This window comes from Melitaea cinxia, chromosome 25, assembly GCF_905220565.1.
Source record: "Melitaea cinxia chromosome 25, ilMelCinx1.1, whole genome shotgun sequence".
Lineage (NCBI taxonomy): Eukaryota > Metazoa > Arthropoda > Insecta > Lepidoptera > Nymphalidae > Melitaea > Melitaea cinxia.
The window spans coordinates 686,089-758,177 of record NC_059418.1 but is presented as its reverse complement, the minus strand read 5'-3'; the positions used below and the strand labels follow the sequence as shown (position 1 = coordinate 758,177).

Below are 72,089 nucleotides of genomic sequence, written 5' to 3'. Positions count from 1 at the left end.
GGAAATTACATCAAATAAAACTTGGTTTGTTGGACAGTGATTAAATTGGTTTCAGTACTTAACAGCATCTGATAAAGGTTAAAATAATATTTGTGTTTTGCTCTCGAACAAAAAAGAAACTGCCATCAATTAACATCGACAGGTAATACAACGTATAGTACTTACATTGAGCATAATTCGACAACTACGCGTCAAATCTTGATCGAATTGAAATAGGACCACTATAGAAATATGAACTTTTCGAAAAAAAAAAACGGTACGTCCAGTGACAGGTGACGAGATAACTCCTCCTTTTTTGAAGATGGTTAGAAAATTTAAACTTGAAGTTGGACTTTTGAAAATTAATTCCTAATATATTGTATGATCTTGACTGTACAACTCAAAATATTCTATGCTATTTTCAAATAGCTTTAGAAAATGTCGCTAAAAATAGCGAAAATGATATTAAAAAACAAAATTTTATATCACATATCAATCTTAAGTATTAGCGAGCAAGTATCGTTTCAAAAGTTGCCAAATAGCCAAATCGATAGATATATGGCCATATTACGTGTAAATAAAGAAAAGTTCGTCTTGATATATGTGACTGTATTGTTTCGGTATAGGCCGAGTTATAGCTAATAAAAACTTTATCTTTGATAAGTTTAAAGAGTGTGTGTACTTATGTACGCACGTAAGAAGTTATACTTCATTGTCTAGCTAACTTCTTCTTCGCTGACTGGCTAACTTCAGGGTGTCGGTTTCTTGTGACGGTGTGCGTGCGCATCGTAGAAATTTACTATCATCATTTTTTCCTAAAAAAAAATCTTACAAAATCATAAAGTATATAATATAGAGTATGCGGTGCTCGTGTTATAATTCTAACGTTTTTTGTCCGAAGAAATAACAATTAACAAAATTATCTACAGATCATAGAATCGATTAAAATAATGTAATGCTTTTTTTGTTTAAATTTTAGTTGTTTCAAAGTATCAAACAATCATATCTTCAAATATGTATTACAATAGTTATAACTGCCATTTCTTTTTAATAGTAAAAACTAGAAATCAAAAAAAAAAAAATAGCTTTTAAATATTATAGAACATCGAATTTTAAATAAAAGAAAAATAGTGTCATTATTCAAATAGAAAGGTAATATTTTTAATAATTGATTTCAGGAGTTAGGTAGTGTAAGAATAATTAATAAAATAGTGCAAAAATTTACTTCAAAACGTGTCATATTTACGTTCAGTAAATCATCATCGTCATCATCATTTCAGCCACAGTCCACTGCTGGACATAGGCCTCCACAAGTTCGCGCCAAAAATGGCGTGAACTCGTGTGTTGCCCATAGTCACCACGCTGGGCAGGTAGTTCAGTAAATATCCAAAATGTATTTAATTTATCTTCTATACATAAAGAAAAACACAAAATTAATAATAATTGATAAGTACTACACTAAACTCTGACTAACTTGATAAACTATTTTTCTAGCCAAAGGTGTTGCTATAAGGCGCTAATCAAGATAACGACTGGACCAAACCTGCTTATTTTATTCAAAACTTTCTAATACTTTGTCGAAATCAATTCATTAATATTAAATGTTTACATTAGACAGACCCCAAGAATCATAAGTTCAGTCGTAGTCGGACCCCGTAACCCTATATGATATGAAATGTTAATTCTTCAATAAAAAAAAACAATATTGATCTTAATCATCAATAAAATATGCAATTTACATCTCTAAGCTATTAAAATATAATGGAATTCTGATCTTTAATCTCGAATAATTTTTCTGAATCGCTTGAATCTTGATCATCACCTAAGCGTCTAGACTAAAAACAGCAAACATTCTGTTCCTAGCTATAATAAATACAGTTTAAAACATTTTTTACAAACAAAATTGCGATTATTCCTCTCAAGAAGGCTTTTTTGAATCGTCATTTTACAAATAAAAATATTTGTGTAAAATAAATTATTTATGGTTAAAGTAAAGCTACCACCGATTCGGAATGTAGATTCTGCAGAGAAGAATCGGCAAGAAACTCCGCAGTTACTATTAAACAAACAACTTAAAAACTAATAATTTAAAAGTCGTAGCGTACTTGTCGCCTTTCCATAAATACAAATAGTTTTAATCATTCAACATCAAAATATTTCAACATTTATTACTTAAGTTACTGCTGTATTAAATTCTAAATTGTATTACAAGCAGCGGGTTGTAATAACAAATTAATAATACTTAGTACAAGAATATAATTCATTCACTTATTAAGTTTGAAATATTCAATTATTCCGCGGAATAAGTAATTTGTAAAATTCCGCAATTGAACATGATGTTCGTTTTCGGAATTTCGCAAATAACTTACAATACTGATATATCTGTATTATAATTTTTTTAATTAATTAAAATTTTTATGTTTGTTTTAGATTCTAATGTAAGTGAATTAATTGCAAATAGCGTAACAATAGGGTATGATTGTATAGATGTATGACTGCAGGTTATATGGTGCTAGAGTAGTCCTAACAGTACAGCTATTAAATAAAATAGTATAACTATTCCTGTGTTTTATTTCTTATTATTATCATATAAACCTACAATCCAGCGAGCGAACTATTGCTTTTTTAACCGACTTTTAAAAAAGGAGGAGGTTACTAAATTCGACCGTATATATTATGTTTTTTTTATGTATGTTCGGAGATAACTCCGTCGTTTATGGACCGATTTCGATAATTCTTTTTTTGTTGGAAAGGAGATATCCCTAGTTTGGTACCGTGATAAGGAAACCAGGATCTGATGATGGGATCCCAGAGAAATCGAGGGAAACTCTCGAAAATCCGCATAACTTTTTACTGGGTGTACCGATTTTGATGATTTTTATTTTAATCGAAAGCCGATGTTTATCATGTGGTCCATATTTAAATTTCATCGAGATCTGATTACAACTTTTGGAGTAATCTTTGATAATGCGTATTTACTTGACATTTTTTTTGTCTACCTACGTTTTATTACATTACTTGTCGATATAATTGAAGTCGGTTTTTCTTCGTTTGCTTGCAAACACAATTATTAGTACCTCGATTAATAAATGATCTACCGTCTGAATTGATTGAAAATATTACGTCAGTTAATTTAAAAAATCAACTTAAAAGTCAATATCTTGATACTATTGTGACTTGATAGCTCTAATATATTTGATTGTGTGCATCTTTTTTAACCGACTTCAAAAAAAGGAGGAGGTTACTCAATTCGACCGTATATATATATTTTTTTAATGTATGTTCGGAGATAACTTCTTCGTTTATGAACCGATTTTGATAATTCTTTTTTTGTTGGAAAGGAGATATCCATAGTTTGGTACCATGATAAGGAAACCAGGATCTGATGATGGGATCCCAGAGAAATCGAGGGAAACTTTCAAAAATCGTAAGGGTGACTAGTAAATTTAATCATGTTTTCATTAAGTACTATAAAGCACTACTGTTTAATAAAGGTCTGGAGTCGATCTGATGATGGTGAAGAAAGATAGTCGAGGGAACTCTTCAACAATTTATAGCAATTACCTGGTTTTTGAACTTAATTCGTTTCTGTTGATGAGAACTTTGCACCTGTATGAGTTATAAGTGCCATTACAGTCTGATGATGCGACAAAAGATAGTCGAGAGAACTCTTTAACGATTTATAGCAATTACGTGCTGTTTGAACTTAATTCGTTTCTATTGATGAGAACTTTGCATATGTTTGAGTTATAAGTGCCATTTCAGTCTGATGATGGAGACGAAAGATAGTCGAGGGAACTCTTCAACGATCCAAGTATATACTACAACAACCTGGCTACAATAACAAATACAAACAACACACACACAACAAACAAGTACAAAAAATATTATTAGATATGTCAAAACAATAACAGAATAATAACAGTATTCAACCTAATAGTCAATGAAACAAATTATGAAAGAAAACTGAATACAACTTACGAGTAGATACTAGAGTAGTTATTGTTTTACTTGGCACCGACTTCAAAATTATAAAATATTTATTTAATCATTTCTGATTAACTAAATCAAAATACGAATTACTTTGTACTAAGTAAATTTATTTTTCACTTTTTAGTTTCCTTTTTGAAGTCGGTTTTTTTTGTTAAAAATTAATTTTTTATATTTGATTTGTTAAGTATCAGCTTGCTACGACTAGCCCGTTGGCGCAGTTTGTGCCTCTGCACCTGCACCGCACCCTTCTTCCTGCTCCTGGGGTTGTGAGTTCGATTCCCACCCCGAGTCTGGGTGTAATATATACAGGGTGACTGGTGAATTACTATCAATATTTACAGAGGATACTCGGTACATGATTCTCATTCGAATTATGTAAAAAAAATAGGTACTTAATTTTTGACAAAATTCCCACACATTTCAATTTAAATAAATGAAATGTAGACACATTAATTTTCAGCCATAATGGCGGCGCGTGCGGCTTTGGCCTTGTACTGTGCCGCTTGCCGCCGCCCGCCGCAACCCCCGCCAATGCTAATTCCCCCCTAAATTCGATTAGTAGGTCACTAGGTCAGTTGGGCGAGCGCCGCCATAAGGTTTATACGTCGGAGTACGTCCATCTTCCCGCGCGCGCGCCTAGTGATCGATCTTTCGCGTATACCTAATATGTCTCGTGTGAATGTGACCTGTCATAAGTAATTAGGTATGGCTTATCAATACACAAATGCAGAGTACTTAAAAGTGACCCGTTCGTGTTATATCGTGTAAAAGACAATAAGTATGGTTCATTTATTACGTAAGACGATTTAGGGGGAGAGGGGGTCGATCATGTCTTTTGTCTCGAATCACGATAGTTCTTAGGTAAAATTACAAAAATGCGCAAACTGAAAATACCTTGAAAAATCGCGGGCAACCGCGCGAGTGCCGATTAGTTGTCACTTGCTTTCGTAAACAACATTCGTTATTTCGTTGATAAATTTTAATATTGTAGTTGAATATGTAGTTTTTTTTTTTTTTTTTGTTAAGCCTCTGGACTGAAAATCTTATGTCGGTAAAGATCATAATTAAAACCAAAGTTTATTACTACCAAAAAATAAAAATTATTAGTACCTACTTAAAGTAAAAATAAAAATAAACATTGAAACAAACCAAACGTGTATTAATTTTTTCGTTTAGATTCTTACGTAATAAATTAATATTTATCAAATTATCAAGGGGAAGGGGTCGGCCTAATCTTATTTTGGTATTTTTGCCTGTCCTAAGCTAAAATTAAAGTATGAAGGGGGATTGGATCATACTGGTTTATCAAAAGTAGCCTGCTACCCTGTTAACACTTGGCGGTGTTTGGACGTAGGTAAACGACCGCGCGATAACTAAATGTACCTATACCTACACACCTGCTTTGTGACGACTGCGCAGCTAGGGCGTCCAGACGACGCGTAATTAGCGAGATAACTGTTGGTTAACTTTATTTAGAAGTTTATGAATATTTATTTTATATGTAATTTTTTTTCGTCATATATGATCCTCAAATAACACGTCCTCAAATATTGATAGTAATTCACCAGTCACCCTGTATATTTATTTATATATATATATATATATAAAAAATGTAGCTATACCAGTCAGCTGTTACCTTTAACACAAGCATTAAGTTGCTTATCATAGGAACAGATGACCGTGTGAATTAGGATGGGCGCAACCGGAGGATCCAAAAAAAATGCAAATTAAATTTAAAATTAATTTATTAAATGTATTACAAAAAGGAAGAAACTATAACTAAATTACAGTAATGATAATTAGTCGATATTTGTACCACAAGTGACGCTTCCACATTTCAGGCTTCGAATGACTTCGAAAAACTTCCATTGACGTCAATGCTTGCTTGCAATTGCTGAGCTAGTTTAACGTGGAGCCTTTGTAGGTCGTAGGTGCCGTGTGCAATGTAATGATGAAAATGCAAGCATGCTACAAGTGATCTAGTGTGGTAGGCTATGTGTAACATGTGTGTATGTTGTAGATATTGATTATTATTGACTTTTATTTAACATATATCCTTATTGTTACATTTTTAAACATAATTAAATAAAATATAAAAATAGTTGTCCTCCGGTGGCAGGTTGAGGCCCAGGCCGCCATTAGTTAAGGTTCCAGCCTGAGGAATCTCCTCACAATGCCTTTTGAATCCGACCCTTGATCCAACCATCAGGCGAGAGTTACACTCTTCGCTGATAGACCATTGACCGACACAACAATAGGAACAACTATTGTTGAGTTTACATTCCACATGCTTGTAATCTCGTGGGCAAGATCTAAATATTTACTTAATTTTTCTTTTTCGGCCTTTACGAGATTATCGTAACGTGGAACTGTAATGTCAACAATAATTGCTCGGCACTATATCAGGTTTATTGGCTGCAATAAACCTGTCAGTGACAATAGATCGATCCCAGTAGAGCAACGCACGACCATTTTCAAGAAATGGCGTTGGGTTAGACCTATAATACGGCAAATCATTTTCAACGAGGCGGTATCGAATGGCAAGTTGTTGGTGTGTAATCCTGGCTACTTGGTTATGTCTGTGCAAGTATTCACCGTTAGCAAGATGACTGCAACCGGAAACAACATGTCTAATGGATTCTCCAGGCTTATGACAAGCTCTGGGCATCTGGAGTTCCATCTTTCATGATATGTTTCCGGTAGTTATTCGTCTTAATAACTCGTTCCATAATTGCACAGACAAATTTTTCGGTTTCTCCAAAAAGGTTCCCGTGTTGTAACCAGGATACAGAGCTAGGTTGGTCTACATCTGGGTCTGTCAGAACTTTGTAGAACCGACCATGTAGTTCTTTGCTATTCCATTGTTATTATTATTCTAATAGGAGTGTGGGTAAATGTGTGATTATTTTATACTTATTTTCTCATTGGTTACTAAATAGCATTGTCATAAACCTGCAGGGTTTTTTTAATGCTAATAAAAAATAAGTTACATAGTTGTATTTATCAAAATCTGGAGCAACCCGACTGGAGAAGTCTACCTCACAGAAGATCACAGCTAAATAATACTGCTTTCAAGCGATGTTGAGTTCCTGTCGAGAGTAAGGTGACCAGAGCGCCTGCGGTGAATTGGAGGTAGGGTCGGCACTTGCAATGCTTCTGGTGTTGCAGGCATCTATAACTTTCGATGATCGCTTACCATCATAAAACAGCAAACTTCCAAAATCATGTAATCCAGGTGAAGCCGCGGGTAAAACCTTGTAGAAAATAAAACATATTTCGTGAATAAATATCTTTATTCGTACATAACTCGTTAACAACGTCCGCCGACAACTCGGGACCTCAAACAATATACAACATAATACATTACTACCCAGTTCCTATATTAGTAAAACCATTCGTTTTACGTATGTAAAACGAACCGTTCGATATGGGAACCGAGATTTTATTAACAATTTCGATATCAATGTTTAGAATTGCTACGTTTAGTTCGACGAGTCGTAAATAATATCCTTAAAAATTATATAATAATAATAATAATATATAACAAAATATAACAGTTCTATCGAGGGCCCGTTTCATCGGTTGTGGATAACGCTATTTGACGGATATCCGACAGATAAAAGTTTTTGTATGATACATCATTAATTTTCTAACTTCGAAATTCTTTCTGCTGTTTTGTCTATTCGTAACTTATTCGCCGGATAAACGCAATCCACAACCGATCAAAACTCCTAAGCGTCAAGAAGAAATTACCCAAAATGTTTATAACGGGCTATTTTCCTTCAAACTTGGGAATATATAGCATCTCACTCTAACGCTTGCCGAGTGAGACAATACTGTTGAAATAATAGAAATATTCAATAATAACAGACATAATACATTTATAATTGCACTTAACGGCAACTTATTTGTAACATATAGGTACTATAATTTGGATTAAATCGAGTGTATAAATATCTTTTTTCCTAAAGGCCTTCAACGCAATTTCTTCAATACTGCGGATTTCCAGACGACGGTACCCATTTTTCCGATAGTAATTAGCCGACGTTACTACTGCACGTTAAATATATTTTAATTATTTCCATAGTGTTATGTTTTACGGCCTGTTACTGTGGGGTGATGCTACAGATATTGAGACTGTATTTATCTCGCAAGAAAGGGCGATTCGCGGCATTTACGATCTTGGAGCTCGAGTCTCCCTACGGGATGTTTTCCAAAAGGTGGACATATTAACGATCGCGACGCAGTATATTTATAACAATATTATGTATATTCACCAGAATATTCATTGTTTTTGAAATAAATAGTAATAATCGTATTGTAAACACGAGAAGGAATAACAAAATTGTAACTCCATGTTACTACTGCGCAAAGTAATCGTCTCCTTTCTGGGTTATGGTATTCGCATGTATAATAAAATCACAATTTTGAAATTAATAGATAAAGCGTATTATTCGGTGCAGGATAACATAGCTGATAAAGATTTGTTGACTCAGTGACGCTGTATTTCATGCAATATATTACCAAATTAGTATTCAAACAGTTTATAGCCATGCATTGTTATCAAAAATAAGCGTGTACACAAAATTTCGGCTCATTCGGTTGAAGATATATGCTACAAAATTGATTTGCAAAATTCCTACCCAACAAACATACATTGCAAGAAATTAAATATTATAACTCGGCAGAAAAGTTTGAGTGTTGACTAAAGATATGCCTTCTTTAATTGGAAAACTAAGTACCTTCACTTAGTGACTTGAGTATTATACTTCATTTGAGTATTAATTCAGAGAGATTTGACATTTTTCTTGATGTCAGACTTAGTACTCATGTTTATGGGTCTGTTGCACTGATACCTCATAGTTTATCTAGCACATAAGTCGATGATAGGATTTATCAGGAGGTTGAACTTTATTAAATATTTGAAAATTCCAGATTTAAGTATTATATAAATAATTAATGTCTATTATTATTAAATATTAAAATTAAATTTATTTATTAAACAATTATATGGCAGTTGTGTTACTATGAAGTTATCTTTAAAATTATTTATATTATTATTTTAAAATGTGATAATTAATATTAAAGTTTATTTTGTGTGCGATAGATGGCGCTCTGATGCATATATTGATAGCAGAGTATAACTTTTTCTTCACGCAGTTCCGTATTTTAGGGTTCAGGGCCCCAGGCCAATAAAAGCAAAAGCAGCGTATAGGGACGTGAGTTTTTGTCGAATAATTGTCGATTTATTTAGGGATTTTTCGGCTGACTTATATTTTCGGACGCCTTTTTCGTATGATTTTCATATCACATCCCGGGAAATTGGTACCCGTGGCCCTTTTGGCCCTAGAGTAAATACTTTCCCGCAGAATATTTGACTGGCTTTATAATGATGAAGTCATGTATTGACGCCTTTCCTATAAGCCTCTTTTTCGCAGTAAAGGAAGAATACGTCATTCCCCAAGGTCGACTCTATCTCAGAACCAAAATTTAATCAAAATAGTTTAAGTAGTTGAAGCGTGAAAGCGTAACAGACAAAGTTTATGTCAAATTTACAATATTCGTATGGATAAGAAATTATAATCTGTTTAATTAAATAATCTCTCTCTGCTGATATAATGACTAATTTGTTTGTTTGTCCATCCCTTTATATTAACATTTTCTTTTTCATATGAAGTGCGAAGTGAAACTTTAGTTATCAATATGTTCAAGCGACATCTAGTGGGCAGTGGCGCTTCTAATGATATGAAGTTGCCGCTTATCAGCCAATGAGGGCGACGGGCGGGGGGACCTCGCCTAACTTCATACGTTTTTTTTTCTTGTTCAAAATATTTAAAATTGTACCGTTCATCATTTCTTTATTCATTATTCGTTGTTATTTGGTCAGACAATACACGAAATTCTTCACGTTAATAGTTTTAATACCGATTGATCTTGAAATCGCATACAATACAAGCAATCTGCATTACGAACACAATACATGCATCAGTAGCGTATAAATTTGAAAAAATTTCAAAAGTTCTCTTCATAAATCTTTACAATCGGACTCTTTAACGATATAACGAAATTTGGAAACAGTCAAAAATTTCACAATTTTAAACAAATTTTTACATTTCATTCAAAAAACAAATTAATTACGCCGATTTATGTATTTTAGTACAGAAATATTTATAAAATATTTTTATTACAATGCTCGGAATGGTGGACTGGTCTTTTAATAAATAAAAGATTCTTTCAAAAGAGAACACTTCTTAAGCCTTCCCCTTCTCAAAAAGTCTAACATTAAAATATTCTTTACCCAAAAATTGTCAAACGAAGTAAGAAATAGAGCAAGTGGTGTATACTCTATGCCCAGAAGTGGGATATTACAGACTGAATCAATCAATCAATGTACCAGTTTCCGAACATCACAAAGAACAAAAACATAAAAACAAGTCCATTTCAACCCCCCCTCTTCTTCTCCCCTTTCTCCCTCCCTCTCTCCGTCAAACACTATATACATAATATACAGTCAGTAGATTGGTCGTTACCGATCGCTAAGTTATACAATATTTATGTTACAATTTATTTCGTTATATAATTTGTTTTGTGTTACAGTTTTTGTAACATTAGGTTACAATTATTGCAAAAAGGTAACAGTGATTGTTAAAAAAATGTAAAATTTCGATTATTTCAGTAAAACTGTTTTCTTTTTTAATTTTTATTGCATAACAAATATACAAGAAGTTAAAAAATTTAAATAAAATGTGTAAAACTGATCATTATGTAGTAAAAATCATGTATCATCAATTATCATCAATCATCTAAATCATGTATATTTTTATTACTCATATCAAAATACAGATCATTATAAATTTTATTTCTTCAACATATCTAATTCATAATTATTTAATTTAATTAAAAAGTAATAAAAATTAAAATACAACTGTGATTTAATCACATTGTTTATATACGCAAGGGAGTAAAAATGTAGTTCGTATTATTTTTAACAAAAACTACAATACTATCTTGTCAAATATATATAAAATAAATTTGTCTAGTCTAAATAATAGACTTCAACATAGTCACAAGTTAAAAAATTACAAAACATGTAACGTTAAAATTGCAATGTTACAAAAACTGTAACACTCGGTTAAACTCTATACTATAAGAACAAAAAAAAAACTCATACAGTCCGACATCTTCAATTATATGTAAAATAATGAAATGTAACGAGACAAAGGTGTGTGACAATTAAAAACTTCTATGACGCTTGCTATTATATATCTCGCTACAGCTGAAAGCGCTGTAAAGCCTGATTGCTGTTTCGTTGTTTCTCAGTCACTCCCTACATTCTCTTCCCAAGGAGTAAACTCCCAAAACAAATCAATTACGTATATGGCTACGATGAGTATATTGAAAATTGTTAAAATACTGTTTTTTTTTTTTATATGAATCTCATTTTACATATAATTAATGATCGTTAATTTGCTTAATCATTAGGCGTATTAACGTAAAATCATATCTATACAATTATTTACAAATATTTTGCATTTTTTAGATTTTTTTGGTGTACTGTCGTCGCAAATTCACAAATAAATCGAGATGGTTCTCGATTCGACTGTATTCTTGTTTAGTTTGTTACTTCATATGATATCTTTAATCCAAAGCTGGTCCTTGTGACGAATACTCTTTGAGTAATCTCTAACAATACGTATTCGAAGTTGCATCAGTAATTTCTTATACCACAGAAACAGTCTCAAAAATAAAAAAAGACCAAATCCGTACAGTTTCGTGTACTCTGGTTCATCATAAAATATCATTACTTAAATTATGGAATGGAGCAAAAAATTACGTAATACGGCCTATTTATCAAGGTCTATGGGCTACATAACTGTAAATTATGAAGCCATAAACTAACCCTTCTCGTATAAGGAGGCCTACGCCCAGCGGTGGAATGTTACAATCTGGACCACAAGATCATACACACAGACGACAGTACACCCCGACGCTCTGAGATCAAAGACACCAACCACGCAGACGATGTTCAAGTCAGTCCGTCCGCGCGTTACGCTCCATCTGGTAAACAAAAATATACATTTATACAAATCACCTTTGATAGTAGTCTAGTCTATTCCAGCGTTTCTCATTCATCGGGTCGTGACCGGGCCTTTAAAATAAAACACCGGGTCGCAATATTCCCGCCTTGCCTAAAAAATAATACCTTGTGGCGATTTTTACTATTAATAAATGTGTATTACTTTACCCAACGGAACCAGCTTGGGTTTAAGTATTAAGTGTGTCACGAAGGGGCACAGTGCAAATTACGGGGCCATGGCAGAACAACGGTCCGGAAACACTGGTCCATTCAAGAAGGTTATTAGGTCGCAAAGACAATTACATTGCTGAATCTTTACTCACGATTACAAATTGTAATCGTATCCCTTACTCATTACTCTCGATTACATTTTGTCCAAGTCTGAACTGTAAGCCCTGTACAAAATGTTGTGTTCCTGTTGTGAGTGAGGTGGTCAGAGCTCCTGGGGGGGGGTTGGGGGTAGGGTCGGTAATGTGCTTGCGATGCTTCTGGTGTTGCAGGCGTCCACAGGCTACGTTAACCGTTTACCATCAGGCGAGCCGTCTTGTTTCCATGATACAGAGGCAACACTAGTCTCACCCGGTTCCGCGCGTCGTCACGCGTACGCGGGGCTGTGTCCGCGACTGCGACCGCGACCGTAGCCCTCCGGTCTGGGAACAGACAGACATACGATTATTATTTAAGCTTTAGAAGAAATTTTAAACTGTCAATTTACAAAGTACGCAAACATATTCTTTGATAAATCGGTTAGTTAACGATAGGCTACCACCGTTTAAATTTTCAAGAAACTCAACAGGTAGTCCTTTAAAACTGTTGATACATTAGTTAAGACCGGTAAATCTCTCTGATATAAAGCTCACCTATAGTCCCGCTGCGAGTACAGAGTGTAGAGCGGGTAGGGGCTCCGACGCGGACTCGGGCTCCGGCTGGCGCTGCTCCGGCCAAGCGTCCCGTTCCTTTCACTCAGCAGTCCGTTCCGATCACTGAGCGTCCCGTTCCGATCACTTAGTGACCCGTTCCTTTCACTCAACATGCCGTTTCGCTCACTATGCGTCCCACTCCGATCACTGAGGCTCCCGCTCCGATCACTGTGTGCCCCATTTCGTTCTATGTGAGACGCGATTCGTTCTATGTGTGTCCCGTTCCTTTCACTCAACATTCCGTTGCGCTCACTATGCGTCCCACTACGGTCACTGAGGGTCCCACTCCGATCACTGTGTGCCCCGTTCCTTTCACTCAACATTCCGTTTCGCTCACCATGCGTCCCATTCCTATCAATGAGTGACCCATTTCGTTCTATATGTGCCCCGTTTCTTTCACTCAACATTCCATTTCGCTCACTATGCGTCCCACTCCGATCACTGAGGCTTCCGCTCCGATCACTATGTGCCCCGTTTCGTTCACTCAGCGTTCCGTTCCGTTCATTGAGCGACCCGTTCCGTTCGCTCAGTGTCCCGGTAGTGTGCGTCCCGCTAGTCCCACTACCACTCGGTCCCGGTACACAGCCGCGTCTATCCGTACTACTTGTAGCTGACACTGGAAAGTTTACATACGTTTATTTTAAGTAATGGAACGTAAAAATAATAATAAATTGAAATATATGTTGCTATATTTTCACTTGAATTCATTATTAAAAGATGATATTGTAATTATTAACAAATCTAATCAAATTATTTTCAATTATTATGAGATGAATATTTGCAATATATTATACACTTCCATTCTAGTCCTACTTTTAGTTATAGGCTAAATAATAAATAATATAGTCTCACCGCGCGGCCTCGCCTGCCCAGCTTGCGACAGAGAAGACGGACTCGGAGTAGAGCGATTTCTTATTGATGCGAAATCTATAACAAAACAGACCAATAATTATGTTTGACACACACAATGACATGAGGTATGACACAGCAGAAAATATCCTGCTCAAAATACGGAGCAGTCCGACAGTACCTCGACCTTACAGAAGATCACAACTAAATAATACTGTTTTCAAGCAGTATTGTGTTCCTGTTGGCGAGTAGGGTGAGCAGAGTACTCTTGGAATTAGAGTAGGGTCGACAACGCGCTTGCGATGCTTCTGGTGTTGCAGGCGTCTATAAGCTACGGTAATCGCTTACCACCAGGTGAGCCGTACGCTTGACTACCGATCTCGTTGTATAAAAAAACACATGGTCGTCTGTTCCTAATACAGGCAACTTGTAGTTTGCCTGATATAACCGTACGTAATCCATTTAGGTGAGTAGTAATAAACTATACTTTCAAGCCTTCACGGTATAAATTTAACGTTGGTGCTATCAATAACCGATGTCCTAGTCCTAGTTCTTATTATAGGCACGTGATGGTAGACGTGGTGACGTTACTACTAGTAGGGAAGTTATGTTACGACCTGCAGCGCAGTGGATTTAAATCCGATCTCCTACGTGGAGTATGAGGTCTTTGGCAGCATTGGGATAAATGCAGACTCAAACAAAGTTGTAGCAAAGACAAGTGCGTGCGTCGGCTTCACATGCGACTGGGGTGTAGTCCACAAGATCAATTACCGATTCATTTAAAAATATCTAATACTAGCTGTGTTCGCGACTTCGTCCGCTTGGTATAGCGACTTCACATGTTCAACGTGATTCTTTAAATTGGCACAACTTTTTTATTTATGAACCGATTGCTATGAAACAAACACTAAATATTAAGTGAAGTCCACCACAATTTATTAGTGAAAACGGGTAAATCGGGTAAGCCGTTTCTGAGATTAGCGTGCACAAACGCACAGACGAACAAACAAAAATTCTAACAATCATTGTTTTGGGTGCTATTTGCGTTGATAAAGGTCCCAATAATATTTATTCTCATATATCTTCCATGTACGGACAGCGATCCGTTACATTTTTATTATATGTATATCAATACATATAAAATTCTAGTGTCACAGTATTAGCGGCCAAACTCCTCCGAAACGGCTCGACCGATTCTTATGAAAAAATTTCTGCATATTTGGTCAGTCTGAAAATCGGTCCAAAACTATTTTAAAATCCCCAAGTTATACGGGTTGCGTAACCCAAAAAAGTTCTTTTTTTCATTTCTTGGAAATTTATTTTTGTTTTATTATGATTTGGCATCGAAAAATACATACAACTCTAAATTTCCACCCTTCAACCACCAACCCCTATTGTTAAATAGCGTTGATCGGCAAAACAACGTTTGCCGGGTCAGCTAGTATTTATATATCTTTTGAGGTGCGTCGATCTGAGATTGCGTAGGAAAAAGGTGTCTTAACACGTCCCAGGGACTAGACCTCCCGGACGGCCAGGAAAGCGATGGTTATATGTCGTGTAAAAAGACAGGAGGGTCAATGGTGTAACCCAGAACGATGCAAAGGATCGTTAGTTTGGAAGCAGACCCTGGCAGTAAAACATGGGATTAATGGCCAGGAGATGTTGAGCGGTAAAACGCCATTCCACTCGCCATACTTATCGAAGTGGTAATACTTCTCTACGCACGCTCGACTTGGGGAGTGAGATGGTGAGTGAGTGACGAGAGCGTTACGAGAAGTGTGATCGGGCGAGGCGAACGGTAGTCGAGAGGGAGATATAAGTTAGTGAAGATAGAAAGAGAAAGTCACGTTTCGTAAGTTTTACTTCAGTCGTGTGATCTAAAGCACACTCGTTTTTTTTAACCGACTTCCAAAAAAGGAGGAGGTTCTCAATTCGACTGTATTTTTTTTTATGTATGTTACCTCAGAACTTTTGACCGTGTGGACCGATTTCGACAAATTTTGTTTTAATCGAAAGGTCGTGTGTCAATTGGTCCCATTTAAATTTATTTGAGATCTAACAACTACTTTTCGAGTTATATCTAATGATGCGTTTTTACTTGACGCTTTTTTCGTCGACCTATGTTGTATTATACCGCATAACTTTCTACTGGATGTACCGATTTTGACAATTCTTTTTTTGTTGGAAAGGGGATATCCTTAGTTTGGTACCAGGAGGAAACCAGGATCTGATGATGGGATCCCAGAGAAATCGAGGGAAACTCTCGAAAATCCACAATAACTTTTTACTGGATGTACCGATTTTGACTATTTTTTCGTTATTACTCGTCGATGAATTTGAAGTCGGTTTTTTTTTTTCGTTTGCGAGCAAACACAATTATTAATGCTTCGAGTAAATTCCCGTAAACTTTAATTACTAACCGGGCGGTGGTAGTAAGTCGGCGATGTGAGATGGACCGCGTCTCGCTACTTGCAGAGATGAGTACGCTGGAAACAGACAATAAAATCATATATTACGGTATTTTTTACGTATGTTACTTCAGAACGTTTGACTGGGTGGACCGATTTTGATAATATTTTTTTTAATCGAGAAAAATGGTGCACATACCATTTAAATTTAATTGAGATCTGACGAGTGCTTTTTGAGTTATATCTAATAACGCGTATTTACTTGACTATTTTTTCCTTTACTTACGTTGTTATTACTTGTCAATGCAATTGAAGTCGGTTTTTCTTTATATAATATATATATACAAAAAATATCAAAAATAAAAATTTTAATAAACACACATAAATAAACCCTTCTATTTGCGTCAGGTTACTAAAAGAAAAAAAATTAAAAAGAAAGTTTGAATATTATTAATTTAATGAAATTTTATTTGTATTTTAATGTTTTTTTTTTTTAATTTTAGGTATTTTTTAACACCTTAGGTTACATTATTGGGTGTTTCAATAAGGATCTGTAATTTTTTTGATAATATAATATAGCGTTTGTCACCCACGGACAGTGTAGCTTCCCAACAGTGAATAATATATAATATAACTTATATATATATATAACTTTTCAAATCGGTTCAGTGGTTTCGGAGCCTATTCAATACAAACAAACAAACAATCAAATCTTTCCTCTTTATATTAAGTATAGATATGGACAAACAAAATTATGAGGGAATTTACATCAAATTTGATGAGCTTTGACAGCAATCAAATTGGTTCCAGAACTTAAAAGCATTTGATCAAGCTTAAAATGACATTTGTGTTTGTTGAAGTCAGTCAACAGACAGACGTACCACGCATAACCGATAACTCGATAGCGGCGCGCAATTCATCCGAATCTCGTCTCGAGCAACCACTCTGAAACAAATTACATGCTGTTAGAGACAATCTTATTGATAAACTATCATATAGTTATCTGACGGATTGAAATTAGATTAAAACTGTTCCGATTTTACTTCATTGTTAGCTGATTTGACATCTTCCCACCTGGCCTCAGAGAGCACGTTAAGCCGTCGGTCCCGGTTGTTATCATGTACACCTGATAGCGATCGTTACTCATAGTAGGGAATATATCCGCCAACCCGCATTGGAGCAGCGTGGTGAATTAAGCTAGGACCCTTCTCCCACGTGGTGTAACAGGTCCATGCCCAGAAGTGGGATGTTCCCGGCTGAATCGTGACCTGACACACGTTATTCGGTCTTGCGAATGTCGAACGGGTCAATATTTTAAAATATTTATTATGCAAGAAACTTTTGCGAAATTTATTGAATTTTGCACTAAGAAAGATTATTTCGGGATTCTTCTGCAATTTACATAGAAATAAATTACAAAATTAATAACTATAACTGCACATTGTTTTTAATTACAATGCTTATCACACCAATTTGTCTTTTTTGTAAATAAATTAAGTTTCGACGAATTAATCGACGACCCCTAAGGTAAGCAACTTAATGCTTGTGTTATAGTTAACAGCCGAATATATAGTTACATATTTTTTTGATAAATATACATAGAAATAATACATAAATACAACGATTACACTCAGACTCAGGTGGGTATCGAATCCACAACCCGCGGAGCAGAAAACAGGGCTACTACAAACTGCGCCAACGGGCTAGTTGCGTACATTTAGCAAAAATATTTTTTTTAATTTGTATGTTTGTATGTTACGCCCCTGTATACAACGCCCCTCCCCCCTGTATACAACCCCCCCACACACCTGCGAATGGTCGCGGTGCTGTCTCGCAGCGCGCTGAGCTCGAGAACCTGGAACAGAACAAACATTCACTATATATTATCCTATTAAATGTAATTCTGATAGTTTTGTGCTCGTGTAACGCATTTGCTTACATTACACTTTTAATACTCGGGGCCTGTTGAAGTAAAAACTTCTTTACAGACACTTGACTTGGGGAGTCAGCTAGTTAATGCGTGACGAGAGAGTTACGAGAAGTGTGATCGGGCGAGGGGAACGAAAGTTGAGAGGGAGATATAAGTCAGTGAAGATAGAAAGAGAGAGAGTTACGTTTCTTAAGTTTTACTTCAGTCGTGTGGTCTAAAACACACTTTTATTTCATGAGGCAGGCGGGTTGGTGACCATTTTTTTTTTAATTTATTTATTATTTACTAGCGACCCGCTCCGGCTTCGCACGGGTATAAAATATAATTATAGCCATCATATCATTCACTGAAAAAATGATTAAAATCGATCCAGTAGTTTTCATTCATTCATTACTGCCCGTGGCCCGCACGCGTTAACTTAGAGTAAAAGCCGGCCGGAACCGCCGCAAACACTACGTACCGCGATTTTTAAATCTGTAATATCTTCGAAAATATTCATTTAAATCATATGCTGTAAAGGGCCATATAGATCTATATTAAATAAAAAATATATTTAAGGTATTTAATTGGAAAAGGATTAATGCTGTATTGGTTAAAATCGCTTCGAAAATTAGCCATTATTTGTCGTAAAAAGTAAATGACAAAAAAATGTTATTGTGGGATATCCATAAGAGATAGGTATATACCATCGCGAAGTTTTCTGTAGACCTTTTCAATGTGTACAATACTTAGTACATTATTTTGATAAATCTCGTAGGGTTCAGCCTGCGTTTGCAATTTAAGCGAAAAAATAATAATTATTTACGACATAACATTAGAAAACTCGAAAATAACAGTATTTCTCCACTATTTAATGGATGTTATTATACATATAAACCTTCCTCTTGAATCAATCTATCTATTAAAAAGAACCGCATCAAAATCCGTTGCGTAGTTTCAAAGATTTAAGCGTACATACATGTGCAGGGACAGAGAAAGCGACTTTGTTTTATACTATGTAGTGATTTATTAATACTTTATTGTAAACCACAACTACATTTTAAACACATTTAAAGACAGTCACAGACTGTGACGTACAATAGGCGGACCTGTGGCTAAGTAGCCATTTCTTCCAGACAGCTCAAATATCAAAATTTCTTTTACGAAATGAATATTAAAACATTGCAAACTCTAATCGAAAAATTAACAAATATATCACTTGCTCAAATCTCTCGATCAAATACACATATATTGCGCCCGAGCTCATGTCGGATATCGAAGCCCGAGGGATCCAAAGGGACGGTCACTGAAATTAAGCAGAAAAGTATTAAAAAGAACCGAAACCCACCCGGCCTCGGCGTGTGTGTCGCCCCGTCTCCCAAGTCCAGCTGTAGAACACCCACTAGCTCTGTGGAAACAGACATTTGTTCGATTACACAACGAGGTCGGCAAGGAAGCGTACGGCTCACCTGATGGTAGGCGATTACCGTAGCTTGTAGAAGTCTGCAAGACAAGATGGTTGTCTTTTAATCGTGTAAGGGTAAAGGAGGGTTCAGAAAAACACGAAACATCACAAGGAGCGGAGGGGGGGGGGACAAAAACAACCGACAAATAATCTGCAACCTTGATGCCAATCGATAAAATTGTATCAACATGATTATTTTTCAAAACTGTAACCGATTATACAGGAGTTTAAACAATACATTTTCAAAGTTTAAATTTGAACCTGATTTCTGGGTATAGGAGGGGTAGTCAAAAACTAGACCTAAATATCAGAAGGGGGGGGAGGTAAGGGTATTATACAAATTAACGAACGAACCGAATCAAAATTACTTTTAGCGTAAATAGGGTACTCACCGGAGCCGTGCACGTGTAGAGGGTGGGGATGGGGGTGCGGGTGGGGGTGGGGGTAGTCCCTGGCCGTCAGGAGGTGGGTATTGGCGTTCGGAGCCATCGCGACGTCCGGAACCGCGGCCGACAGTCTAGCACGATTCCAGCTGCCACTCCTGGGAATAATACACGACACGTGTCGAAATTATACACTTTAAAACACATTCAATGTTACATTCAAATCTAGTGTCATTAAATCTCGATACGGTCTGGACGTGGACAGACCGGCGATGTGTAATAGCGGTCTCGTAGTACAGTGGCCGGTCTGTGACTGAGACTTTTTTTTATATATCACTAGCGACAAACAAGCGTACGGCTCAGCTAATGGTAAGAGATTACCGTAGCTTATAGACGCCTCCAACACCAGAAGCATCGCAAGCGCGTTGCCGACCCAATCCCCAATCCCCCCAGGAGCTCAGGTCACCTTACTCACCAACAGGAACACAATACTGCTTGAAAACAGTATTATTTAGCAGTGACCTTCTGTAAGGTCGAGGTACTACCCCAGTCGGGCTGCTCCATATTTTGAGCAGGAAATTCCTGCTGTGCCCTACCTCAGTTGATTTCGCTCATGAATTCCTCGTTAAGACTGTACTTTGTATCTAAATAAAGTCCGATCTAGTATCTAGGTACACAGTTCGCGACATGTCATCGAAATCGGTCCACCCAGTCAAAATTTCTGAGGTAACATACATAAAAAAAATCACAAAGTAAGTCAAAACACACCTGAGATGAGTGTCTGAAGGTCGCGCCGGAAGCTCCCTTCTGCAAGTTCCAGCGCGTTGGTTGTTATCTGTTGACAAAAAAAAAAAAAAAATTACAAATCTTTATATATATATATATCTTCTGTGCGTGTGTTTCATTGAGCTCCTCCTAAACTGACTTACGCTTACGCTGTTATCAGTATGTCAGCAACATAATTTGGTAGCTGTGTCCCAGAAAGGGCAACGTACTCAATAGTCTGCTTTTAGATTCGCTTACGGAACCCTAAAATGACAATATATTTTATTTTACAAATGGCACAAATAGTTTACAAGAAATTGTTTTAAAGTTAATTCATATAAGCTAAAAAACTATCAAATTTAATGTAGTGGAAAAGTACCGAGAGGGGGGGGGGGGGGGGAGAAATTCACAAGTTATATTATACTTCAAAATATTGGTGACATTCCCCCTCCCCTATACGCACTAAGCGATTCGCTAATACATTCTTGATCCGTACAGCCAAAGAATGGAACTCTCTACCAGCGTCTGTGTTTCCAGAAAACTATAACCTGGGCATCTTTAAGTCGCGAGTGAATAGGTTACTTCTAGGTAAGCGTGCTCCATCCTAGACCGCATTTTCACTTATCATCACGTGAAATAGTGGTCAAACGCAAGCCTATCATTGTATTAAAAAATATATAATTTACTAGGATAATACATACCAATAGAGGCGATGGTCGACGATCCGCCGGAAACGCAAAGCAACGAACCGGAACCGGATCTAAGGACACAAAAGAGGCGTTTGTAATTAAAATCTTCTCTCTTATTGGCTCGGCCTGTAACATCCCACTGCTGGGCATTCGTCCCCTACGTACAAAGGTCGGAGCTTAATCCACCACGCTGCTCTACTGATAGCGGATATACTCCCTACTATGAGTAACGATTGCTATCAGGTGTACATGATAACAACCGGGACCGACGGCTTGACGTGCTCTCCGAGGCACGGTGGTTACACCCACAAAGACAGACATCCAAAGAGGCAGGAATATTTGTAATTACAAATATCCACCCCGAGCGGAAATCGAATCCGCCATACATTGACTTTAAAAGTCCTTGCATTACTTTCAATACATGTTCAGTCGAGAATCGACCTTCGCTCTATTGTTCCACATCTCGCTGTAATACTAATAAACTAATACTAACCGACTTGGCGAACTTCGTACAGCCAAATTTTTTTTTTGTGTGTGAATATAATAATTATTTACATCGAAATAAAATACAGCCTTTCTATGTACGATTTTTATTTTTGTGTTACCCACAATTAGGAATTCTAAACATTTTTGAAAAATCAAAAATGTTTAGAATTCCTAATTGTGGGTAACACAAAAATAAAAATCGTACATATTAAAAATAGCATGGTGTCGTCTCCTGTCAAAGATTTTCATTGTAATATGAAACTTTGAATAGTTACGAGTCTCTGTAAAGAACTCACTATAGACGGCGCCACGGTTCGCTTAAACCGAAAGTAAAAATCATCATATCAAGAGTTTCGCTCTGGCGAGTATATCGTTCCATAGCTTAATTGGCTAGAGCGTCGACACGGTATGTCGAAGACGCGGGTTCGAATCCCGCTGGAGCGGTCAATTTTTGATATGATATTCAAAAATGTACAGCCTTTCTTTCAAGTTGGATAAAACCGCACACGGTGTGCAAATTTGATTAAAATCGGTTAAGTAGTTTAGGAGTCCATCGCAGACAAACAACGTGACGCATAATTTACATATATTAAGATCATAAATATAATACACAGGCCGAAGACGGGCAGCAGCGTCTTCGGTGCGACAAAGCCAGCCCTGCGGTCACCAACCCGCCTGCCCAGCGCGGTGACTATGGGTAAAACACATGAGTTCACGCCATTTTTGGTGCGAACTTGTGAAGGCCTATGTCCAGCAGTGGACTGTGATAGGCAGAAATGATGAAATGATGATGATGATGAAGATCATAAAGCTGAAAAGTTGGATCGTTGAATTGAAAAATGTGTTTTCGTGTTGGAGAGACCATTTATCAAGCACACAGGCTATATTTTCCTTCAATTTAACCCGAGCAAAACCGTCGGTCACAACTAGTGTTCTATATACGTGTTGTCATTGATTATCTCCATTTAGTTGTCAATAGAGCACCATCTATAGGGCCTGTGTCTATCCGCCTGTCCCTATCCTTCATCCCGGCTCAGGGAATCCCCGTCAGAGCGAAGGCATCCCCGACAGACTGCGATGTAGGACGTCGCCCACCAGTAGCACTCACTCACTCACCTGCAGCAGTCGTCGTCGCCGTCGCTCCTGCCAGCAGACGGTACGCGGGCGCCCCCCTCCCACTCCGCACTGCCCTCTCTGCAATCGAAACCGGTGAGATACTTAACTTTTTATTTTGATTTCGGTTTTAATTTTGAATTTATATTGAATATGGTGTATTTGTGATAATTTAATATACTGTAAATTTTTTTAATTTTAATTTAAATTGAATGTCATTATTTTTAACCTTTTAATTGATTGAATTTTGATGTTCGTTTTAATTTTACTTTTGTTTTAATTTTAATATTGATTTTTGTTTCCTCATTGATTTTAATTCCAGTTTTAATTGTAATATTTAATAATTTAATTGTTAAAAATAACATAGTTTAGGAAAAAAATGTAACTAACAAAAATATGGACATATTTCTGAAGTAACTTGTTATTATTATTATATTATTAACAATGGTTATGTCTCGTATATGTCATTAATGAAACGCCTCAATATCTGAACCGTACTAAATTATTAAAATCAATTCTTAAACTATACGTGATCAAAAACAAATGATACAAGCGCGATTTCATTTCGATCAGCGCCATCTGTTATGATATTTATGCACTAAAAGTTATTGTGTGATTTTTACAGCCTTCCATAGCGTAGATTTATTAATACGTTTATTCCAAACAAGGTCCATGCAATGATAAAACCGTATACTAAAATAATAGCGTATTCGATATAAATAAATATGAATGTTGTTAAGCGCATAACTCGAAAATGACTCGACCAATTTGGCTGATTTATTTTTTTGTATGTTCCTCAAGGCTTTCGGAAGATTTTTATAACAAAATAATAAAAAAATATTAAAAAATTAAAGAATTAAAATTAAAGTCATCACTCGGAAAACGTTACATTTATTTTACTACTTGCTGTGCCCACGACTTCGTCCGCGTTGAATTAACAAAAAAAAAATGTTATTGTTCAGTTCGCAGAGTAACAAAATAAATAAATTTCTAAAATAAAAGTAGCCTAGGTTATCTGCCGTCCGAACGTCTGAACGTCCCGTCAAAATCGCTCCAGTTATTTTAGATATCAGTCGGAACAAGCAGACAGACAGACAATAATCGTAAGAAATGTTATTTCGGTATATGTACCATGTGCACACACCTATATTCATTTAGTAAAAAGCGGTGATTTTTATATTACAAACTTGAGAGAAAAACTAATTTGTGGCTTCATCATTCGGTTTCAGTCAAATGCTGAAATCGGCAAATTTTCCATTTTAAATATCATGGTTTCCTGCTACACGATTGAAACATCGTTATGAAGGTGTTATGAAATCAACGAGTCGTACCGGTCGGCCGGCGCGTCCGCGTCGCCCAACAGTAGGTCGGCGCAGGAGTCCGGCAGCGACATCTCGCGGACTGCGCGCAGGGCGATCTGAGGGGAAACGGACTGTCAGTATTGGGGCAAGCGCATGGGGGCGAGGGACACACACACAAACGCGCGCGCGCACGCACGCACGCAAGCACGTACGCACGCACGCACGCACACACACACGCACACACGCACGTACGCACGCACGCACGTACGCACGTACGCACGCACGCACGCACGCACGCACAGCAGCACGTGCAGGCGCAGCGCCCTCTGCGCGGGCGCGGCGGCGCGTAGCTCGGCGACACACAGTCGCGCAGGGCCGCCAGCGTGCAGGCGACACACACACACACACACGCGCGCGCACCTGTCTCCGCACCAGCAGCGTGTCGGGCGCGTGCAGGCGCAGCGCCCTCTGCGCGGGCGCGGCGGCGCGCAGCTCGGCCACGCGCGCGCGCAGCGCCGCCAGCGTGCGCGCCGAAACGCACGCGCGCGCGCCCTCCGACCCCGCGCTGGCTCCTGACACACAAATAATACCACTTTACTCCTCGAGAAAAGACATGAGGCGCGCCGTACACCAAAAATCCTTCGAGGAGGGGGGGGGGGACTTGCAATCCTACAAAGCGGAGTCGTACAATCTCAAAAAGCAGGATCATGCAACCTCGCAAAGCGAAATCCACACGACAAAACAACAAAGAGTTTCAAACACCATCCCACGGGGTTTCACAATCCCACGGGATTCCATAATCCCACGGAATTCCAAACCTCAAATCGTGGATCCGAGGATCCTGCACTTTAAAAATGGTCGATTCTACCCAGGTGGATTGAATCAACCAGGATACTGCAATTGTGATGTTTTAATTTTAGCCTTTTTTCTAAGTTAAACATAATTTGATGTAAATCCAGTAAACAATTTTTCATTTACAATATAAAATATTTATTTTTAACCGACTTCCAAAAAAAGGAGGAGGTTCTCAATTCGACTGTATTTTTTTTTTTATGTATGTTACATCAGAACTTTTGACTGGGTGGAGCGATTTCGACAAATTTTCTTTTAATCGAAAGGTGGTGTGTGCCAATTGGTCCCATTTAAATTTATTTGAGATCTAACAACTACTTTTCGAGTTATATCTAATAATGCGTTTTTACTTGACGCTTTTTTCGTCGACCTACGTTGTATTATACCGCACAACTTTCTACTGGATGTACCGATTTTGATAATTCTTTTTTTGTTGGAAAGGAGATATCCCTAGTTTAGTACCATGATAAGGAAACTAGGATCTGATGATGGGATAGCAGAGAAATCGAGGGAAACTCTTGAAAATCCGCAATAACTTTTTACTGGGTGTACCGATTTTGATAATTCTTTTTTTGTTGGAAAGAAGATATCTCTAGTTTAGTACCATGACAAGGAAACTAGGATCTGATGATGGGATCCTAGAGAAATCGAAGGAAGCTCTTGAAAATCCGCAATAACTTTTTACTGGGTGTACCGATTTTAATAATTTTTAATTTAATCGAAAGCTGATTTTTGTCATGTGGTCAGATATAAATTTCATTGAGATCTGATAACTACTTTTTGAGTAATCTTTGATAACGCGCAGTTACTTGAGTATTTTTTCGTCGATCTACGTTGTATTACTCGTCGATGTAATTGAAGTCGGTTTTTTTTCGTTTGCGAGCAAACACAATTATTGTATTACTGTTGATAATCCTGAATAAGTTAATTATTAATGTGCCTGGTCAAAAATTATGTCCTTCCACAAGACAGTGGAGATGAGCACGCACCGTCACGTAACCGTAAGCCCTGCTTATTATCAGTTTCCTATTCCCTCCCAGGTTACGATTTAATCCGTAACGACCGTCTTGGGCGACCTGGAGGCGGCGTTGCCATCTACCTTCGCTCTCACATCTCCTTCAAAGTCGTTAGCCAAACTATTTTTCACGATGGGTATAGCCCAAATCACCTATTCTAAGAAATCCACCTGTCTAGTACAAAGCTCCTTTTGGGTGTTTATTATAGCCCATGACCCGCTGTTGACTATTTTGCGTCCCTTGAATATCTCTTAGAAGTACTTACACCATAGTATAGTCACACGGTAGTGATGGGTGATTTTAACACCTGCCTCCTTGAGCAAGACTACAGAGCTTCACGCCTACGCTTTCTTGTAAGCTCTCTAAGCATGCACATCCTTCCCTTGAACGCCACCCATACCCTACCCACATATTCTTCATCTCTCCTTGATTTGATATTTGTCTCCTCTCCAAACTTTGCTGTTAAGCATGGACAGTGCCCGGCCGACGCATTCTCTTACCACGATCTCATTTTCCTTTCATATAAAATCAGACCACCAAAGGCAAAGTCGAGAATTCTTCTGCAGCGCAGTTTTGGGGGTATGGAATTGAACCGCCTACGTGAGGATGCTGCTATTATCTGCTCATGCTGATGCTGGTCAGAGTTATTTATCTCTTCTGCAGTGGATGAAAAGATTGATATCTTTAACTCCCGCCTAATCCAACTACGACGTGCATCCATACCATGTGCATGCTCCTGTTGACCCGTGCGTATTAGACATCTGCCTGCTCCCTGGCTTACAACGGAAATTAAGTCATTACAGCTGCTAAAGAACAAAGCAAAAGTCAGATATAAGGCTGAACCGAGCCCGTCGAACAAGAAGTATAGAATATTCTCGGAATCGCTGCAACAAGACATGTTGGGATGCACAACGACGCCATATCCATACTTCTGTTTTAGAGGAAGCAGACTCTGCGAAAATTTGGAAATTCCTCAAATCACTAGGAGTTGGCAAAATCAAACAAAATATAGCTTCAAATTCATTTAACCTTAACCAACTTAATAAATATTTCATATCCTCTAGACTCTAGGACTAAATCTAACACTCTTAACCAATTTTCTGCTATTAGGACTTCTTCTTCTTCTTTGTTGTCATCATCTTGTACTTTTTCTCAATTGTCTGTATGTGATGTCAAGAAGAGCATATTAGCCGTTAATTCCAAAAAGGCCAAAAAAAGGAGGAGGTTCTCAATTCGACTGTATTTTTTTTTTATGTATGTTACATCAGAACTTTTGACTGGGTAGACCGATTTCGACAAATTTTGTTTTAATCGAAAGGTGGTGTGTGCCAATTGGTCCCATTTAAATTTATTTGAGATCTAACAACTACTTTTCGAGTTATATCTAATAATGCGTTTTTACTTGACGCTTTTTTCGTCGACCTACGTTGTATTATACCGCATAACTTTCTACTAGATGTACCGATTTTGATAATTCTTTTTTTGTTGGAAAGAGGATATCTCTAGTTTGGTACCGTGATAAGAAAACCAGGATCTGATGATGGGATCCCAGATAAATCCAGGGAAACTCTCGAAAATCCGCAATAACTTTTTACTGGGTATACCGACTTTGATAACTTTTGATTTAATCGAAAGCTGATATTTATCATGTGGTCACATATAAATTTTATTGAGATCTGATAACTACTTTTTGAGTAATCTTTGATAACGCGTAGTTACTTGACTATTTTTTCGTCGATCTACGTTGTATTACTCGTCGATGTAATTGAAGTCGGTTTTTTTTTCGTTTGCGAGCAAACACAATTATTTTCGTTTGCCTTGTAACGTTATACGTACATTATTTATACTAGTAAATTAAAATATGCTTAAATTTAATATTTTAAATACGTGAAATGAATTTTTAAAAGAAAAACATTAATTTATTATAATTAAATCTTGCATGAAAATCTACAGTAATTTATAAAACACAATTTTATCATATATTATTTTTTTCTACAAACAAATAATATAAATTCATCAACCGGCATTTATATGTTCGCGCGGGCAACATTTTATCTTTTCAAAAATTCAAATGAATCTTTTGTCTCGGGTTATAAAAACGGCAGTACTGGTCGCCGCCGCGTCATTCATTTTTTGAATTTTGTCTCGAGAAAGTAGTTAACGCACATCACATTTTTTATTACGGTCTCTAATACGGTGTCTAATATATATTTAAGCACCGTAACCGTAATCTCTAAAATTAGTGTGATCCTTGCTTAGCGTTGTCTCGATTGAACAAATATAATTATAGTGTCAGTGTTTATCGCCCCCAAACTGGGGTTTCGACGTTTGGTTCACCAATTTGGACGTATTCATCCACCCTTTCACCCCAACGACGAGAGTGCTCTCCGCCGGGTTTTGAACAACCCGTTCCTGCCGCCCCCGATAGCGGTCGATAGCGGAATCTTGCCACGCGACTCCCGGGATTATCACCTGCACGGCGAACCAGGAGAGTACCTGAGCCGAACTGCATTAGAGCTTGTGTGAATTGAGTGCTCGACCCCGCCCATATACATATTTTTTTATCTATTTCACTGGGTTGTATAATATAATATTTTTTTTTTTTTTTTTTTAAATTCATGGTACCCTGGTTTCATTTACATCCTTAATAGACCAAGGGAACCGTAACACTGGCGCCCAACGTGGGGCCTATCGTTAAGAATACCACAAACACAAGTATTTACCGACCATTTTACATAAACGAAATATAAATTTGTTGCCTTTGATGCTCGATGCTCGATTAATATATATTTTTTCGTAATTCTGTAACCTCTACTAATTCTTAGAAAAAATATTCAATATATTATTAGGTTTGAAACAATTTTAGCAATATGTTAGCGTTAAATATTTGAACATAAAATGAATTTTATATTCGTCTATGGCTTATTAATATTGTTCATTCATTTGCTCTTTATGTCTCTTTACTATACTTACAATATTACTCTATTGTCTGTGGTCGGAAGTACGCCATATTTGTTTACTATTTAAGACTCTTCCAAAAAAATAGGATATACTCACAAATACAGTACATACATTTTTAAATATCATATTGCTTGGTAACTATATGCCGATTCTTTATCAACTGTTTGTACACTTCCCTACCGCTTCTCTTTTTCTACACCATATCCTATGCCCAAAGGTTGTCTGGAAGAAATCGCTCTTAGCGATAAGACCGCCTTTGTACATCTTTCTTTGTATGTATCACCTTTTTGTAATGTTTCTTTTTAATACAGTTGCTCAAAAAGTGGCGTATTGCAGGGACGTATAGCGTTCGGGATGTGGGCTATTACATACTCGTGCTTTTTTTACCTTTCCCGAACTCGTGCGTTCTCTTTCCCAACTGTCAAAATAATGTCTATTAAAGAGAAAAAACAACCATGAAGTTTTTACTAAAAAATTCATAGAAATTTTTATGATTCGTGCAAATACGTATATTTCTAAAAAGAAGCTACTAATTTGTTTCAATATCAGATTTAATGATTTGATTGAATGAGTTTGGGTAGGTTTCATTTCATTTCATCTCATTAAATTTCATTTTCATTTCATATCCATAAAAAACTTCTACGGAAGACTTGGCTGTATGGGCATAGTTCTCTTTGCCTACCAGAATGGGTGAAGAAAAAAAAACTCTGTTTATATTCTACGGTTGGCGCCATTTTTCAGAAACACACACACGGCCCATTTTATCACTCATGCCGTTCTTTCTCTTATACTCATTCACCTCTAAAAATATTCTGACCACATCCCTATTTGCGTCACAAAAAAAGATATTAAAATGTCATTTTCGAAAATATTAATTATCTGTACGCTCGAAATCCGTATTTTAATAATTTTTATGTGTTTAAAATCATAAATTGATATTTGTTTTTAGTGAAATAAATAGTAAATGGAGTTTTACAAGTGTCCGTTAGCTAATATGTTGTGAAAGTGAGTGATAAATGCGGAAAAAACGTGAAATACGATTGACAGGGGTTTGTTTACCATTTAGGACTCTTCCAAAAAAACGGAATATAATGCTTTTGGTATGGGAACAGCCGACTAGTATATAGCTACAATTTTTTTTTTCGATAAACATACTTATAAATAATACATATATAAATATATAAATAAATATTTATATTACACCCAGACTCGGGGTGGGAATCGAACCCACAACCCTCGGAGCAGAAAGCAGGGTCACTACAAACTACTACAAACTGCGCCAACGGGCTAGTCAAAGTTTCGTTTAATTCTAGTAGTTCGAGACTATGTAACAGATGGTTTGGGATAACACCTGTGGTGGAAAGAGCTATTGGGATTATGTATACTTTATTTTGGTTCCAAATTCTATTATTATTATTATTATGATTATGATTGTGGTCGTCACCGTCCGCGTCGAGCTGCCGCCGCGCCGCCGCCACCATGTACAGCGTGTCCGGGATCCGCTGCGCCAGGCGCGAGCGCGCGCGCGCTATCTCGGCCTCGGGCAGCGCCTGGTCCTCCAGCAGCGCCTGCGGGCGACGACCGCAGTTAATATGTGAAAACAGTATTATTTAGCTGCGTTATATGTATAGATTATTATAATCTGGACGGATACTCCGAGTGTCGAGTGACACCGGCGTGACCGTGTCGGTGTGTTCAGGGTCAGTGTGTTCAGGGTGTACCTTGATCTCGTCCAGGTAGGGCAGGAAGCAGCGCGGCGGGCGGAAGGCGCCCCGCCCCAGCCACGCGTCCGCCGAGCCGCGCTCCGGATACTCCGAGTGTCGAGTGACACCGGCGTGACCGTGTCGGTGTGTTCAGGGTCAGTGTGTTCAGGGTGTACCTTGATCTCGTCCAGGTAGGGCAGGAAGCAGCGCGGCGGGCGGAAGGCGCCCCGCCCCAGCCACGCGTCCGCCGAGCCGCGCTCCGGATACTCCGAGTGTCGAGTGACACCGGCGTGACCGTGTCGGTGTGTTCAGGGTCAGTGTGTTCAGGGTGTACCTTGATCTCGTCCAGGTAGGGCAGGAAGCAGCGCGGCGGGCGGAAGGCGCCCCGCCCCAGCCACGCGTCCGCCGAGCCGCGCTCCGGATACTCCGAGTGTCGAGTGACACCGGCGTGACCGTGTCGGTGTGTTCAGGGTCAGTGTGTTCAGGGTGTACCTTGATCTCGTCCAGGTAGGGCAGGAAGCAGCGCGGCGGGCGGAAGGCGCCCCGCCCCAGCCACGCGTCCGCCGAGCCGCGCTCCGGATACTCCGAGTGTCGAGTGACACCGGCGTGACCGTGTCGGTGTGTTCAGGGTCAGTGTGTTCAGGGTGTACCTTGATCTCGTCCAGGTAGGGCAGGAAGCAGCGCGGCGGGCGGAAGGCGCCCCGCCCCAGCCACGCGTCCGCCGAGCCGCGCTCCGGATACTCCGAGTGTCGAGTGACACCGGCGTGACCGTGTCGGTGTGTTCAGGGTCAGTGTGTTCAGGGTGTACCTTGATCTCGTCCAGGTAGGGCAGGAAGCAGCGCGGCGGGCGGAAGGCGCCCCGCCCCAGCCACGCGTCCGCCGAGCCGCGCTCCGGATACTCCGAGTGTCGAGTGACACCGGCGTGACCGTGTCGGTGTGTTCAGGGTCAGTGTGTTCAGGGTGTACCTTGATCTCGTCCAGGTAGGGCAGGAAGCAGCGCGGCGGGCGGAAGGCGCCCCGCCCCAGCCACGCGTCCGCCGAGCCGCGCTCCGGATACTCCGAGTGTCGAGTGACACCGGCGTGACCGTGTCGGTGTGTTCAGGGTCAGTGTGTTCAGGGTGTACCTTGATCTCGTCCAGGTAGGGCAGGAAGCAGCGCGGCGGGCGGAAGGCGCCCCGCCCCAGCCACGCGTCCGCCGAGCCGCGCTCCGGATACTCCGAGTGTCGAGTGACACCGGCGTGACCGTGTCGGTGTGTTCAGGGTCAGTGTGTTCAGGGTGTACCTTGATCTCGTCCAGGTAGGGCAGGAAGCAGCGCGGCGGGCGGAAGGCGCCCCGCCCCAGCCACGCGTCCGCCGAGCCGCGCTCCGGATACTCCGAGTGTCGAGTGACACCGGCGTGACCGTGTCGGTGTGTTCAGGGTCAGTGTGTTCAGGGTGTACCTTGATCTCGTCCAGGTAGGGCAGGAAGCAGCGCGGCGGGCGGAAGGCGCCCCGCCCCAGCCACGCGTCCGCCGAGCCGCGCTCCGGATACTCCGAGTGTCGAGTGACACCGGCGTGACCGTGTCGGTGTGTTCAGGGTCAGTGTGTTCAGGGTGTACCTTGATCTCGTCCAGGTAGGGCAGGAAGCAGCGCGGCGGGCGGAAGGCGCCCCGCCCCAGCCACGCGTCCGCCGAGCCGCGCTCCGGATACTCCGAGTGTCGAGTGACACCGGCGTGACCGTGTCGGTGTGTTCAGGGTCAGTGTGTTCAGGGTGTACCTTGATCTCGTCCAGGTAGGGCAGGAAGCAGCGCGGCGGGCGGAAGGCGCCCCGCCCCAGCCACGCGTCCGCCGAGCCGCGCTCCGGATACTCCGAGTGTCGAGTGACACCGGCGTGACCGTGTCGGTGTGTTCAGGGTCAGTGTGTTCAGGGTGTACCTTGATCTCGTCCAGGTAGGGCAGGAAGCAGCGCGGCGGGCGGAAGGCGCCCCGCCCCAGCCACGCGTCCGCCGAGCCGCGCTCCGGATACTCCGAGTGTCGAGTGACACCGGCGTGACCGTGTCGGTGTGTTCAGGGTCAGTGTGTTCAGGGTGTACCTTGATCTCGTCCAGGTAGGGCAGGAAGCAGCGCGGCGGGCGGAAGGCGCCCCGCCCCAGCCACGCGTCCGCCGAGCCGCGCTCCGGATACTCCGAGTGTCGAGTGACACCGGCGTGACCGTGTCGGTGTGTTCAGGGTCAGTGTGTTCAGGGTGTACCTTGATCTCGTCCAGGTAGGGCAGGAAGCAGCGCGGCGGGCGGAAGGCGCCCCGCCCCAGCCACGCGTCCGCCGAGCCGCGCTCCGGATACTCCGAGTGTCGAGTGACACCGGCGTGACCGTGTCGGTGTGTTCAGGGTCAGTGTGTTCAGGGTGTACCTTGATCTCGTCCAGGTAGGGCAGGAAGCAGCGCGGCGGGCGGAAGGCGCCCCGCCCCAGCCACGCGTCCGCCGAGCCGCGCTCCGGATACTCCGAGTGTCGAGTGACACCGGCGTGACCGTGTCGGTGTGTTCAGGGTCAGTGTGTTCAGGGTGTACCTTGATCTCGTCCAGGTAGGGCAGGAAGCAGCGCGGCGGGCGGAAGGCGCCCCGCCCCAGCCACGCGTCCGCCGAGCCGCGCTCCGGATACTCCGAGTGTCGAGTGACACCGGCGTGACCGTGTCGGTGTGTTCAGGGTCAGTGTGTTCAGGGTGTACCTTGATCTCGTCCAGGTAGGGCAGGAAGCAGCGCGGCGGGCGGAAGGCGCCCCGCCCCAGCCACGCGTCCGCCGAGCCGCGCTCCGGATACTCCGAGTGTCGAGTGACACCGGCGTGACCGTGTCGGTGTGTTCAGGGTCAGTGTGTTCAGGGTGTACCTTGATCTCGTCCAGGTAGGGCAGGAAGCAGCGCGGCGGGCGGAAGGCGCCCCGCCCCAGCCACGCGTCCGCCGAGCCGCGCTCCGGATACTCCGAGTGTCGAGTGACACCGGCGTGACCGTGTCGGTGTGTTCAGGGTCAGTGTGTTCAGGGTGTACCTTGATCTCGTCCAGGTAGGGCAGGAAGCAGCGCGGCGGGCGGAAGGCGCCCCGCCCCAGCCACGCGTCCGCCGAGCCGCGCTCCGGATACTCCGAGTGTCGAGTGACACCGGCGTGACCGTGTCGGTGTGTTCAGGGTCAGTGTGTTCAGGGTGTACCTTGATCTCGTCCAGGTAGGGCAGGAAGCAGCGCGGCGGGCGGAAGGCGCCCCGCCCCAGCCACGCGTCCGCCGAGCCGCGCTCCGGATACTCCGAGTGTCGAGTGACACCGGCGTGACCGTGTCGGTGTGTTCAGGGTCAGTGTGTTCAGGGTGTACCTTGATCTCGTCCAGGTAGGGCAGGAAGCAGCGCGGCGGGCGGAAGGCGCCCCGCCCCAGCCACGCGTCCGCCGAGCCGCGCTCCGGATACTCCGAGTGTCGAGTGACACCGGCGTGACCGTGTCGGTGTGTTCAGGGTCAGTGTGTTCAGGGTGTACCTTGATCTCGTCCAGGTAGGGCAGGAAGCAGCGCGGCGGGCGGAAGGCGCCCCGCCCCAGCCACGCGTCCGCCGAGCCGCGCTCCGGATACTCCGAGTGTCGAGTGACACCGGCGTGACCGTGTCGGTGTGTTCAGGGTCAGTGTGTTCAGGGTGTACCTTGATCTCGTCCAGGTAGGGCAGGAAGCAGCGCGGCGGGCGGAAGGCGCCCCGCCCCAGCCACGCGTCCGCCGAGCCGCGCTCCGGATACTCCGAGTGTCGAGTGACACCGGCGTGACCGTGTCGGTGTGTTCAGGGTCAGTGTGTTCAGGGTGTACCTTGATCTCGTCCAGGTAGGGCAGGAAGCAGCGCGGCGGGCGGAAGGCGCCCCGCCCCAGCCACGCGTCCGCCGAGCCGCGCTCCGGATACTCCGAGTGTCGAGTGACACCGGCGTGACCGTGTCGGTGTGTTCAGGGTCAGTGTGTTCAGGGTGTACCTTGATCTCGTCCAGGTAGGGCAGGAAGCAGCGCGGCGGGCGGAAGGCGCCCCGCCCCAGCCACGCGTCCGCCGAGCCGCGCTCCGGATACTCCGAGTGTCGAGTGACACCGGCGTGACCGTGTCGGTGTGTTCAGGGTCAGTGTGTTCAGGGTGTACCTTGATCTCGTCCAGGTAGGGCAGGAAGCAGCGCGGCGGGCGGAAGGCGCCCCGCCCCAGCCACGCGTCCGCCGAGCCGCGCTCCGGATACTCCGAGTGTCGAGTGACACCGGCGTGACCGTGTCGGTGTGTTCAGGGTCAGTGTGTTCAGGGTGTACCTTGATCTCGTCCAGGTAGGGCAGGAAGCAGCGCGGCGGGCGGAAGGCGCCCCGCCCCAGCCACGCGTCCGCCGAGCCGCGCTCCGGATACTCCGAGTGTCGAGTGACACCGGCGTGACCGTGTCGGTGTGTTCAGGGTCAGTGTGTTCAGGGTGTACCTTGATCTCGTCCAGGTAGGGCAGGAAGCAGCGCGGCGGGCGGAAGGCGCCCCGCCCCAGCCACGCGTCCGCCGAGCCGCGCTCCGGATACTCCGAGTGTCGAGTGACACCGGCGTGACCGTGTCGGTGTGTTCAGGGTCAGTGTGTTCAGGGTGTACCTTGATCTCGTCCAGGTAGGGCAGGAAGCAGCGCGGCGGGCGGAAGGCGCCCCGCCCCAGCCACGCGTCCGCCGAGCCGCGCTCCGGATACTCCGAGTGTCGAGTGACACCGGCGTGACCGTGTCGGTGTGTTCAGGGTCAGTGTGTTCAGGGTGTACCTTGATCTCGTCCAGGTAGGGCAGGAAGCAGCGCGGCGGGCGGAAGGCGCCCCGCCCCAGCCACGCGTCCGCCGAGCCGCGCTCCGGATACTCCGAGTGTCGAGTGACACCGGCGTGACCGTGTCGGTGTGTTCAGGGTCAGTGTGTTCAGGGTGTACCTTGATCTCGTCCAGGTAGGGCAGGAAGCAGCGCGGCGGGCGGAAGGCGCCCCGCCCCAGCCACGCGTCCGCCGAGCCGCGCTCCGGATACTCCGAGTGTCGAGTGACACCGGCGTGACCGTGTCGGTGTGTTCAGGGTCAGTGTGTTCAGGGTGTACCTTGATCTCGTCCAGGTAGGGCAGGAAGCAGCGCGGCGGGCGGAAGGCGCCCCGCCCCAGCCACGCGTCCGCCGAGCCGCGCTCCGGATACTCCGAGTGTCGAGTGACACCGGCGTGACCGTGTCGGTGTGTTCAGGGTCAGTGTGTTCAGGGTGTACCTTGATCTCGTCCAGGTAGGGCAGGAAGCAGCGCGGCGGGCGGAAGGCGCCCCGCCCCAGCCACGCGTCCGCCGAGCCGCGCTCCGGATACTCCGAGTGTCGAGTGACACCGGCGTGACCGTGTCGGTGTGTTCAGGGTCAGTGTGTTCAGGGTGTACCTTGATCTCGTCCAGGTAGGGCAGGAAGCAGCGCGGCGGGCGGAAGGCGCCCCGCCCCAGCCACGCGTCCGCCGAGCCGCGCTCCGGATACTCCGAGTGTCGAGTGACACCGGCGTGACCGTGTCGGTGTGTTCAGGGTCAGTGTGTTCAGGGTGTACCTTGATCTCGTCCAGGTAGGGCAGGAAGCAGCGCGGCGGGCGGAAGGCGCCCCGCCCCAGCCACGCGTCCGCCGAGCCGCGCTCCGGATACTCCGAGTGTCGAGTGACACCGGCGTGACCGTGTCGGTGTGTTCAGGGTCAGTGTGTTCAGGGTGTACCTTGATCTCGTCCAGGTAGGGCAGGAAGCAGCGCGGCGGGCGGAAGGCGCCCCGCCCCAGCCACGCGTCCGCCGAGCCGCGCTCCGGATACTCCGAGTGTCGAGTGACACCGGCGTGACCGTGTCGGTGTGTTCAGGGTCAGTGTGTTCAGGGTGTACCTTGATCTCGTCCAGGTAGGGCAGGAAGCAGCGCGGCGGGCGGAAGGCGCCCCGCCCCAGCCACGCGTCCGCCGAGCCGCGCTCCGGATACTCCGAGTGTCGAGTGACACCGGCGTGACCGTGTCGGTGTGTTCAGGGTCAGTGTGTTCAGGGTGTACCTTGATCTCGTCCAGGTAGGGCAGGAAGCAGCGCGGCGGGCGGAAGGCGCCCCGCCCCAGCCACGCGTCCGCCGAGCCGCGCTCCGGATACTCCGAGTGTCGAGTGACACCGGCGTGACCGTGTCGGTGTGTTCAGGGTCAGTGTGTTCAGGGTGTACCTTGATCTCGTCCAGGTAGGGCAGGAAGCAGCGCGGCGGGCGGAAGGCGCCCCGCCCCAGCCACGCGTCCGCCGAGCCGCGCTCCGGATACTCCGAGTGTCGAGTGACACCGGCGTGACCGTGTCGGTGTGTTCAGGGTCAGTGTGTTCAGGGTGTACCTTGATCTCGTCCAGGTAGGGCAGGAAGCAGCGCGGCGGGCGGAAGGCGCCCCGCCCCAGCCACGCGTCCGCCGAGCCGCGCTCCGGATACTCCGAGTGTCGAGTGACACCGGCGTGACCGTGTCGGTGTGTTCAGGGTCAGTGTGTTCAGGGTGTACCTTGATCTCGTCCAGGTAGGGCAGGAAGCAGCGCGGCGGGCGGAAGGCGCCCCGCCCCAGCCACGCGTCCGCCGAGCCGCGCTCCGGATACTCCGAGTGTCGAGTGACACCGGCGTGACCGTGTCGGTGTGTTCAGGGTCAGTGTGTTCAGGGTGTACCTTGATCTCGTCCAGGTAGGGCAGGAAGCAGCGCGGCGGGCGGAAGGCGCCCCGCCCCAGCCACGCGTCCGCCGAGCCGCGCTCCGGATACTCCGAGTGTCGAGTGACACCGGCGTGACCGTGTCGGTGTGTTCAGGGTCAGTGTGTTCAGGGTGTACCTTGATCTCGTCCAGGTAGGGCAGGAAGCAGCGCGGCGGGCGGAAGGCGCCCCGCCCCAGCCACGCGTCCGCCGAGCCGCGCTCCGGATACTCCGAGTGTCGAGTGACACCGGCGTGACCGTGTCGGTGTGTTCAGGGTCAGTGTGTTCAGGGTGTACCTTGATCTCGTCCAGGTAGGGCAGGAAGCAGCGCGGCGGGCGGAAGGCGCCCCGCCCCAGCCACGCGTCCGCCGAGCCGCGCTCCGGATACTCCGAGTGTCGAGTGACACCGGCGTGACCGTGTCGGTGTGTTCAGGGTCAGTGTGTTCAGGGTGTACCTTGATCTCGTCCAGGTAGGGCAGGAAGCAGCGCGGCGGGCGGAAGGCGCCCCGCCCCAGCCACGCGTCCGCCGAGCCGCGCTCCGGATACTCCGAGTGTCGAGTGACACCGGCGTGACCGTGTCGGTGTGTTCAGGGTCAGTGTGTTCAGGGTGTACCTTGATCTCGTCCAGGTAGGGCAGGAAGCAGCGCGGCGGGCGGAAGGCGCCCCGCCCCAGCCACGCGTCCGCCGAGCCGCGCTCCGGATACTCCGAGTGTCGAGTGACACCGGCGTGACCGTGTCGGTGTGTTCAGGGTCAGTGTGTTCAGGGTGTACCTTGATCTCGTCCAGGTAGGGCAGGAAGCAGCGCGGCGGGCGGAAGGCGCCCCGCCCCAGCCACGCGTCCGCCGAGCCGCGCTCCGCCGGCGGCGCCGCCACGATCCCGCGCCGCACCGCCTGCGGACACCCGCGTCACACTCGGCGTCACACTCGGCGTCACACGCGGCCGAGGAGCCGTTCGGAGCGACATTTATTTGCATACTTATGGATACTGACTGCTCAACTAAATCCATAGTAGGCTTAATTCACGCAATTAGCGTTCACTCGTTAGGGATTGCGAACTCACATTCCCGCGTCTCAAATACGAGAATCCGAAGATCCCACACATTTAAAACGAGCGCTAAATTTTTCGGGTTATATGCTCAAAATTTTTTTTTAATAATTAGAGGCAATCAATGATAATACATATAGCAAGTGCTCTGGTTTGGTACGTGTACCATGTACGCGTCAAAACACCAGAGGTGTACAGATCCGATTCCCGCTTGGTATGGTTATTTGCATTTGTACAACTATTTTTTTTCCGGTTTGTATGTCTGTTCCTGTACGTCTCCACCCCGTGCCCCGGAGAGCACGTTGAGCTTTCGGACCCGGTTGTTATCATATACACCCGAGTGCCTAGTGCGAGTTTATTCACAAAACATGACAGAAACGCGTTTATACTTGAAGATTATTTTGCATGGGAATTCAAACATTGCAGCCTAGACGATAAAGAATAGTATACGATACCATCGATACAGAGCCATCTAGCGGCAAACGCGAGAACTAGGTTAAAATGCCGGATTTCCCATACAAAATGAAGTTAAAATTTACGCCCGTTATTGCGAGACGGATTAAACAAAACTCGTACTAGGCACTCTGATAGCGATCGTTACTCGTTGTAAGGAACATGTCCGCCATCAGTAGAGCAGCGTCGTGGATTAGACTCCGACCCTTCTCTCACATGGAGTTAAGAGGCCTATGCCCAGCGGTGGGATTTTACAGACTGAAGCGTTACATGAGTGAGGTCTGTATCAGAGACCGGCGACTGTACTAGAGGACCGGTATTGCACATGGCCGGTCTCTGCACCAGATTTAAATGTAACATAATCGATGGCTCCTAAGTATACTGAGTCAACTCTACTTTTAATAACTTTATTTTTTTGTTACATAGGTAGATAGGAAATCAAGTAAACGTTATTAATATCTTAAAAAATGAAATTATAATAATAATAATAATAATAAATATCTACACAATACACACACGGTCGTCTGTTCCTAAAGTAAGCAACTTAATGCTTGTGTTATAGGTAACAGCCGACTGGTATACAGCTACATATTTTTTTTCAACTACTACTTACATACTTATAAATAATACATATATAAATATATAAATAAATATTAATATTACACCCAGACTCGGGGTGGGAATCGAACCCACAACCCTCGGAGCAGAAAGCAGGGTCACTACAAACTGCGCCAACGGGCTAGTCATATATCAAAAGTAGGAGCCACCGATAAGCCGCCGGCCCACCTGCTGCAGCACGTCGCAGTCGGGCGGCAGGTGCTCCAGGCGCAGCAGCGGCAGCAGGTCGGCCAGCACCTCGCGCAGCACGGCGTCGTGCGGCGGGCGGCGGCGGGGGCGGGCGCCGCGCCGCTGCGGCGTGTGCCACACCAGGTTCGGCTCTGGGGGGGGATGATTATGTAGCGACATCTATCGACTAGCATACACACTAGAGGAAAACTGACGTGTCCTACATCACGCTGTCAAAGTTATCAAAGTGATTGAGTATATATAATATATATATATATATATATAAATATAGATATATATATTTTTTTTCTTTATTCGGTTCACAAATTGAATGATACAATATAAAAAAAAGGTTTATGTATGTAATAATGTGAAAGGTGTACAATGTTCATTCTTATTACAGTGAACACAGCATATATATACATGATCCCGACAACAACCGTCGGGGCGTTAGCCCACCAGGCACTACATCCGTCTGGTCGGAGGATCCTCCCTTTGCGATGGCGGACGAGAAATTCACAACCTATTCCTCGCAACACCAAATTTATATATTTTTTATAAAAATTGTTTGTTGATAGATGTCAATAATTGGTATTTTGTACTATGCGATTTGGCTGTAAATTCTATTAATTCGACTAAATATTTTATTGCAATAATTGTGTTTGCTCGCAAACGAAAAAAAACCGACTTCAATTATATCGAAGAGTAATACAACGTAGATCGACGAAAAAATAATCAAGTAACTACGCGTTATCAAAGATTATTCAAAAAGTAGTTATCAGATCTCGATAAAATTTATATGTAACCACATGATAAACATCAGCTTTTGATTAAATTAAAAATTATCAAAATCGGTACACCCAGTAAAAAGTTATTGCGGGTTTTCGAGAGTTTCCCTCGATTTCTCTGGGATTCCATCATCAAATCCTGGTTTCCTTATCATGGTACAAAACTAAGGATATCCCCTTTCCAACAAAAAAAGAATTATCAAAATCGGTCCATCCAGTAGAAAGTTATGCGGTATAAATACAACGTGGGTCGACGAAAAAAGCGTCAAGTAAAAACGCATTATTAGATATAGCTCGAAAAGTACTTGTTAGATCTCAAATAAATTTAAATGGGACCAATTGGCACACACCACCTTTCGATTAAAAAAAAATTGTCGAAATCGGTCCACACGGTCAAAAGTTCTGATGTAACATACATAAAAAAAATACAGTCGAATTGAGAACCTCCTCCTTTTTTGGAAGTCGGTTATTTATACTTACATATATAAAAATAAGCGGGTAGTGGAATATAATATTATTATTATTTTTAGCAAAGATATCGAATACTTTATAATTACTTCACTCATTGAATAGCTCATTCGCTAAACTAGTACGTGACTATCGTCACTGACAGCGGGAATATTAAAGAATCGTTTTTCAGTAACACGTAGCTGTCAGCGCTGAGCGTCGTATGTACGTTACGTATTTTTGCGTCCGTATTCTATGGCGGTCAGTACGTAACTAAAACGTCTTGCACTAAGCTGTTAGCGAACAGTCAACGTGATTCTTAAATTAGCTAATAATTGCTTTTCAATAGCAAATCTGCGCGATTTCACGCGACACAGTGGAGTTAATCAGTGATCAGTGAGACGTATAAATGATTTGAGATTGTGGGATTCCAAAATCTTTCAAGATTGATAAATCCCTCAATCTCGGGATTGAATATAATTTTGCTAGGTTATGAAAATACAATGCAATATTAATCTTAAAACCGAAGTCGCTTCTTTTACTTTATTTTGGATTTCTTTTTGTGAAATTTGTACTGTATAAGAAATTAAAAACATTTAATGAAACAAAATGTTACATAAACAATAATAGAAACGTAAACATCATTCATCATCATCATCATTACAGCCTATCACAGTCCACAGCTGGACATAGGCCTCCATAAGTTTACGCCAAAAATAGCGTGAACTCATGTGTTTTGCCCATAGTCACCACGTTAAAAACGTAAACGAAAACAAAAAATTACTAAATCCATTCCATATTCTTTATCCATTAAAAAAAATTAAAAAATTATGTAACAAAAAAATCATCTTTCAAAACATTTTTAAATATCATATCAAAAATTGACCGCTCCATCGAGGATCGAACCCGCGTCTCCGGCTGACCGTGTCGATTTTTGATATGATATTTCAAAATGTTCAGAATTCAATTACGTAGTACTATGATATTGGGATTAAAAGTGTCAATGCAGCAACGGCGTAATGTTCCCGCGGATTTAGTTTTAATAATTATTTTTGTAAAAGCGATCATTCCATATTCTTACATCGAAGTGGAATCATCGTTCATAGGATTAAATTATTTTAATTAAAATATTAATAAAGTTAGTTTTAAAGTAATTTCGGTTTTTTTTTTCGATCTTCTGTCTGTCGCAAACATAATTATTCCTAATATGTGGGTAGCACAAAAATAAAATCGTACAAATTAATCATCTTTCAATCACAGATACAGAGACTCCCAAAACCGATCCCGGGATTTTAAAATCGAATCCCGGGATCCCGGGATTTCAAAATCGAATCCCGGGATTAGTAATCACAACACATTGCGACCCCGGGATTCCGAGATCCCGCTACGCAAATCTCAAAAATCCCGGGTGCAATAATCCCAACAGATTGCAATCCCGGGTTTCCGGGATCAGTAATCCCAACACATTGCAATCTCGGGATCAGTAATCCCAACACTGTAATCCCGGGATCCCGGGATCAGTAATCCCAACAGTCTGTAATCCCGGGATCCCGGGATCAGTAATGGCGACACACTGCGCGCGCAGCTCACCGGGCGGGGCGGGCGGGTCGGGCGGGTTGGGCGGCTGCGCGGCGCGCTCGGCCCAGCGCAGCAGCGCGCGCAGCGCCTGCGCCTCGCCCGCCTGCAGGAAGGGCGAGCCCAGCGCCGCCGCCAGCGCGCCGCGCGGCAGGCGCCCCGCCGCGCCCGCCGCCATGGCCGCCGGGAACTCGTCGCGCAGGAAGCGCATCGCCTGCCTGCGGCACTCTGACGTCACTGCCGGGTCGGTGACCGCGCGGCACGAGCTCGCAGGCAACAATACTTGTTGCAGGCGTCTACGAGCTACGGTCATCGCTTACCATCGGGTCAACTACTACTCTAACTGATACGGCACAGCAGGAATTTCCCGCTCAAAATCTGGAGCGGCCCGACTGGGGTAGTACCTCGACCTTACGGAAGATCACAGCTAAGTAGTACTGCTTTCAAGCAGTATTGTGTTCCTGTTGGTGAGTAAGGTGACCAGAGCTCCTGGGGGGATTGGGGATTGGGTCGGCAACGCGCTTGCGATGCTTCTGGTGTTGCAGGCGTCTACAAGCTACGGTAATCGCTTACCATCTGGTGAGCCAAACGCTTGTTTGCCGACCTAGTTGTATAAAACAAAACCACATCGATGATACCCAGCCGTTCGTCTACAGGCGATAATTGTTTCCACAGATCAATATGGCGATTGTACAAACTCAAACTTAAAGGGGACTGTCCATTTTCGGCCCAGCGTGAACAGAATTTATACAAAAAAACAAATATACCGAAAATTTTCATATATTAAATCATGATTATTCGTGATTTTCAGTTGTATCAATATAAACTGATAAAAAGTTTATTTAATAAGTATTTTAATTCATTAATTATATACGTCTAGTTTATTTCCGGTTGGTGATTTGATTATACCACGTTGCCAGTCTTAAACAATTATTATTAGCGAACAATCGATTTTAAAATATTTTTAAATCAATTATCTGTTAAAATCGATTAAAAGTATTGTTAAATCGAATTATGTAATAAGAAAAAAAGTCTATAAAAGTGTATTTAGGAAAAAAAATTAACTTTGATGAAAAATAAACTATTTTAGAAACATTGTTATTGACTACATAAATAGTAAGCAATTAATTATATTAAATTCGATTATCGATTTAATCGATTTATTTTGTTTATTGAAAATATTATTTGTTATGGCAACCCTAAACTACAGACTTTTGCGTCATACATTCATTTGACTTCCATATTCTTTCATAGTGATATAGCAACCTACTGAAAGGTTTTCCGTCAACCGAGAATTCATCACTACTGCGACGTAAAATACACAGTAGGCATATTTATAAGTAGGAAAATATATTTTGTATTTATTTTATATGTAAACAATAAAGGTCAGGCAGAGAAGCCATAAAAAAATATTACTGCAACTGCATGGTTGGTCGACGGACAGTAGGTTGTTGTGCCCATGTCATGACAATTATTTGGTTTTTGGGCTGGAAATGGTTTCAAGATTTTATAAATCTATCTGCCTAGTTTTTAGATAACATTCTGCTAACGTACGAATCCGATTAGTAGAACAAAAATAACAAAAACAATGATTTTTTATTTCAGAAACCTTCTTGTAATTATCCACAAAAAAACAAAAAAGAAACACCAGCCGGCCTAGCATGCATACAACGAGATATCTCTTGACGAGAGAGAGAGATAATGTCTACATCGAGTATTTTCTCGATTACCCTAACATGCGCACTACGAGAGACAAAATTCTCTTCCGAAGACTTCGCCTTGTCGAGTAGAGAAACATTATCAACCATAATCACAACTGAATATCATTCTTATTTCTTATGTCGTAAAGTTGAATTTACAAGGTTATTGACCAATTTCAAACGAGTGACACATGTTTTATTTAACAATGTTCTCGGCCTTTTGGCTAAGATAAAAAGTGTATAAAACGGCGTAAGTAAATGAATTTAATTATATATGTAAAACAATATGCTCGTGTTGTGCTTTATATCTTGTCGCACATTAGATAATTGTAATTCTATCACGCATTGTTTTTTTTTTTTTTTAATTTTTAAACTTTTTGAATTTTTGAATTTTTTTTTTTTTTGATTATTGATTTTACTTTTATTCTATTTAATTTTATTTTTAGTTATTGATTTTTTTAATATAATTTTGTTTTGTTTTTTATTCTGAATGTTGTCTTGTCTTGTTGTACTAACCCAATATGGACTTATACTTTGGTCTGAAATAAAGTATTATTATTATTATTATTTAGAATAAGAAGCAACAGGGCGCAAATACGTTTTTTGTGTCATTATATGGCACACTTCACTCGACTTTTCGCATTTCCCGCTCTTCGTATACCGAAATTATATAATTATAATAGGGAAACGCCATGGTATACAAAAAATAGGCACCCGGTTTTATTTATTTTTTATTTATCGTCTTTCTCGTCGATAATATTGAAGACGAGAAGTTTCTCTTCCTAAAACGACAAAATTCGACAAAATTACGATGTCATGTTAGTTTCCGTAGAGATAAATATCACAGATCACTAAAATTTAATGATTATCTCTTCTTGACGTAACGAGAAGAATATCGCGTGCACGCATGTTAGCTACTGTAGACATAGAGAGATAATACGAGAAAAGGGGTAGACAAAATTTTGTCGTGGCGCGCATGCTAGGCCTGCAGGACACAAAACTATATCATTTTTCTAATTCCTACTTGTTGGTACTACTAACTTAATATATAATTATTATTCTCAGTGACTGTCCACTCGGGGCGGAAACCCCCATACAAAGCGGACAGTCCCCTTTAGTTCTAAGATCTCTTAATAGATGGCGCTATTGGTATTTGACGTCGCGCTTACATTATATTAAATTTGGTAGAATTTAGAAGTATAACTTTGAAATATAACATTGGTGCAGTTTATAGTGGCCCTGCTTTTCGCTTCACGAGTTGCGGTATATATATATATATTATTTTTATGTATAATTTTCAAAAAAACTTTCTTCCTATCACTAACTTACATATCCCTCACAACTTCCGTTCGCCACGCCCGCTCAAACTTTTCGTAACGCTCTCGTCCCGCACCCACCAGCTCAATCGACCGTGCATAACAAGTTTTACTTCAAAAATGTCTAGTAATATTGTGTGTGTGTGTATGTGTATACCGATGTAACCAGGCGGAGGCGTGCGGAGCCTGCGACCATCGCAATATATGCGGCAAAGTATCAGCGTTGAGGGCGCGAGCCATCGCATCCTCACACCCCTGCGCCACTATCGGCATCTCCAGGAACCTGCCGAGGTACAGATGATATTATAATTGTGTTGCTCGCAAACAAAAATAAAACCGACTGCAATTACATCGAAAAGTAATACAACGTAGGTGGACTAACAAAATCAACATACGCACTAGTCGCCACTACGATTTCAAATTTATCCGCGAACACACTCATATAATATATATATATATATATATATATATATATAATCTATAATATATATAAACGCGAAAGGTCACTCATCACGAAATCTCCGAGACTATAATACCTACAAACTTGAAATTTGGCAGGTAGGCTCCTTATAGGGCGTAATCTATTGCTAAAAATGGATTTGACGAAACTCGACCCCTAAGGGGGTAAAACGGGGGTTGGAAGTTTGTATGAAAGTCCCATGTTTTTGAAGTAAGAGACTTGAAATTTAAAATGTATGCTCTATAGATGGTAACAAGGTGCCCAAATAATGTTTCTTAGAAATCAACTCCCTTTTGGGGTTAAAACGGAGGATGTTACGTTGACCCACTCATCACGAAATCTCCGAAACTATAACAGCTACAAATTTGACATTTGGCAGGTAGGTTCCATATAAAGCGTAGTCATATGCTAAGAACTGATTTAACGTAACTTGACCCTTAAAGGGGTAAAACGGGGGTTGGAACTTTGTATGAAAGTCCTATGTTTTTGAAGTAAGAGATTTGAAATTTAAAATGTATGTATAGATAGTAAAAAGGTATCCAAATAATGTATCTTTAGAAATCAACTCCTTTTTGGGGTTAAAACGGGGGATGGTAGGTTGACTCACTCATCACGAAATCTCCGAAACTACAACAGTTATAAACTTGAAATTTGTCAGGTTTCTTATAAGGCGTAGACATCTGCTAAGAACTAATTTTACGAAACTCAACCCTTAAAAGGGTAAAACGGGGCTTGGAAGTTTAGATAAAAGTCCTATGTTTTTGAAGTAAGAGACTTGAAATTTAAAATGTATGCTCTATACATGGTGAGAAGGTGTTCAAATAATGCATTGTAATCTATATATATAAAAGAGAAAGATCACTGACTCACTCATCACGAGAACTCAAAAACTGCTGGATGGTCCATTCATCCAGGATGGACAAAGATGAAATTTGGCAGGGAGGTAGATTATAATTAATAGACGTCCGCTAAGAACGGATTTTGCGATATTCCACCGCTAAGTGGGTTTAATTGGGGTTGATAGTTTGTATGAAACTTATACAGCAGGGTCGGTTTAAAGCAAAATAACCGCGTTGCAACCCTATGTGTTCAAGAAACATCTATATTGATCACTTATAAGTAGTACAAAAAAATATATTTTTTACAATATCCAACCTTTACGTTACTAGAATACTTTTTATTTACCCCTGTCTTCACGGAGTCACGGAGAAGCGTGCGTTACGCTATTCTGTGACATATAGTTACGTAGAACCATATTAAAAACTGAATTGCATGCAGTATAGTTAAACATATTTACACTACAATACTACATTATTACTACATTATTTCATACCACAATTCTGACGAATTCAACGAACCATTTTGTTAAACGCGACGCGCGCTTCACGCGCACGTAGTCGCGGGCAACAGTTAGTGTATTATAAAACAAAGTCCCTAAAGTGTATGTGATCGATTCCCTCAAAATCTACGGAACGGATTTTCATGCGGTTTCATCAATGGAGAGAGGGCTTCAAGAGGAAGGCTTATGGAACGACTAAGCCGATTATGATGAGAGTTTCACTGGAAGTTTGCCGGAAAAACTTTGTGTCACACTGATTTCAACGCGGGCGAAGCCGCGGGCACAGCTAGTATATATATATATATATATATATATATATATATATACATCCAGATACATTTTTGGCGTCAAGCACAAACTGCGTTATTACGACGTCCCTCAGTTATGCTTACATTTTATATGTTTTTTCTGCGAATGTTGCTTATTTTTTTCATTTTAAATTCCGTGGGTTATATCAATTTCTTTAAATTTCTTTTTTGAGAATATTCTGCTTACAGTTGTGCCCAACCATTTATGAACCCCTTTCATGATACTTATGTTATTGCTTCCTCCATATATCCATATAGCCTCACTTAATGCACCGATTATTTAGCGTCCTATATAAGTAATGATGAAATGAGTGAGAAGTAAGCTGAAATGCGACGTTGCCAGTTTTCTAGTAGGTGTGATCATCTATCGTTAACTTAAGAAATAATTCTATTACGCTCGTTGAAATTTTAACATGTAACGGTCATAGGAACACCTCCAATTTTTCATCTTATAATAGCTCTCTTAATGAGTTGCAACATATATTTTATTTAGTCTTTTAACATTTTAATTATTGACGACGTAGCACATCATCAGAATAATAATATAATAAATAATTATTTATCGTTATGTCCATTTGTTATAAGTATTCTTTGCCGGTTCGTAGATTATGTCCACTTTCCTGCGAACCGTCAAAGAATAATAATAAATAATGTTCCCTTATCCTGCCACGGATACTTTCTGTACATTGAAGATATTTAAAAAAAGTGATACGGTCTATGAATACAGGTTACTGAATCGAACATTTTTTTTATATGTTTGTATGTGTCGTTGTGTCTTCATCACGCCAAAACAGCTAAACGGATTTCAAGTAATTTTAGAACATGGGTAACTGGGCATCCAAGAATACGAGGATATTATTTTTTCTTCTTCGCTGACGAATCTTATAGGTTAATTAAGTTTTATAGCCACAAATAGTTGTGCTGCCTGCTTTTACAAACAACATATTATTATCATTTTCAATATAAAAATGTCTCACGGCTAAAATATTTTTATACAGACTAAATAGTCTAACTACTTAACTCTATTTCACTAGAATGATTTACCTAAGTCGTCGTCTGGCAAATTTAAACGTTGTCAAACAATATTTACTTATAAAATATAAAGTATATCTTTTAAGTAGGTTTCTAATTTTTTTTTAAGTGGATAACAATAGTTTATTAAACATTATACATATTTACAATTCACAACTTAAGAACTAAATATTTACAGATAGTTTTGGTATAAATCATGTCCGCGTGGAATCGTGTCAAGAATGCTGACAGCATTTTCTCGTTGAATCGCTATGCCGATTCTCTGGGCAAAAAAATGCACTAGCCCTCTTGTCACCAGTGGAGGCAATAAGGCGAAGAGTTATCTCATTTAAAAAAAGATTTTGCACTGCTACTCCAAGGTCCAAGTGTTTCGACTGCAAATGGCACAAAGATGTAATTTGAAATTAATGACGAATACTTGTGCCGTTTAATCGTTTCAGCTTTTTCCGCTGTGGCTCCCGCTTTTAAGGCTGTTTCCCTGACATGAGAAGGAGCAAGTGTGTCAACGCAGGTTGCGTCCCACAAAAGCGCCCGTCCCCTTTCCCAGGGAACCAACGTCAATCCATCAGGTCTCTTGCCATCATTGCGACTAATTCCAGTAGGATATCGATAAGAGCAGGAAAGTCGATGGTGGCAAGAGCTTTTTTATGGTATCGTTTAGGGAACCGTGGCGGGAAAACCTACCTGAACTCTTGTTACAGGAAAGGCCGTGTAGTCCGAAAGAATCGACCTCTTTTCCGCACGGAGATCTGTGTTCAAAGCACAGTGGAGCTCCCAACCGGAGACCGAGAGCAATTCTAAAACTTTCATTGTCTAAAAGTGTCCCAAAGTTTTTTGACGGCATTGCGTGTAGCCTGGATTGGGTCAAAAGCCAGAACAGCTGCAAAAAAACTTCGTATCCTTAATAACAGTATGCGTCAAACTAACGTCCGTATATGTGTTACGTATTGCGTAGCCCTTACCTTATATACGGACGTCGTAAATCTGTATACCTACTATTCGAACCACTACATATTCGACGTCCATGACCAAACCGTCACTAAACAAAAAACACAAATTTTCAGTAGGGGCGCTCAGTAACCAAATAAAAAATCATTGCAAAAATGTATTAAATGTAACAGAACCTTTGTTTTTTCAGATTCAAAGACTGCTACCCAGCCTGGCTTCCATATTCATGCAAAAGAGTATAGATAATGTATATCTAATATATAAAATTCTCGTGTCGCGGTGTTTGTAGTTAAACTCCTCCGAAACGGCTTGACCGATTCTCATGAAATTTTTTGTGCATATTGGGTAGGTATGAGAATCGAACAACATCTATTTTTCATCCCCCTAAATGTTAAGGGTAGTCCACCCCTAAATTTAATTTTTAATTTTTAGATAAATTATTTTATTTTTTATTTTATTATGATTTGGCGTTGAAAAATACATACAACCCTATGTTTTCACCCTTCTACCACCAACCCCTATTTTAAAATAGCGTTTAGCGGCAAGACAACGTTTGCCGGGTCAGCTAGTTAACTTATAGAAATATTTTTATTTTTATGACAAAATAGTGTCACTTTTCCGTTTAATATGTAAATTCAATTCGTAAATTCGTTAAAGCCTCACTTTTTCCTTTTAAGTGTACTTTTATTTTATTTTACTACTTAAGCAGTATTTTGCAACCGAGCGTCAAATAAGCAGCGACACGTGCGTAGCAACTGTTTTTAAATGATTTGTTTTGACTTAATTGAATATTTCAAAACCTTCAAATACAGTCAGTTTGGCAACGTCGCAATAGGACGTCAAATAATCGGTTGTATCGGAAGAGTTTTAGCAGAGTATACGCTCTGTCGATATACGCGCTAGACTAGCGCTGCACCGTTGGTGCGGAATTTCGCGGAAGTTTTAGTTATACAAATGCAAATGTCTCAACGATTTTTTGGCTTCCGGCGATTTTTGTTGTACAGGTAGCTAGAGCCAAGAGGACTAATGGGACATCGATTAAAAAAGTGGCGTCCGATATGCGGACGTCTAAAGGAGGTGGACGCCAGTTTAGATGCATTTCGGCCCATGTGGGACGCCTAATTATTAGCAGGATGTATATATATATATATATATATATATATATATATATAGTAATAGGTCGAACTAGGAAACCTCCTCCCTTTTTTAAAGACGGTTAATTAAAATATTAAGGTTCGAAGACACGCCCCCCCCCCCCCCAGCTGTGTAGAACTTTACGTCTACCATGAGTTTCCAGAGACGATACACGTTAGCGAGTGTAGTAGAAAATTTGTATGGCAAGTTGAGCAGCGCCTCTACCGGATACTATCATTACTATATTTGGTACCATAAGTTTTCTCAGGACAGTTAAGTTAACTACACTCGTAAATGTCATTCTAGAGCGCCGATATTTTCATACAATTCGCTACCATGAGTAACATATTTGACAGATGTCACCCTGTTTAACGTTACTATTATAGTTGCGTCACTCACTTGAAAAAATCGTGCGAGAAGTTTATAATTATTAGGTTTATATACTATTTAATTGCATTATATTTGGTAGAACATAGCCCCGTTCCTAAAACACAATTTACGATATAATAATATTATTTTCTATATTCAATTTACGAAATAATATAATAATATAATACAAATTATACAATTTATTTATAAAATTATGATCACGATTTACGTAAATAAAGAAAGAGATAAATAACCATAACACTTAAATAAACACTTACTTTTTCATATAATCCACCATAAGTTCGAACTGGGAAGCATTAGTTCTCATTTTTTATATTTTATTGCTTTAGAATTATTGTATAACAATTAAACAATATGATTGTTTCACAAGTGTTTGACAACAACGTAAGTTAGACATTTAAGCTGACGGAATAAATTGAAAAAATTTAGAAGTTCTTGAGCTCGCATGAATACACTGTAATATGCTGCTTTGCATTTTTGTCGGATTATTTTAAACTTCGTTTAGACCTCACTTCATTCGAAAGTCATCATGTTTACTCTTTCTTTTTTCTATACGGAAGAAAGAGATAAAGATATTAGTAACTAATACCAATATAACGGATTTAAAACTATAAGTCTTATCGAGTGCTCGATAGACTCTATAGTGAAATTTAGAAATACTCAAAATAGGTATGGTATAGATAACTATTCCTGTTGCGTTTCTACGTTTACTACTGTAGTTATGTCATGTGCGCTTGTAACAAAAACTCATGGTAGAGGTACTTAACGATAACCGTAAAAGAGCTGTAGATAACGACACAAAAAATTCTACTAAGGTTATTAATTTGAAAAATTTAACATGCAATATTATTTTTTTCGCGGGGACAGTAATGAGGAAAGCCCGACGTAACAAATTATTATTTATTTAATTAATCATTAATTAACAAGTCGAACAAATTACATTAACAGATATTAACATAACAAGTCCAAGCATCGATCTGGAAAAGGATCTGACTAGACGACACTTAGACAAAATCCAAGTAGTAAATATTCAAGATCCAAAGAAGCCAGACAATTCCGTCATTTTCGAAATTGCCTACAAATCTGAATACAAATCTAATTAGCGTCTTTCAGTATATATATTTCTATGTATATATATATATATTTCTTTTTAATTCTTATTTACCTGGCTATCTCGTACAACTGAAACGCGTCATCCAACATTTGTAACGAAGACCCTCTTGGACCGCTGCCTCGCAACTGCAAAAGATAAACAGACAGAATTATTGACTTTTCTTTTATGTTTTTTTTTATACAACTAGGTCGGCAAACAAGCGTACGGCTCACCTGATGGTAAGCGATTACCGTAGCTTATAGACGTCTGCGACACCAGAAACATCGTTATGTCGCCGACCCTACCCCCATCCCCCCATGAGCTCTGGTCACCTCACTCACCACAGGAAGCCTACTTGAAAGCACCGCCCCACCTCTGTTATTGTAATCTATGTATTGGCACGGCGGTCCACTTTTGAAATAGTTGTGAGCTACTTGAAGGGTTGAATAAATAAAACCACAACAGTATTCTGGATCTACGTGTCGACAACCGACTCCGACGACCAATTGGATGACCCATCGACGATTTATTCAAATCATTGACCTTACATACCATACCGAACAAATAAAGGTTTAACGCGACCTACGTCGATCCGCACGCCATCTGTCGAGCGTTGCACAACTTATACATACAACGATATTGATTCATAAGCAGTATTGGTTAACGTTTTCAAAAATCTATTCCACGCTGACAAAAAGACGTTTTGTTGTTAAATACGTACAATTAAAACAAATCGTTTATTGAAATTTAATTTTTTTACATAAAAAACTTATGGAAGGCTTTTGAAAACTCTAAAGGAAAATTTACCCAAAATTAGCCATCTCGCTAAGACAGTGCTGGATTTAATTACATCCAGTTCGGTTAAGCTTGTTTACCTAATTAACCTTCCATCACATATCATCTCAAACCAGTAAACAATGTCTCACACAGAACGACACAAACGCTCTGACAGTGACAGACATTTGTCTTAATACAGCTCCTATACAACACGCATTCAGCCTGTAATATCCCACTACTGGGAATAGGCCTCTTTCTCCATGCAGGAGAAGGATCAGAGCTTTATCCACCACGCTGCTCCAATGCAGGTTGGCGGATATATTCCCTACTATGAGTAACGATCGCTATCAGGTGTACATGATAACAAACGGGACCGACTGCTTAACGAGCCCTCCGAGGCACGCTGGGGAGACCCTCGAGGACACACATCCAAACCGGAAACAAATATTTGTACAAATACAAAATCCACCCCGAGCGGGAGTCGAACCCGTAAACCGTCGGTGTTATAGGCGACAAATCATACCACTATTCCAGAGCGGTTGTTATACTTATACAACAAATCAAAGTCAACTCACCGTCCCGCCGTTCCCGCTGCTGTTGGTCGAAGATGGAGATGAGGAAGTCCTGCCTATGAGAGTGAGATCCACCTGAAATGAGATAAAAATATATATATCGATATATTCTATCCTATAAATATATTTCTAATGTATAAAATTCTCGTGTCATGGTATTAAACATTGAGCTCCTCCGAAATGGCTCGACCGATTTTAATAAAATTTTGTGGGCATATCGGGTAGTTCTGAGAATCGGCCAACATCTATTTTTCATACCCCTAAGTTATAAGGGGGGGGATTAAGCGGGTTAATAACATATATGGCAAAGCAACGTTTGCGGGGTCAGCTAGTAATATATAAAATTCTCGCGTAACAGTGTTAGTGGTCCGTTCCTCCGAAACGGCTCAACCAATTCTTATGAAACTTTCTTATTTAGCGTGCTTTAGACTACAAAAGTTAAGTAAAACTTCTTTAGCTCCATCTGACTCATATTTCCCTCTCAACTTCCGTTCGCCACGCCTGATCACACTTTTCCTAACGCTCTCGTCACGCAATCACCAGCTTACTCTCCCCAAGTCAAGTGTACGTAAAGAAGTTTTACTTCAAAAACGCTCTTAGGGAATATCATTTCTGTCAATTTGGTCAAGTGTGAGTTGTCCCACGAATCACACCTGGTCGGTGTAGGCGGCGTGCAGCAGCGCTCGGGCGAACCTCCTCGGCAGGACCTTCTCGTCCACACACACCGTGCCCGCTCCGCTGGCGCCGCGCCTGGACATCACACTCCTGGAGGAAGAAACATTTGCATGTTATAGAAATTGACAACATTTTATTAAATTCGATTCAGTCTGTAACATCGCACTGCTGGGCATAGGCCTCTTTCTCCGTCTAGGTCCTAGACCCTTAATTAAGCTCAAACCTATCTATCTAGGAGATATCTAGGATCTAAATCTAGGAGAAGGGTTTGAGCTTAATCCCATTGCGAGTTGGCAGATATGGAAAATTTTATTACCCTAAATCTAAATTCATATTCGAGGAGGCCTGAACAGAACCTTTGAAACATTACCGTACAATATATTACGGTTGATGTCCAGCTATTACCGATATGAATTCTTCCGAGAAGAATTGTCAAGATTTTTTTTTTCTTTTGAGGCTTTTCTATTTTTTATTAAATTAACAATCACTAGCTCTAAAATAGTTGAAGTAAGCATGAGGGATAAAATTCTTAAGGATCAAACGCGTCAGAGTTACGGATTTTTAAACGTCCATACCACGTTGAATACACCGGTTCTCGTCTGATCACCGAAGTTAAGCAATGTCGGGCGCGGTCAATACTTGAATGGGTGACCGCCTGGGAACACCGCGTGACGTTGGCTTTTTGTTTTTTTTTTCAATTAGTTTGCCAAAGCAGTTTCACTTCTGACATGTGTATTTTGTACGTACGCAAAATTTTTTTTTTGAACATCGTGCCTTATAATACCATAGGTGATAAAGCTAGGACGTGGTCAGACGATGAGGGATTTTTTTATAAAATTACTTACGTATGCTTACAAGCATATACATTTTCTTTTACAATACACAGCTAGACTATAGCCCACCACTGACACTATCCACCCGTAATACCTCCTCTAAAACCCAAATCTCATAATCATAGGGGGCATTATGACTAATACCTAGCTAACTGAGGTAGGGCACACCAGGATGTTGTTGTTGTACACGGGCTATTTTCCGCAACTCGACGTCTTGATGCGCCTTTTTTGCGTGAATAAGGGGCACACCAGGATATATCCTGCTCAAAATCTGGAGCAGCCTTACTGGGGACGTCCCTCGACCTTACAGAAAATCTAAGCAAAATGTTTTAGTATTTTAATATTTGCGCTCTGCTTATTATATGTGTTAGTTGTTAGTGGAAACTTGACTGATTTATGGACCATTTTGTTGCTGTTCTTTTTTACTTTGTGTTATATTGTACTGTTTGTTTCCCAAATAAAAATAAATAAATAAATTAATAAAATAATACTGCTTTCAAAGAGTGTCTCCGTTCGTTCGTAAGGTAACCAGAGCTCTCATTTCACGCGTCTCTAAGCCAACCCCCCCCCCCCCCCGCTCACCGGAAGAACCTGGAGCGCGCGGCCAGCAGCAGGCGGTGGCACGGCAGCTCCAGCGCGCTGCGGAAGCCGTACTGCCCCCCTCCACCCGCCGCGCCCTCCACCTGCCACGACAGGCGCGCGTCGCACAGCTCGCCTGCAACACGGACATAAGTCTCAAGATCAAAATTATACTTGTAATACCCATTTACGATATTTTTATAACAGTTTGATGTCACGTTACATTTTAATATTTCGAATTCTTATCAGTTCAGCACAACAAACGGCCAGACATACTCCGACGCTCTCGCAAAGACGTTCTGAGCCCTAGATCGAAAGGCTTACTCTACATCACCAAACGTACGTACTAGCGGAACGTGTGTGCGTTTGGGCGGGTGCGAGCGTGCGTGCGTGCGTGTGTGCGTTCGTACGTTTCTGCGTAAGTGCCCGCAGCATTCGAGTGGGTGTATGAGTGCGTATATGCGTGCATGTGTGTGTTCGTGAAAGTGCGCGATGCGTGTCTGCGTGCGTGTGTGTATTGCATGCGTTTGTGTGCGTGCGTATATGCTTGCATTTGCATGCGTACGTGCGTGTATGCGTGCGTGTGTGTGTGTGTGTCTGTGCGTGCGTGTCGTACAGTGGCCACACTCACCGGAGTCGAGCAGGTAGCGCATGTCGCGGTGGAGCGCGTCCGGAGAGAACCCGAGCAGGTCCGCGAGCGTGCGTGTGTGTATGTGTCCGTGCGTGCGTGTCGTACAGCGGCCACACTCACCGGAGTCGAGCAGGTAGCGCATGTCGCGGTGGAGCGCGTCCGGAGAGAACCCGAGCAGGTCCGCGAGCGTGCGTGTGTGTATGTGTCCGTGCGTGCGTGTCGTACAGCGGCCACACTCACCGGAGTCGAGCAGGTAGCGCATGTCGCGGTGGAGCGCGTCCGGAGAGAACCCGAGCAGGTCCGCGAGCGTGCGTGTGTGTATGTGTCCGTGCGTGCGTGTCGTACAGCGGCCACACTCACCGGAGTCGAGCAGGTAGCGCATGTCGCGGTGGAGCGCGTCCGGAGAGAACCCGAGCAGGTCCGCGAGCGTGCGTGTGTGTATGTGTCCGTGCGTGCGTGTCGTACAGCGGCCACACTCACCGGAGTCGAGCAGGTAGCGCATGTCGCGGTGGAGCGCGTCCGGAGAGAACCCGAGCAGGTCCGCGAGCGTGCGTGTGTGTATGTGTCCGTGCGTGCGTGTCGTACAGCGGCCACACTCACCGGAGTCGAGCAGGTAGCGCATGTCGCGGTGGAGCGCGTCCGGAGAGAACCCGAGCAGGTCCGCGAGCGTGCGTGTGTGTATGTGTCCGTGCGTGCGTGTCGTACAGCGGCCACACTCACCGGAGTCGAGCAGGTAGCGCATGTCGCGGTGGAGCGCGTCCGGAGAGAACCCGAGCAGGTCCGCGAGCGTGCGTGTGTGTATGTGTCCGTGCGTGCGTGTCGTACAGCGGCCACACTCACCGGAGTCGAGCAGGTAGCGCATGTCGCGGTGGAGCGCGTCCGGAGAGAACCCGAGCAGGTCCGCGAGCGTGCGTGTGTGTATGTGTCCGTGCGTGCGTGTCGTACAGCGGCCACACTCACCGGAGTCGAGCAGGTAGCGCATGTCGCGGTGGAGCGCGTCCGGAGAGAACCCGAGCAGGTCCGCGAGCGTGCGTGTGTGTATGTGTCCGTGCGTGCGTGTCGTACAGCGGCCACACTCACCGGAGTCGAGCAGGTAGCGCATGTCGCGGTGGAGCGCGTCCGGAGAGAACCCGAGCAGGTCCGCGAGGCGCCGCAGCCGCGCCGCGTCCACGCGCGGCCGGCCGCACGAACATCCGCGACGCACTGCGGACGGACCGACACATTACTTATCACACTAGCCCGTCGGCGGTTTGTAATGGCCTGCTTCGCGGGTGTAATATTTGTAATTATATACTATTTATACTAGCTGATCCAGCAAACGTTTTTTTGCCATATATATTATGAAAATTTTGGGTTGTATGTATTTTTTGATGCTAAATCATAATAAAATAAAAACAAAATAAATTATTAAAATATATTTTTAAAAAAATTTAGGGTTGGACTACCCTTAACATTTAGGGGGATGAAAAATAGATGTTGTTCGATTCTCAGACCTACCCAATATGCACACAAAATTTCGTGAGAATCGGTCAAGCCGTTTCGGAGGAGTTTAACTACAAACACCGCGACACGAGAATTTTATATATTAGATATGTAGTAGCTGACATAGCCACGCGTTGCTGTGGCTCAGTAATTATAATTTATTAAAATATATTCAAACGCGCCATCTATAATCTAGAAATAGAAATACGGCGCCATCTACCGAATATCTTTGCCATCTATTGGCATTTTGTAGAACTAACCAATAAATACAGACTTATATCGTATAATAAACATTTAATTTGCAATAACCAATGTTGAGATCAATAATTGAGATAAAACCAACCCCATCTCCCAAGTTGGACCAAATTACAGATGCTTACAAAATTTGATAAAAATTGGTTTGGTGGTTTGTCATGTGCGGGGAACCGTATGATCCAACCCGCAAACGCCAGCGCAACAGGCACAATCCATGACCGTTGCGCCAACGCGGCGTCGGAATAATGGTTATGAAGTAAACATGTGTTGACAGAAGACGACTTTGTTAGTGATCTTTGCCCATTAGTGCGATTGGAGTACTTACACGTTGAATTCTCAACGCTGATGATGTCCAGCTCTGCCTCCGAGTCAATACCCCTGTCCCATTCTGTAAATTAATAATTTTATATTAGTGAATGATTTCTATTTTCAAATTTTGGCATTACTTTTATTTGTATTGTTTTAACTGACTTCAAAATTAGCTGTGTTAAGTGAGTGCGGCAATGCAGCAGTGTGGCAATGTGGCTATGCGGAAGTGTGGAAGTGTGGAAGTGCGGCAGTGCGACTGTGTGGCAGTGTGGCAATGTGGCAGTGTGTAAATGTGTAAATGTGTAAGTGTGTAAGTGTGTAAGTGTGTCAGTGTGTCATTGTGTCAGTGTGTCAGTGTGTCAGTGTGGCAGTGTGGCAGTGTGGCAGTGTGGCAGTGTAGCAGTGCAGCAATGTAGCAGTGCGGCAATGTAGCAGTAGGGCAATGTAGCAGTGTGGCAGTGTGTCAGTGTGTCAGGGTGGCAGTTTGGCAGTGTGGTACTCACTGCTGCAGCGGTCGCAGCGCTGGCCGGCGCCGGCGGCGGGCCCGCCGTACAGCGCCAGCACGCACGCCTCCACCTCGTCGCGGGACAGCGCGCCGCCCACGCCCTCCAGGGGGATGCGGCACGAGCTGGGGGGAGGGGGGGGGGCACACGTTAGTGAACTATATATTTCATTAAAACCTAGATAGCCCGAGAGACGATGTGTTTTGCAAACAATTAAGTGCGTTAAATTAAAAGAAAAATCGTTACGTTTCCAACAGTTATATAATTAATCTGTTTTGTGGCTATGGCAGTAAAGAATATAGCCACGCCCTCTCTTCCCGTGGGTGTCGTAAGAGGCGACTAAGGGATAACACAGTTCCACTACCACCTTGGAACTTAAAAATTCGACTAATGGTGGAATAACCATCCAACCGCTGGCTTTCAAACACAGGCCAAAGACGGGCAGCAGCGTCTTCGGTGCGACAAACACAGCTCTGCGGTCACCAACCCGTCTGTCCAACGTGGTGACTATTGGCAAAACACATGAATTCACGCTACTATTGGCGTAAACTTGTGGAGGCCTATGTCTAGCAGTGGACTGTGATAGGCTGAAATGATGATGATGATGAATGATATAATTAATATGTGTGCGTGTGTAATTAATAAAAAAATAGTTCGAGTTGTGCAGCGACTCACTTAGGGTATCTCACGAGCAGGTCACGGAAGTAAGTACATCTAGCTGCCAATATTACGCGGTGCGCAGGTAGCGACCAGCCCGCGCCCACTACTTCCACGTCGCACCACCACCTGGAAAAACCAAAGTCGAGGAATTACTGGCTGAATTTAAGCGTTTCAAAATATGTAGAGCTGTTGAACCTATGGGTCCTGACAGAGGGTAGTAAGAGGGTGGAATTCAAGCCCTATAGTGGTGGTTCTTAACCAGTGATTTGATCCCTGGTGGTCTCTAGGAGCACCCGAATTATTGGGTCATTTGTTCTGCTCGGTTTTGTTTGCTTACTTACAATTATAAAGTTGGATAGTAAAGGATATCGTTGGTAAATTAATAAATAAGTAGGTAAATTTAACACCAAAACCTGTACCTGTCGCGCAGCAGGCGCGCCAGGTCGGCGTGCAGGCGCGGCGCCGGCTCGCGCGCCAGCTCGGCCTGCGTGGCGAGGTCGCGCAGACGTCTGTACGTGTGTGTGTGTATGTGTCGCCGGTACCTGTCGCGCAGCAGGCGCGCCAGGTCGGCGTGCAGGCGCGGCGCCGGCTCGCGCGCCAGCTCGGCCTGCGTGGCGAGGTCGCGCAGACGTCTGTACATGTGTGTGTGTATGTGTCGCCGGTACCTGTCGCGCAGCAGGCGCGCCAGGTCGGCGTGCAGGCGCGGCGCCGGCTCGCGCGCCAGCTCGGCCTGCGTGGCGAGGTCGCGCAGACGTCTGTACATGTGTGTGTGTATGTGTCGCCGGTACCTGTCGCGCAGCAGGCGCGCCAGGTCGGCGTGCAGGCGCGGCGCCGGCTCGCGCGCCAGCTCGGCCTGCGTGGCGAGGTCGCGCAGACGTCTGTACATGTGTGTGTGTATGTGTCGCCGGTACCTGTCGCGCAGCAGGCGCGCCAGGTCGGCGTGCAGGCGCGGCGCCGGCTCGCGCGCCAGCTCGGCCTGCGTGGCGAGGTCGCGCAGACGTCTGTACATGTGTGTGTGTATGTGTCGCCGGTACCTGTCGCGCAGCAGGCGCGCCAGGTCGGCGTGCAGGCGCGGCGCCGGCTCGCGCGCCAGCTCGGCCTGCGTGGCGAGGTCGCGCAGACGTCTGTACATGTGTGTGTGTATGTGTCGCCGGTACCTGTCGCGCAGCAGGCGCGCCAGGTCGGCGTGCAGGCGCGGCGCCGGCTCGCGCGCCAGCTCGGCCTGCGTGGCGAGGTCGCGCAGCGCGGCGCCCGCCTCCAGCTCCTCGCACAGCAGGAACACCTCCGCCAGGCGCCACGAGCTCACCACCGAGCGGATGAAGCGCGCGTGCTCGCAGCCTGCGCGCGTGCACACCCACGTGTCAAACTTACTAACGCAATTAGGGACCGTCACTATTACATCTTAAAAGCTATACCCCCCCCCCAGTCTTAAAATAACAATGATGTGCGAATTTCACACACTTCAGCCTATACAGTCCACTGCTGGACATAGACCTTCACAAGTTCGCGCCAAAAATGAAGTAAACTCATGTGTGCTAATGCGAATGTCACATTCCCTTGGAAACCCTAAACGCTCCCCTCCCCTCCCAACTTATCGTATCTCATCAAGCTAAGCCCCCCCCCCCTCCATATTTGCGAACGTATTTTATGGACGATTGCACTAACCTCGGTGCCAACTAGAACCTAATCTTTAATCTATAAGCCTACAATTTCGCACCAGTTTGCTTAGCCATATAACTAGAAATAAGCACTTCGATAAAATAACTGTGCGTCACCTCTGTCGGGCCGGGCGTCCCGAGGCCGACGCGCCGCGGCCGCGATGCGTCTCCTCAGCGTCCCGAGTCCCGCGCCGCCCGCCTTCTTCTTGCGCTCCCTACAAACAATATAGTTTTTTTTTGACTTACTGACCACCTGACTAACTGATTGACTGTCTGACTGCCTCACTGGCTGATTAACTGTTCAACTGATTGACTGACTAACTGTAGCCCGGTTCCTATATTCATAAAACGATTAATTTTGATCTAAGGATAGGAATCATACAAAGCGGGAATTAGCAATCAAGCGGGACCCCGATTGGCTTATTGATCTGCGGGATCCCGCACCCCCAGAACGCGGATCAATAGATCCCGCAGACAACTGGGAGTGTAAAAGTGAATATTTCGAAAATACTTCTAGCTGGAAATCTAATAACATGGAACATAATATGCTACTCACATGGTTACTGCTATAGAGAATCACTACATAGTATAAAACAAAGTCGCTTTCTCTGTCCCTATGTATGCTTAAATCTTTAAAACTACGCAACGGATTTTGATGCGGTTTTTTTAAATAGATAGAGTGATTGAAGAGGAAGGTATAATACACGCATAATATAGTAGAGGATTGAAGAGGAAGGTATAATACATGGATGATCTTTGTGATCTTTGTCCAATACATGGATATCTTAGATCTTTAAAACTAGGCAACGGATTTTGATGCGGTTTCCTTTAGTAAATAGAGTGATTCCAGAGGAAGGTTTATATGTATAATACAAGCATGATATAGTAGAGGAACACTGATAGTCTTTGCAACCGTGCGAAGCCGGGGCGGGTCGCTAGTATATATATAATATACAGTCAAATTGCAAACTTCCTCCTTTTTTGGAAGTCGGTTAAAAGATATGTCAAGATCTTGTTATCGAGATGAGTCAGATAATTAATCTTGAACATACATTACAAGTGCGTTCAACATTGTTTCAACGTGATTTTTCTGTTGATAGTTACAACGTTATACACTCGTATAGGCATGTTAGGATTCTGATATGACTATCTGACATGTTTTTATTTTTTTATTCAACTAGTTCGGTAAACAGGCGTACGGATCACCTGACGGTTAAGCGATTGCCGTAGCCTATAGACGACTGCTACACCAGAAGCATCTCAATCGCGTTGCCGACCCAATCCCCCCAGGAGCTCTCGTCACCTTACTCACCAACAGGAACACTACACTGCTTGAAAACAGTATTATTTATTTGACTAGCCCATTGGCGCAGTTTGTAGTGGCCCTGCTTTCTGTTTCACGGGTTGCGGGTTCGATTCCCGCCTGAGTCTGGGTGTAATATTTGTATTTTATATTTATATATGTATTATTTGTATGTATATTTATAAAAAAAATAGTTATAACAGTCGGCTGTTACCTGTAACGCAAGCATTAAGTTGCTTACCATAGGAACAGGCGACCGTGTGTGTATGTTATATGATATATGATATATGTATGTATATATATATATATATATAAAATATATATATATTTTTTATTTATTTATTTATTTAGCTGTAATCTTGGTTTCCTTGGAACTTTTCACTCGGTTTACCGATGATCGAAAGCTCATGCTTGTCTTGTGGTCCCATTTAAATCTAATCGAGATCTGATGACTAGTTTTTGAGTAATCTTCGATAAGGCATATTTACTTGACTATTTTTTCGTCTACCTATGTTGTATTACTTGTCGATGTAATTGAAGTCGGGTTTTTTTTTTTCGTTTGCAAGCAAACACAATTATTATATTTAAACAACCCTTTTCACACCGTTTCAGCTGAGAAATATTTGGATCAAATGAATCAAATTATACTAAAACATAGTTTATATATTATTTTTCAAAAGAGTAACTGCGGAGTTTCTTGCCGATTCTTCTCTGCAGAATCTACATTCCGAATCGGTGGTAGCTTCACTTTTACAAATATAATAATTTAATTTTAAAGTTTTAATTTGTAAAATGACGAATCGAAAGTGCTTTTGAAGCCTATTTCAATACAGTTGTTTTTGATTTTGATTTCCTTCTGAAGTTCGAGACACTTCCCCAGTCGGGCTGCTTCAGACTTTGAACATTTCCTGCCATACTACAATTAAGCTGAATTATTTTTTCATCTTATAAGTGTAAAATTAACTTTACTAATAACTAAGTCATTACTATTATGACTAGCCCGTTGGCGCAGTTTGTAGTGACCCTGCTTTCTGCTCCGAGGGTTGTGGGTTCGATTCCCACCCCGAGTCTTGTTGTAATATATATATTTATTTATATATGTATACATATATGTATTATTTATAAGTATGTTTATCGAAAAAAAAATGTACTTATACCAGTCGGCTGTTACCTATAACACAAGCATTAAGTTGTTTACTTTAGGAACAGACGACCGTGTGTGTATTGTGTAAAAAAAAATTAAAAAATAAATACCTTATCACATCCGCCATCGTCGGGGGCGACGCGGGTGCTCCGCCGTCACATGCGCCGCCTTCCTGAGGACACAGAACATCACCTTTTAAAACTTTAAAATACACCGATTTTAATTAAACTTTCGTATAGTCTATACGGAGTAAGTTTAACCGACTAATCAAAACAGTCAAAAGTTCCGAGGTAACATACATAATTAAAAAAAAGTACAGTCCATTTGAGAACTTCCTCCTTTTTTGCAAGTCGGTTAAGAAACAGTTTATTTCGTCAAGTGGGACTCGCGTTATATTGCTATCATCCGTACATCTAAAGTGTTGACGTCCAACATAATATTTATGTAATCGATTGTTTTTACTATAAAATAGTATTCAAATATAATTAATTGTGTTTGCTCGCAAACGAAAAAAAAAGCGACTTCAATAACATCGACAAGTACCACAACGTAGGTAGACGTAAAATAGTCGAGTAAATACGCGTTATCAATGATTACTCAAAAAGAGTCATCAGATCTTGTTCAAATAACAGGAAAACGGTTAAACGGGACCACAACAAAAGTATCAGCTTTCGATTAAAACATGAAACAATATGGATTTAGGCCGAAGTCGAATACTTTAGCAGCTACCATTGACTTAGTTAGTAATATAAAAAGTGCTATTGATAAAAAACAGGTGGCCGTAGGCATATTCATTGACATCAAAAAAGCATTTGACGCGGTGAGTCACCCACTCTTACTTATTAAAGCTTAGTTACCTTTTTAGTGACACTGCATATAATATTCTAAAGTCTTACTTAGATAATCGATATCAAATAGTCAAGATTGGCGACAGTAAAAGTACTATGGCTAAGATAACTCACGGTGTCCCACAAGGATCCATATTAGGACCATTATTATTCCTGATTTACATTAATAGCATTAGTGAACTCGACCTAACTGGGGATATAATATTATATGCAGATGACACATGCCTTTTCTACTATGGAGAAAATATAAATGAAATTATGGCAAAATCTCAAAAAGATCTTGATACCCTTGAAGAGTGGTTTAAATATAACCTTCTCACAATAAATACCAGCAAAACAGCATACATGATTTTCGCCGCTAAAAACAAAAATATTAATCAAAATTTAACGCTTAAAATAAATAATGACATTCTAAAAATATCCGAACAAGAAAAATATCTCGGGTTAATTTTAGACCACAAGCTAACATGGAAACCCCACATAATGAAAATACGTAAAAAACTAATTTCTTTACTTGGTTGCTTAAGAAATCTATCCAAATGCATACCAGAAAAACTACGAATTGTTATATACAATACCTTAGTTAAACCACATCTAGAGTATCTTACTGAGATATGGGGATGCGCAGCTAAGAGTAACTTACAACCTTTACAAAGAACACAAAATAAACTAATAAAAGTACTGTATAAAATGGATTTCTTGACACCTACAAAAGATGTTTACAAAATAACAAAGCTTCTTAATGTAAAACAGATATATACCTACAATACATGCATGTTAGTCAGAAAAATACTCAAAGGAACACTACAAACCCAGTTACGTTTTGATCTCAAAAATCCCAGTAAATATAGTAAACGCAGGAAAAATACCAATTTAATACAGTTACCCAGAACCAGGACAAATTACGGTAAATTAAATATAAAATATGATGGAGCTAGAATGTATAATAACTTACCCGAATGTATAACTAACGTAAAGTCCATGGCAAAATTTAAAGAATTGCTAAAAAATTACATTCTTAGTAACTTTGATTAAACGTAATATTAACTTGCCTATACAGGCTTTAAAAAATTAAAAAAAAAAAAAAATTAAAAAAAATAAAATAAAATAAATAAATAAAAAATACTAGAAAACACAAATTCATTAATAATATTATATCAAGCACGCATACATAAAAAATACACAAATACACGCTACATACGCACGCATGCACCAACAGACGACCGCACGCACCAATATACACACACACACACACACACACACACACACACACACACACGCGCGCGCACACACACACACACACACACACACACACACACACACCAAAACATATAGACACACGCACCGAATATTACTATACCGTTTCATATTATTTTTAATGTTTCTCATTTTAAGTGACTATATACTGAAATTGTATGTCTTATGAGAAAAATAAAGATTCTTTAAACCGAATCATCAAAATCGGTACAACCAGTGAAAAGTTATGCAGTATAATAGGTCGACGGAAAAATAGTCAAGTAAATACTCATTATTACATGTAACTCGAAAAGTACTTCTAAGATCTCAATTTAATTTAAATGATACCACATGACACGCGTCAGCTTACAATTAATACAAAAATCATTAAATCGATCCACCCAGTCAAAAGTTCTGTGGTAACAATAACATACACAATAATTGTGTTTGCTCGCAAACGAAAAAAAACCGACTTCAATTACATCGACGAGTAATACAACGTAGATCGACGAAAAAATACTCAAGTAACTGCGCGTTATCAAAGATTACTCAAAAAGTAGTTATCAGATCTCAATAAAGTTTATATGTGACCACATGACAAACATCAGCTTTCGATTAAATTAAAAATTATTAAAATCGGTACACCCAGTAAAAAGTTATTGTGGATTTTCGAGAGTTTCCCTCGATTTCTTTGGGATCCCATCATCAGATCCTGGTTTCCTTATCATGGTACTAAACTAAGGATATCTTCTTTCCAACAAAAAAGAATTATCAAAATCGGTACACCCAGTAAAAAGTTATTGCGGATTTTCAAGAGTTTCCCTCGATTTCTCTGGGATCCCACCATTAGATCCTGGTTTCCTTATCATGGTACTAAACTAGGGATATCTCCTTTCTAACAAAAAAAGAATTATCAAAATCGGTACATCCAGTAGAAAGTTATGCGGTATAATACAACGTACGTCGACGAAAAAAGCGTCAAGTAAAAACGCATTATTAGATATAGCTCGAAAAGTAGTTGTTAGATCTCAAATAAATTTAAATGGGACCAATTGGCACACACCACCTTTCGATGAAAAGAAAATTTGTCGAAATCGCTCCACCCAGTCAAAAGTTCTGATGTAACATACACAAAAAAAAAATACAGTCGAATTGAGAACCTCCTCCTTTTTTGGAAGTCGGTTAAAAAATGAAAATAAAAATACAATTTAATTGACAAGCTCCTCCTTTTTTGAAAGTCGGTTAAAAAGACTTTAAATGACATTTAATTTATACTTTGATTTGTTTCTGTAAAAGTATGTATTTTATACCACATTGATGCATTATTATAAAAACTATTGGTCGGCCAGAGGTCGAAATTCGACCATAATTAAAAGTTTAAATTAAAAAAGAACTAAAAAATAATGAAAACGAAGAACCTTCTTTAAAAAATTTCATTTTGACTATAGACATTGTGACATTGTGACAATCAACAAAATAGCATATAGGTAGGCGTGTGTGTGTGTCAAATACACGGTAGTGTGTGTAATGTTTTTTTTATTGATTTAATTTTTTTTTGCATAATTTAAAAAAAGAATTAGCATTCTGCAATCCTACTCTATATAAACTATATGTTTACGAAATTACGAATTATTATACAACTCCGTTCGCGCAATTTTCGTAGAAAGGGGTACAAAGTTTGCTTCACGTATTAATATATAGATATACATAGATAGAAGTTTAAGAGTCACGTATTAATATATAGATATACATAGATAGAAGTTTAAGAGTAAGCGCCTCTCGTTTTTTTCGTTCTGTGAGAGTAACGCACAACCTCCTCGAGGCCCCAGATTACAAAACAGTTACTACGTAATCGAGGCGTGCAAAATACCAACCGATTTGATGACCTCCTCCTCTTTGAAGACGGTTAAAAGCCGAGACGTTCTTTAATATATTTCAATCTCCTATAATCGACATCGGCACCTCAAAAAATAGGTACCACGCGAACTCAGTTTAGAGGACTGACGCTAGATGGCAGTAGATCCTTTACAGGACATTCTAAGCCCAGATTCAGTCTGTAACATCCCACTGCTGGGCATAGGCCTCTATCTCCATGTGGGAAAAGGATCGAAGCATAATCCACAACGCGACCCCAATGCGGGTTGTATATATTCCTTACTATGAGCAACGATCGCTATCAGGTGTATATGATAACAACCGGGACCGACAGCTTAACGTGCTCTCCGAGGTACGGTGGGAAGACCCACAGGGAAATACTTCTTTTTTATGTGTTTCACATTTTTTGACTTGCACGTTGGCGCAGTTCGTAGCGGCCCTGCTTTCTGTGGCGCGGGTTGCGGGTTCGATTCCCGCCTGAGTCTGGGTGTAATATTTGTATTTATATATTTATACTAGCGACCCGCTCCGGCTTCGCACGGGTATAAAATATAATTATAGCCTATGTCATTCACTGAAAAAATGATTAAAATCGATCCAGTACTTTTGATTTATTCATTACTGCCCGTGGCCCGCACGCGTTAACTTAAGAGTAAAAGCCGGTCGGAACCGCCGCAAACGCTACGTACCGCGATTTTTAAATCTGTAATATCTTCGAAAATATTCATTTAAATCATATGCTGTAAAGGGCCATATAGATCTATATTAAATAAAAAATATATTTAAGGTATTTTAATAGGATAAGGATTAATGCTGTATTGGTTAAAATCGCTTCGCTCGAAAATTAGCCATTATTTGTCGTAAAAAGTAAATGACAAAAAAATGTTATTGTGGGATATCCATAAGAGATAGGTATATGCCATCGCGGAGTTTTCTGTAGACCTTTTCAATGTGTACAATACTTAGTACATTATTTTGATAAATCTCGTAGGGTTCAGCCTGCGTTTGCAATTTAAGCGAAAAAAATAATATTTTTTACGACATAACATTAGAAAAATCAAAAATAACAGTATTTCTCCACTATTTAATGGATGTTATTATACATATAAACCTTCCTCTTGAATCAATCTATCTATTAAAAAGAACCGCATCAAAATCCGTCGCGTAGTTTTAAAGATTTAAGCGTACATACATGTGCAGGGACAGAGAAGGCGACTTTGTTTTATACTATGTAGTGATAAGTATTATTTCTATGTATATATATATATATATATATATATATGTGTGTGTATATATATATGTGTGTATATATATATGTATATATATATATATATATATATATATATATATATATATATATATATATATATATATATATATATATAGTTATAACAGTCGGCTGTTACCTGTAACACAAGCATGAAATCGCTTCTTACCATAGGAACAGACGACCGTGTATGTTATAAGATATTTATTTATTTACTAGTGACCCGCCCCGGCTTCGCACGGGTACAATGCTGATACTCAATATACTACAGAATGTCTTTATTTATAACAACAACATTCAAATATGCCTCGTTAGATTAAACGTTGTTACAGAATGCGTTGAAGAATAAAGGTTCACTGCTCGTTCCCCGTAGGTGATAGCGTGATAATATGTAGCCTATATGTTGACCCGACTTCTTAATAATATTCGTGCCAAAGAAGTAAATCAATGCGGTACTTTTTGAGTTTATCCCGGATATACATCCAGACAAACAGACAAAAATTCTAAAAACTATATTTTTGGCTTCGGTATCGAATGTAGATCACACCCCAAGTATTATTTTAAAAAAAAATATTCAATGTACAGTTTTGACTTTCCTCCCATTTTATTATATGTATAGGTTTATGTTATTGCCATTGCTATGACGATCATTAAACGTAATATCATCCGCGACTCGATTGATAATAGCAGTATCGCTTTAAAGCGATAAGGTCACCAATTGTACACAATTAAGACACATTTGTATGTACGTAATATATTCTACTTGCCCTTGGTGTACCTACGATAAACTATATGTAACTGGTAGGGGCAAGTTAAGGCGACGCTGTTTGATTTTAAGACGAATTAAAAAAAATAAGGAGGTGCTCAATTCAACAAAATATTTATATTTTTTTTTATAAAGCAGTTTTTTTTAGTGCCGAATATATTCCGCATATATATATATATATATATATATATATATATATATATATATATAGCACAAGCATAGCCCGTTCCGTTGCACGTTGAGCGACTTTAAACTAACATAGGACACATTGCTAGAAGACATAATGTACGCTTCAGCTTGTAATATCCCACTACTGGGCATAGGTCTCTTTCCCCATGTAGGAGAAGGATCAGAGCTTAATCCACCACGCTGCTCCAATGCGGGTTGGCGGATGTATTCCCTACTATGAGTAACAATCGCTATCAAGTGTACATGATAACAACCGGGACCGACGGCTTAACGTGCCCTCCGAGGCACGGTGGGGAGACCCACAAGGACTGCACAAACACCCAGACCACGGCAAACACCTGTATGGCCAATACAAATGTTTGTCATGTGCGGGGATCGAACCCACAACCGCCAGCGCAACAGACACAATCCATGACCGTAACCGTTACGCCAACGCGGCGAAATAAGTTGTCCTAATTATAATAAATTAATTAATATCTATGGATACGATTTGTTGGTTACCTGTGGGTGCGAGAGTGCGGCGCCCATGTCGGGGCGGCACGCGCGCAGGCAACAGAGCAGTCGGCTCATGGGGAGCCCGACATCACCGCGCCGAGCGCCCGACACGCGCCCGCCCTGTGGGATAAAGATACACTCATTTATTTGACGTGACGAGTTACTCATACACATTTTCGTATATAAATTACACATTAAGGAATTCTAAACAATTTTTAATATCATATCAAAAATCGACCAGTCCAGCGGTGATCGAATCGAATATAAAATCATCCATATCGAAAATTTCGATCGTGCGGGTACATCGTTCCGTAGCTTAATTGGCTAAATCACCGACACGGTCAGTCGGAGGTGCAGGTTCGATCCCCGCTGGAACGGTCGATTTTTGATATGATATTAAAAATTGTTTGATTACATGTACCTACGTTTTTATATGATATTAAAAATTGTTTAATTACATGTACGTTGTAAAATAATAAAAAAATATATAATACAAGTTTTAACGTATCAAGATATATTTAAAATTGATCTAAACTGGCAATACTCGTGCGAAAAATTCGCACTAAATAAGTAAAAAAATTCCCGACCATCAATCATACACCTATCATCATCATTACAGCCTTTACAGTCCACTGCTGGACATAGGCCTCCACAAGTTTACGCCAAAAATAACGTGAACTCATGTGTTTTGCCCATAGTCACCACGCTGGGCAGGCGGGTTGGTGACCGCAGGGCTGGCTTTGTCGCACCGAAGATGCTGCTGCCCGTCTTCGGCCTGTGTGTTTCAAAGCCAGCAGTTGGATGGTTATCCCGCCACCGGTCGGCTTTTTAAGTTCCAAGGTGGTAGTGGAACCGTGTTATCCCTCAGTCGCCTCTTACGACACCCACGGGAAGAGAGGGGGTGGCCAAATTCTTTAGTACCGTAGCCACACAGTACACCTATATATATCATTTTAAAAACAAAAACTTACAAAACCAAAAGCAATAATATTTTTTTTTGTTGTCGATGCCGGTAGAGCAAGCAATTGTCTATGAAATGATATATAATTTATGTGGAGTAATTGTGAGCTTTTTTTTCTAAAAAGGGAGGCAAAGATTAGCGTATTAATATTCTTTGTATATAAAATTCTCGTGTCACAATGTTAGCATACTCCTCCAAAACGGTTGGACCGTTTTTTATGAACTTTTGTGTATATCGGGTAGGTCTGAGAATCGGCCAACATCTATTTTTTACTCCCAAGTGACAAGGGGAGGGGGTGTTAATGGGGTTAATGACATATACGGCATAACAACGTTTGCGGGGTCAGCTAGTATTATATGTACATAGATATATCCATATATATAAATCAAATGCTGTTCGTTTGTCTTGATAACTCGAGAATGGATGAACCGATTTGGGTGATTTTGATCTTGAAATATTTGTGGAAGTTCAGGGAAGGTTTGAACGGTGATAAACATAAATAATAAGTAACGGAAAACACTAAAAGCGACACTTTAATTCTCCAATATGAAATGTTCCTGGCTGTGAAACATTTGATGTCGTTTGTCTTTTTATAAATAATTTTTTTTTCACTTGGTTGTGTGGGTTGTTAATCACGTGGGGCTTGGAAAGTGGGGGCAGGGCTTTGGAAAACATTACAAAATATCACAAGGAGGGAAAGAGGGAGGTTGTGATG

The 72,089-nt window shown here is 41.8% G+C and overlaps 1 protein-coding gene, 1 long non-coding RNA gene and 1 other non-coding gene across 3 annotated transcripts; 1 reads left to right on the top strand and 2 right to left on the bottom strand.

Annotated features, from left to right (window-relative positions):
- Window positions 1–10,656: 10,656 nt before the first annotated feature.
- On the bottom strand, window positions 10,657–13,143 carry LOC123666143. Its single transcript, XR_006745153.1, has 3 exons — window positions 12,910–13,143; window positions 12,629–12,699; window positions 10,657–12,030 (listed from the first exon to the last, which is right to left on the bottom strand). It is a non-coding gene; the product is annotated as an uncharacterized LOC123666143 (long non-coding RNA).
- A 6,898-nt stretch (window positions 13,144–20,041) lies between these two features.
- Window positions 20,042–70,690, bottom strand: LOC123665840 (BTB/POZ domain-containing protein 7; the record flags this gene model as incomplete). The annotated part of the gene is made up of 21 exons (XM_045600073.1): window positions 70,652–70,690; window positions 70,420–70,533; window positions 63,848–63,909; window positions 61,408–61,505; window positions 60,790–60,970; window positions 59,648–59,758; window positions 58,973–59,097; window positions 58,486–58,548; window positions 57,504–57,626; window positions 55,796–55,928; window positions 54,359–54,470; window positions 53,709–53,780; window positions 52,429–52,502; window positions 45,810–45,935; window positions 42,687–42,854; window positions 24,758–24,929; window positions 24,368–24,453; window positions 23,040–23,117; window positions 21,450–21,508; window positions 20,752–20,818; window positions 20,042–20,141 (listed from the first exon to the last, which is right to left on the bottom strand). Coding segments are annotated over exons 1-21 (2,163 nt in total), but the record flags the coding sequence as incomplete, so codon positions are not given.
- On the top strand, window positions 54,942–55,060 carry LOC123666298. Its single transcript, XR_006745207.1, has one exon. It is a non-coding gene; the product is annotated as a 5S ribosomal RNA (ribosomal RNA).
- Window positions 70,691–72,089: the final 1,399 nt, after the last annotated feature.